Genomic DNA, 50,464 nt, shown 5'->3' on the forward strand with positions numbered 1-50,464 from the left:
TACACTAGCTATTCCTCTCTTTCTCTTTTCTCAATTTTGCAAAATTCTCGACGTTCAAAAATCGGTCAGCATGCAGGCCCGAGACAAATAAATGCAACACGTAAAATGCATCATGGTGGTCGTATCATATCCAGTTACCTGTCCTAGACGGACCCAACCCATGTGTTGAGTCCCCTAAGTCATATGCACGTGATGCAAATAAACGCTCCTACTAGGGATCCGGCATGAAGTCAAGTTATTCTAGGTTCAAAACCTGGGTATGTGTTCTAGACTGTGTACCCGAGCGGACAACTCGAGTCGAGGAGGGGGCTACGTACCGGGAACCAAAAGGCCATCTGGCTTATTAACTTGTTCGGCCTCTTTCTTATTTCAAGGTATTGACACTAACAGAATAGGGAGTCTCAACCAGTAAGCACATCCCCGGAGGTGAGAAGAGAAGGGTTTCGGCACAGTTTATATCCAGTTCAGATAATATCAAAGCGGTAAACATTTGGCACATTAAGCATGAAACATGTAGGAAAATCAGATATAACCAAATACAACAATTATTCTAAGCTCGAATTCTGAACCCTGAACCAGAGATTCTGGGTTCTTGTCCCCAGCAGAGTCGCCAGAGCTATCACACCTCCTTTTTCCCGACACCCGCAAGGGTGTAAAAGAGTTTTTCCACTTAAAGGACAATCGAAACGGGATTCGTTATTTATTAGGATTCAGAGTCGCCACTTGGGAGATTCATGGTGTCGCAAGTCACCGGTTGGATCCCGAATCGAGGAGAATACTCTGTTTAACAGTCTGCGATCCAGAAATCCGAGTAAGGAATTCTGTTAACCCGGGAGAAGGTGTTAGGCACTCCCGGATTCCGTGGTTCTAGCACGGTCGCTCAATTGTTATATTTGGCTTATTTATTTGATTTTAATACATGTTCTAATTTAAGTGCCTATTATTAGCAACCCGCTTTATTTTTTTATATTTTAATAAGAATTGTAACGTCGTAAAAATGTATCTCGAACCACGTCGCACCAGTACGCCCGTGGTCTTTGACACATTTCAACTTCGTTGAGATTTGGATTTGGGTCACATAAATGTGCACCCGTATTTAGGAAGGTATTATTAAGATACGCGCCTAAAGCAGCTACGTGTTTATTATATTTGGGGAAGACCATGAAATTCGCTAAATGGTCCGCCCAAATTCTAAGCATTTTATATAACATCTATTGAGGGCCCCGCATTTTATTTGGCGAGGCTCGGCTCACTATTTTATTTAAAGGCCACTCCTAAAGTGACTACAATTTTCTACTCACTTTGTCTCTAAAATAAAATAACAGAAAACAAAACCTAGTTAATTAATCGCGATGTAAACTTATTACCATTAAATCCTGAATCTTTCATTTAACTCATAATTCTAGCAATTTTGGGCTTTGATATCGGTTGAAGCAACCAGCAAGCCCAGTTGGTTTAATTTTGAATCTGCCCGATTTTGCCTGTTGTTATTACCTTTGGGCCCAAATTGAATTAAAAAGGCCATGGCCTGGATACTTCCAGCTGGCCAGTATGGGCCCAAACCTTCAGTTCTCACTAACATGAATCAATTTTCAAGCACCATTAACAATAAATAAAAAAACTTAAGGCACACTGATGAATTTCAGGCGAACACCAAATGGATCAGGCCCAATACCTACTGAGGTTAATAAAAAACTGAACCAAGTGCCCTCAATAATTATAACAAAGGGAAACAATATGCAGTCAGAAAAATTAACGAGACATTGACCATTTGAGTTCCAGCTTAAAGTCCAGGTTACTTGATTCTACAGACATTCACGAGCAAGTCAGTTTATTCAATCAATCCAATTAGTGATGCACGTAAATCTCAAGTAAACTACTGATATTAACCACCAACATGCGATTATTTATTCCTACGTTAAAATAGGGAGATTAATGAAACAAAAGAGATGACGTCAATAACTAGCGTGTTGAAAAGCACATTTAGCTCTGAGATTAAAATCGAAACAGGCTGCTTTCTAATCAATTATGGATCTAAACCAGTCCTGATTTTCTATTTTTTAACCAAGTGCTATACTGAACAGGTACTGAACTATTCAAAATCTACAGCTGATAGCCACAAATTAATAGTCCAAACAGTCCTATTAGGTACAAATTATGCAATCTGAGTTTCATTTGAATGTGGATCTAAGTAAACTTCATTATACAATACATATCACTAATGGCTACTTAATTATGAATGCATCCTCTAGCAAACAACGGCTGAATACTTTCATTTCATGCTCAAGTATTTTGAGTTCAATTGTGTACTGATTATGGAACGAACTCTGGCCAGCCATTGTTGTTTGAATCCTCCAGGATTCTTAACACGTAACATCCCTAATCGTGTGTTTTCAAAAGAAAACACGTGATTAGGGAAATTACGGTCCAAAATCCCCAAGATTTCTGAGTTAGGGTTCAGCCGGAATTAGAATTTAGAATTTGTAATGTTCCGGGCAGATTCGAGGGTTTCTAGGTATGAATTAATGATGAGGGAGGGCTGAGGAGCATATAGTATGAATTTGGGCCGGTTTGGGTGAGTTTGTGACTTGGCCTGAAAACTCAGATTGAATATTCGAGGAGTTGGGTTGGGATTCGAGGAACATGGATATGGGGGTTGGAAAGAAGAGGTGAAGGAGAGTATGGTGTGAAATTTTGGGGTCCATCGGAGCATCGCCGCCGGCGGCGGCGATTTCCGGCCGGCAGCGCTAGGACGGAGGACGGCGGAGCAGGGTGGAGTTAGGGTGGATCCGGTGGCCGGCGTTACAAAGGGGGGGGGGGGGGTACGAGGAAGAAATATTTGGTCTCTAGGGTTAGCGTTATTTTCAGACATTTTTATCTAAAAACAAAAATCAACTGGAGCCATTGGATTGGAGAAATCGATGGCCAGGATCTATGGACGAAAAACCGACGTCGTTTGGGCGTCTGAGAGAGTGGACCGGGTGGGGGTTAGCTTGGGCCTGGACAGGCGGGGGGAGTTGGGTCATTTTAGCTGGGCTGGGGCGCGTATTTGGGCTGGTTTTATTAAAATCAACCCAGCTTTTTTTTTAAAAAAAAAAAATCTCTTTTTCCAATTTTCTCTTTTAACTTTGTTTTGTTTTCATTTTTGTATTTTATATATTTAATCTGATTTTATTAAAATGCAAAAAAAATTAAAATAAAGTCCTAATATATTTCAAAGTTAAACTAATTAAAATCTAAAATTATTTAAAATCTATTTCGTGGCGAATTCACAATTAAACAATAAAAAAAATGCAAAAATGAACTATTTTGTTATTTTCCTCGTATTTTGTTCTAAAACAAATAAACCCCTAATTAATCCTAAAATATGAAATTAAATCCTAAATGCAAGTGCATTTTTTTGTATTTTCATATAAAAGTGCAACCAATTAACAAAAAATTCAACAAAATTCACAAAAATTGTAAAATAATAAAGAAATAAATTATTGAAACTTTTGGACTAATTTGCTTAGGGCAAAAATCACGTGCTCACAACAACAAGGTGATACAGGCGAAGGAAGCCGCACCTAATGTCCGCAACAACCCCCTCCCTGATCATAGAGGTGATGGTGTACATGTGATAGAGACGAATGAAGAATAGGACCCTGAGGGGTCGATTGGGCTTATCCGAGAAGGCGATGACTTTAAAGTTGCAGTCGCACTTACTCCTATTGTGGTACAGACTCAGTCACCAATCGAGGATGAAGTAGCTACATCAGTTCAATTTGAGGTAGAGGTGACTCCGCCTGCGGCCACCCCCGCTCCATTTGAAGTAGAAGTGGTCACACCTTTCACAGTGACAGTATCAACCACACCTCCCTTCGATTCAAAAGAAATACCCAGGGATTATGTTGCCGAGGCTCGGCAAAAAGGGAAAGCCAAGGTAGAAGAATCTGACGCTGCACAAGGAATAACTAGAATCGGAAGAGTCTATACACCTAAACATTTGGGAGGTTTAAGTAAGGATGCCACTACTAGGCAGCCTATCATTGAGACCGGGCCAGATGACCTGTGGAGGAAAGTACAGGCAAATGAGTATTCCGATGTTGACCATCTGAATAAAATCCCTACTCAGATATCTATCCTGTCACTGTTGCAAAATTCAGAGGCACACAAGAACGCTTTAATGAAAGTGCTGAGCGAGGCTTATGTACCCAATAACATCACTGGCGGAGAAATGGCCAACATGGTTGGGAAGTACTGGAAAGTCATAAGATCATCTTCCACGAAGATGAGCTGCCGCCTGAGGGATTGAATCACAATCGAGCATTGCATATTACGGTGCAATTTGAAGACAAGTTCATTGTCAGGGTCCTGGTCGACGGAGGTTCAAGCCTAAATATTTGTCCGTTGGACACTCTGAAAAGGTTGGACAAAGGTTTCCATGAAATACGGGTAAAGCATGAACGTGAAAGCTTTCGCTGGGTCCCAAAGGGCCACAATCGGGGAAATCAACCTTTGCTTACAAATGGGGCCAACTTGGTTTGACGTTGAGTTTCAGGTGCTCGACATACCGGCCTCATATAATCTTCTGTTGGGCCGACCATGGATCCATGCCGCTGGGGCCGTACCTTCCACACTACATCAAGCCGTGAAATTCGAATGGAACCGTCAGGAAGTGATCATCCACGGAGATGGAAGTAACCCCATCTACACCAGTCAAACCATCCCGGCCATTGGACATAGAAGAAGGCTAGGAGGGGAAACCTATCACCACATTGAACGGGTTAACACCGTCGAGAAGGATAAATGGTGGAGTGGTAAAATAGAAAGCATATTGGCCTGGTCTGTATATGAACCCGCCAAAGGGTTGGGAAAGAACCTCCAAGGTATCACTAAACCGAAACAGCTGAAAAAATCATGGTACCACCTTTGGGCTCGGATACCAGTACACATGGCAAGAGTATAATAATTGGTCGCTGTCACACCTCTTTTTCCACCCCCAGAAGGAGTGTAAGGGAGTTTTTCCAATTGAAGTGACAATCGAAACGAGATTATTTATTTATTATTCAGAGTCGCCTTTTGGGATAATTTATGGTGTCCCAAGTCACCGATTTAAAATCTCGAATCGAGGAAGTATTGACTATGTTTTACAGTCCGCGAAACACAAAAATCCGGGTAAAGAATTCTGTTAACCCGGGAGAAGGTATTAGGCATTCCCGGGTTCCGTGGTTTCAGCACGGTCGCTCAACTGTTATTATTGGCCTATTTATTTGATTTTAAAACATCTTTGAAACCTATGTGCATTTCTATTCTTTTAAACCGCTTTTAATGATCCAATTGTTATGACTAATTATTTAGTTACACATTGTGAATCATGTCACGGGAACCGTACCCACGATATATAACATGTTCATTTTATTAACAAGATTAATGTGGCCGGGTCACATAAATGTACCCCTGAATTTTTAGAAATTAAGTGTCACAACCACATCACGGGAACTGTACCCATAGCTATGACAATTTATTCAGTTAACGCGCCTAAAGCAAACTACGAGATTTCAAGGCATTTTCTACACTAATTAAGATATCGATGTGAGGGCCATAGACTAGGTGATTGTATGGCACACCTCAACTTATTTAAAGAAAAAGATTTGTACTCAACTAAAGCGAACTACGGATGTTCATATTTAAAACTAATTTGAAATTAGGTATCACGACTACGTCACGGGAACCGTACCCGTAGTTGTGATGATTTAATTACGTGCCTAAAGGTTCGCGGCCTAACATGCTCTTATGACTAATTAAAAGAATATAGTGATACAATCCAATTTTCTTTCATTTAACATCAAGCTTGTGGCCCAATAGACTCAAATTCCCACTCATTTAATGACAAAGCTCGTGGCCAAATGTTATTAAAAGTTCTGCTAAACCAATGCATCCCATTAAATTGAGGTAAAACATTCAATTATAGTAGATCAACCAAAGCGATTAAAGAAATTAAAACCTCGATTAATTCACGTTCTTGCTGACTCACTGTATTAATTCAAACGACTTTCCTCAAACACAATATAGCATGTACGCTCGCTAATCACATATCTAATTTTACCAAATTGCACACCAAGATAAGATTTCAATGCACAGAAGATAACCATCTTTATCAATTCATTCACAGGAATATTACAAGAAACATTGAAGAAGAAAGTTAGAAACGGACCTCTACTGCTGCAATTTTCTGCCATGTATAATGAAATAAGATCTCAAAAATCAGCAAACCAAAACAAAAGAAATATTGATCCCAACCTCGATGAATCCAGCCCCTGGTATGATAAATTCGAACGGTAACACCTCAATCGAACTCCATTGTTTGAAAAACCAAAGTCCGAAATTCATACTAAAACATAAACAAAAAAAAAAACTTCTTTTGTTGCTTGGCTTCAGCGATGGTTTCTGGACTTATTTGGAACAAGGATGATGGTCGCCGATAATGGAAGTCCGACCAGATCTGTTGTCGGACTGTTCAACAGCGAAACAGAGTGAGGGAAAGCAAGAAATGAGGTCGTTTTGGTCGTAGCTAGTCGCCGGCGAACGACGGTGACAATGAAAATTGAAGAAGGAGAAAGGTCGTTGCCGGTCACCTCGCCATAGACGACAGCGACGCAGCAGCAGTGACTCCAAGAGACAGAGAAAGATTTTTGGGTGAGCAGTCACTCTCCTCTCTGTATATGGCTGTGTGTGCGTGTGGAGAAGATGGCGGTGGAGTGGTGGCTGTTGGTTCGTTTTCCGGCGAGTGAAGAAGAAGGGTCTACAGCTGGAATGGGGTGTTTGTGTGTGTGGAACGACTGCTTCCTTGTGTGTATATGTCTTGGAGTTTTTCCAATGAAGAAGACGACTAGGGGGGGGGGGGTCTAGGATTTAGGGGTCTGCTGCAGATCCCTTCTGTTTTGAGTTATGCCGCCCATTTATTCTAGGTTAGGGGTCCTTTATTTTTTGGTTTTTTCTTTGATTTTTTAAGAAGAAAAACGGCGGATTGCTTTTTCTAGGGATCTAGGTCTTTGTATAGTTTTATTAGGATTTTAGGGTATTGGGCTTGGGTTGTTATGGGCTAGGTCCAAAAATTAGGTCTAACAATGGGTTGTTTGAGCCCAAATTTTTTTTCTCCGTGAACAAGACTAAAAATACGACCTCATTAACCAATTAATCCTACTTAAGTAAAATAACTATTAAGATAAGACTAATCGTTAAAACAAACCTATTTTTTTGTATTTTCAAATATCATATTAAAATAAAAATAACGTACTATTTTTTTGTATTTTTTGCTTTACGAAAAAGTATATAAACTAAAAGCCACTAAAAAGAAGAAATATTTTTGTAATTTTTTTTTGATAAAATAAAGTAAAAGAGTCAAAACTAATTGATATATCGATATTAGGCCAAAACTAAATATTTACATGCTGAAATATATAAAATCTTGGGGAGGGTCAAAAATCACATGTCTACAGCTGCCCCTCTTTGACTGGAAACATGAAGTATTTTCATACAAAGAACGACTAGACAAGTTTTTTGACCCGACCCTTATTTAAGGAGACCAACAACTAAGAGAAAGGAGAATGTGACCGAGCCCTGGTATCTGAGTTGCATACATATCCTTGGCTATAAAGGAATCAGGCCACGTGTAGTTCAGAAGTGAATGAGGTGATAGAGTATACTGAGGTGGAGAGCCGGTCGAGGTGCCGTTCCGTTGAGGTTCTGGTCCGCGGTCCTATTACTACATCAAAATCAAAACAAGAAAAGAAAAGGAAACTAAGCCTGTCAACTATGAGTTACAAGATTCCTATCTATAAGTCTTCTGAAGCTTGATTTTGAGTCTTGAATGGTCCTTCATGCAGACTTTAGATTTGAACCTTGATGCTTGCTAGCTGCAGGTGCTAGTTCATTCTTCTTCAGCTTTTCGGATCAAAATCGGACACACCATGCTTGTGACTTCAGTCATGTCTTGAGCAATCCACCTCTTGTCTCAGCTTCTGTATTTTGGATTCACTTCCCTTTTCTTTTCTTTTTTTTTGTTTTTTCTTTTTTATTCTGGACTAAGATTACTTTCGTTGATCATCTCGGACTGTTGACTCGCCTTTTTGCCGCGAGCTTTTGCTACTTCTAACTTGAATTGAATTCTGAAACGACTTCCCTTATTTTCCAGGTGGGCGCCTGATTGCCGAACTTGAACTGTCTTCTTTCGAAACTACTTTCCCTTGAAACTTGAACTGTCTTCCCTTGTTCTCCAGGTGGGCGCCTGATTGCTGAACTTGAACTGTCTTCCTTCGAAACTGCTTTCCCTTGAAACTTGAACTATCTTCCCTTGTTCTCCAGGTGGGCGCCTGATTGCTGAACTTGAACTGTCTTCCTTCGAAACTGCTTTCCCTTGAAACTTGAACTGTCTTCCCTTGTTCTCCAGGTGGGCGCCTGATTGCTGAACTTTCTATGTTCCCTTGTTTTTCATGTGGGTGCCTGCAATCAAAACAAATAAAACGAAGAAAATTTTTCTGCCCCAGTTTGCACTAGGAAGATTTGTGAGTTGTTAGCGAAATTTTAAACCACTTATACAATTGATGCAATGATGAGAGTAAACTAAAGACTAGACTAGGAAGTGCGTCTCTTATGAGTAAAACCATGAAACTTTGACTAGCAAATGCGTCTGCTAAAAATAAAACCTAAATGACCCAAACTGGGAAGTGCGTCTCCTAGGGATGAAATCTCAATTTCGGAAGTGCGTCTCCTAAAAGAACATATCATCTTGAAAGACCCGGACTAGGCAGTGTGTCTCCTGTGGGTGAAACTTGAATGAACCAAACTAGGAAGTGAGTTTCTTAGGGCCGAACTTAAATGACACAAACTAGAAAGTGCGTCTCCTAGGGGTGAAATCTCAATTTAGGAAGTGCGTCTCCTGAAAGTGTATCCTGAAAGATCCAGACTAGGAAGTGCGTCTCCTAAGGGTGAAACTTCAGTGACTCCAAACTAGGAAGTGCGTCTCCTAGGAATGAACTATCCATTCAGGAAGTGCGTCTCCTAAAGCAAAAATATAACCTGAAAGACCCAGACTAGGAAGTGCATATCCTAGGGGTGAAACTTCAATGACTCAAGCTAGGAAGTTCGTCTCCTATGAATGAACTTAAATGACCCAAACTAGGAAGTGCGTCTCCTAGAGATAAAATCTAAATTTAGGAAGTGCATCTCCTAAAATGAAATATAACTTGAAAGACCCAGACTAGGAAGTGCATCTCCTAGGGGCGAAACTTCAATGACTCAAACTAGGAAGTGCGTCTCCCATGAATGAACTCTCAATTTAGGAAGTGCGTCTCCTAAAACAAAAATATAACCTGAAAAACCCAGACTAGGAAGTGTGTCTCCTAGGGGTGAAACTTGAATGAACCAAACTAGGAAGTGCGTCTCCTAGAAATGAATTTAAATGACCAAAACTAGGAAGTGTGTCTTCTAACAAGTATAATCTGAAAGACCCCTACTAGGAAGCGCCTCATAACGGGTAAAATTTCAATGACTCCAACTAGGACGTGCGTCTCCTAGGGGTGAATATAAATGACCAAGAATAGGAAGTGCGTCTCCTAAGGGTGAAAACTTCTGTGACTAAAACTCATATGATCCAAAGTAGGAAGTGCGTCTCCTAAGGGCAAAAATTTCAATTTAGGAAGTGCGTATCCTACAACAAAATATAACTTGAAAACCCAGACTAAGAAGTGTTTCTCCTAGGGGTGATGTGTGATCTTCTCAATAGCCTTTGCAAAAGAAGAATTGGGGCATTACACCTAAAAAATTCAAGCTTCCAAGCTTTGATATGAACATAGCTTTCATCCTTATTTCAGACAAAGAAACTTGTGAGTTTAAACATGGTGGTTGATTTGTGGCCTTGACTTTGAGGGCGATTGCTCCTTCAATTCCCACGATAACTTTGATTTCAACTCGAAAGACCTTGCTTGTTTATTGACTAACCACTTTCTCTGTCACCCTTATCACAGAAAATACCTCTGATCCATTCAAACCCAACATCCTCTATCTGTTGCATTTTGCTCATGAATTGACATTTACCGAACCTTTGTACTTCACATGAATCCCAAAACACGTTGATTGTTACCAACTCAGTGAGCTTGTTATTATTTCCTGACGCGTGCCACTTTGATGTGCTAGCCAGATTCCTTTTTGTGCAATTGGAAAGCTGGTAGCAAATTTTGATGTCATTTCTCACTTGTTCCGACCAAACAGACTCATGAAGAGGAAGTAAACAAAACAAAAGGAACAGAGTAAAGGACAATGGAAAGAGATGATACCTAACAAGAAAATTACAAAGTAGAAACTTATCAGATGTGGATACCAACTCTAATGACCATGACATGCACTTTTGGATTAAGTGGCCTAATATGTCAAGCAAATCTAATGTTCAACTCTTGTTGTACCTCTTTGCCATGAAACTGGGCTTCAATGCTCTGATTATCCCATCTTATTCACGGTCCTTATTCGACTTGTAGTGCCCGAAGGGTTTCCACCATCAAGCCTCTCTCATTTTGTTCTTTCTCTCAACTTACCGTCGCCTTATAGTGCCTGTGAAGGTTTTTACCGATAAGACTCTCTCATTTTTATTTTCCTTGTGTAGAATGGAGTGTTTCCCCTGATGTGAATCATACCTCTAACTTGCTTGACTTGGCACTACTCAAATATTGATCGGAAGGTCTTTCTTTGGACCATAATGTAGGCTTTTGGATAGGATTAGAAAGAAAGGGTATCATAAAGGCTCAAAAACAGCTTAAAAGGGCTCAAAATTATAACTTTTGAAATCAGATCTCTTACAACAACCACAACTTCTGCCCCAGTTTCTTTGCTTGGGGACTTTTTATTTTGATCGGACCGAACCGTGAGGCTGCCTACGTATCCTTAAAAGGAATCAGGTCGAGCGTAGTTCATGACATAGGATTTGCTTTGTTTTTTTGTACTTTTCTCTTTTCCTTTTCTTCTTTCTCTCTCTTTTCTTTTCTTTCTCTCTTTTTCTTTTTCTTTTTTTTTCTTCTCTCTTTTTTTTTCATTTTTCTCTTTATTCTCTTTGTCTCTTCTCTCTTTTTCATTTTCTCTCTCTCTCTCTCTTTATCTTCTGTATCTGTGTTTCTGATCTTTGCTACTGATTCCAAAAGAGGGGTATGAAAGAAAGCAATTAAGGCTCTAAGGGGTAACAATGGATAAAGTGTTTAGATAGCAGAATAAAATGTCGTCGTCATTTCAATCTTCAAAACATGCCAAGTACAAATGGACACAATTTAAACAAACCAAAGAAATCATACATAATATCTCTTGACTGCATCAGAAATGATAGCCATATCCACACATTTTCCCTCTACATCTGCTAAATACAAAGCACCATTGGACAACACTCTCGTTACTATGAACGGCCCCTGCCAATTCGGGGCAAACTTGCCTTTTGCTTCAGCTTGATGTGGAAGGACGCGTTTCAGTACTAGCTGACCCACTTCAAATTTCCGGGGATGCACCTTCTTGTTGTATGCCCTTGCCATTCTCTTTTGATACAACTGGCCATGACATACTGCCGCCAGTCTTTTCTCATCAATCAGAATTAATTGCTCCAACCAGGTTTTGACCCACTCATCATCATCAATCTCTGCTTCAGCGACAACTCGAAGGGATGGAATCTCAACCTCCGCCGGTATCACTGCTTCAGTACCATATAACAACAAGTAAGGAGTTGCACCTACTGAAGTGCGAACAGTATTGCGATAACCCAGTAAAGCAAAAGGAAACTTTTCATGCAATTGCTTAGAACCTTGCACCATCTTTCGAAGTATCTTCTTTATGTTCTATCTGCCCCAGTTTCACACAATTCGGGCTTTAAGTGATCTCAAAATGCCTTTACTAATTTCCCTCAAGTGTCCCTATCATCTTCAAAATTGTTTCATTGCTTCATGATTAGACTAACTTTTAAGACCATGCTTAGAATTATGCATGCATGTCATGTCACTAGAGTCAGCAGGAAAAGAACTATAAAAGAAAAAGAGAACTAAACAAAAAATGACTAGAAATAATAGAAAACAGGAAATTGCATTAGATAGCCGGTGAAAGGGTTTGAACAACAAAAGAAGTAAAATAAACTGGGGTTACAACCCTGGAACAAACCTAGACAACACTAAACGAGTTACTACGAAAAAAAAAACTAGGCAAAATAAAAGGATAGAAGGGTTTGAATCACAAGACAATATCCGGATTACAACCCTGAAAATAACCCAGACAACAGAAATGACAACAAAATAAACCACCAAGACTCCTCCCCAGCTAGCCAAGAGAGGAGCGTCTTAGCCACTGAGTTCCACATCAATATTGCCAAGACCAATACCAACTTCAATATCATTAGCTACAGTCAGCAAGTTCCCAAGAGGATTCGCATGCTCCCTGTCACTGTCCTTAATCACAATTACCCCTTCTTGAATCATTCTTTCTATTTCCCTTTTCAAAGCACGACAATCTTCAATGCTATGACCTTGGACGTTAGAGTGGTACATGCATCGTACAGTAGGATCAAAACCTTTTGCATATGGGTCTAGAGTATAGCCGAGGAGTGGCTCAATCAGGCCAGAATGCTTTAACTTTTCAAACAAGCTTGTGTAGGACTCCCCGATTGGCGTGAAACTATTTCTTTGCCTTTGTTCCCCTCCCTGCCCCTATTTTCTAAGGTTGTTGGGTGCTCAAAAATGTTGTGAAGGCAAGAGTGCATTATGCGGTGCTGGCGCTCGCCATAAGGAGCGACTCGGTGGTTGGACAGATGACCGGACATTGTTCGGAGGATAGTACTGAGGTGGATGATGTGGAGCTCGGGGATAGGTTTGGGGTTGGGGTTGAGGCTGAGTATATTGGTGAGGCGGATTCGTTGGACCATGTCGTGATCCTGAGACAACCATGGCAACATCATCATGTTCCTTCTGACCCAGCAAGCTTCCTGTGTCGTTCTGAATTGCTTGTGTTGTGGATTTTAAAGCAGAATAACTCATGATCTTGCTAGACTTCAGCCCATCTTCTACCATTTCTCCCATTTTTACCACATCATTAAAAGGCCTACCCACAACCGTGATCAAATGCCCAAAGTAAGTTGGCTTTTGAGCTTGAAGAATGTACTCGACCATCTCTTTTTCTTCCATCGGGGGATTGACTCTGGCAGCTTGCTCTCTCCATCTGAGCTCGTATTCCCTAAAGCTTTCATTAGGCTTCTTTTCCATCTTGGCGAGGGATATGCGATCCGGGACAATTTCTATATTGTACTGAAAGTGCCTGGCAAAGGCCTGAGCCATATCGTCCCACGTGTACCACCTGTTAGCATCTTGGCGGGTATACCACTCCAGAGCCGCCCCACTCAGACTCTAACTGAAATACGCCATCAATAATTTGTCTTTCCCACCGGGCCTCTCATCTTACTGTAGTAACCTCTCAAATGGGCCACGGGATCTCTGTGATCGTCATACAAATCAAACTTTGGCATCTTAAACCCAGCAGGCAGTTGGACATCAGGAAACAAGCACAACTCTTTGTATGCCACACTCATCTGGCTCCCTATCCCTTGCATGTTTCTTAAAGACCGCTCTAAGATTTTCACCTTCCTGGATATCTCATCTTGCTCCACTGACTTAGCAGGCTTTTCAGTTTCACCGGGAGGCTCAAAATGAGGAGTGTGAGAATATGGATCCGAGACTTTAAAAGTTGGTTCTGGAGCATAATGTTGGGCATCGGGGACTTTGAGCACAGTCTCGTTAGAGGATCGAGGAAAAGTAGCTGGAGGAGGAGCTACAAGAGCATGAGTGGCCAAAGGAGCAGGATATGAGGTGGTTTTGGCGGGTAGAGTGTGAAAAGGTTCTGGGGAGATATCAGCAGCACTAGGAATCTGGATTGGTGATAGTGGTGGGATAGTTGCAGGTTTTTCAGTGTAGTTAGTGGGGCATGAAGGTGGAGGATGCCCCCTGATCCAAGACTGATACTTTTCTGCCATCTGCCGTTTCAACATTTGGACCTCCCCTTTCAATTTAGACTCCGACTCCACAAACTCCCTCGACGGGTCAACAACTCTTGTGTCCATATCTTTGCTAGTCATGGCTACCTTGCTCTTTGACCTTGTGTTGTATGGATGAGTTACCTTAAGAACCACAAACCAACCACCCTTCTGCTCAATGGAGATAACAAAAAGGAACAAAATGAGGTAATCACGTTAGCGTTGGGACATTTAACAATTGCAAATATCACATTGTGTGCAATGCACCTAGCAACAATTAACAATTCAAAAATGACTTCGAGGGTCACAAGGTCACTTGGCATCATCCCAATTTGTTTATTTCAATCTTTTCTTTTCTTTCTTTTCTGGCACTTCTTGGCTTGCTCATTGTCCTTCCTCTTTTTTCTTCTAGTTATCACTCTTTTCTTTCCTCTCATTTCTCACATCCCATAATTTCACCTCTTTTTTTCTTTTTTTCTTTTTTTTTTGTTTCCTTCTTTTTTCCTTTTTCTTTTAATAAAATAAAAATGATTTGATCGAACCCTATGTAGGTTGCCTACGTATCATGACACCGCATGAATCAGATCTTTGCGTACTTCGGGAAGATCGGGAATAAAGTAAACAAACTAACATTCTCATTTTCTTTTTTCTTTTTTCTTTTATTTTTTATTACCTTAATGGCTGCTCTCATGAAAAAGAGAAATAAAAGAAGCAAATTTTTTTATAGACTTAATGTTCTATAACCTATTCTAAACTCAAGCTTACGATTGTCGATGCCCCCTTTTTCTCGCGAGATCGGGTTTATGACATTTGGGCGGATAACTCTTTTCCTTTTGGGAATTGGGTTTGCAATTTAGAAGAGTCGCCACCTAATGATTAAGTTCATTAGGACACTAAAATGAATTTGATTTAGAAACCAGAGGTTGGGTAAGGGCTTGAAATTATCTCGAGGGGAAGGTGTTAGGCACCCCTCAAGATCCACTAGTGTGGTTCCCGGTCATGCTACAATTGTGACTTTAAATATAAACAACTAGTAATCAAGCAAGCATTGTAAAGACTAGGTAACTTTCACATAACGGTTGCAAATAAAAGAAGTACAAGAGGTTTAAAGAGTGCTGAAATTTGGAAGAAGGTTGTTTTATAATTAAAGAAAGATACACAAGTAAAGGAGAAGGGGTCAAATAACTGATGCAAGTAATTCGAAAAAAAGTGAAAGAGGCGGAAGTTTGGGGATAAACAGTACTGAAAATCAGACAACTAAAAGAGAGATTTTGCATAATAAGTGCAAGTGATTGAAGTAAAAGAAAAAGTTAAAGAAACCGAAAACTAAATAGCTTTAAAATTCTGGAAAAAGGAAGTAAACAAGTAAAGAGGGAGGGGGTTCCTAGGTTTATAAATAATACGGATCACCCTACACAACACCCGGTAACCATTTATACACGTGGTGTTATCGCGTGGCCATCATATCCATGTCTACCCTTACCCACCCCGTTAAGGTATTAAACCGCGGAATGGTCTCGTTACTTATTGCATGCTATTACCCGTCCCAATCCTATCAGCCCCGGAGGTATTAGGGACTACTAGTCCTAAAGGGGAGGGAAAATTGGCTTTTAGAGTTTAAAAAGGACAAAAGTCTAAGGCGACATTCAAAACATACATGACAAGTATGGGGAAGCACAAACAAGGCTCAAACAAATCTCCTTAAAACATAAAGAACATATAGTTTTCGCATGTCTTTCAGATACTGATTAGGTCTTTAATTAAACTTAAACGTTAAGGCGTGGCTGATTTATCACATATTTTCAGATAAGAAGTCCAAATTAGGCCTGCCTGCTGGTTGTAATTATTAAAGACTAGTGTAGTTAATTAATTACCTAATGGCTTGCCTAGGTGAGACCTATGGGCATGATATCTAGCAATGCGAAGTATACTAATTTTAAAGAAAGCAAACATAAACTCTGCAGATGATGATATCGAAATTGTTGATTTTAGGCTTGATTCAGATTCAGTTGATTACCCTTATAGACATGCTTTCTAGGCGTGATTGATTTTAAAAGGTTTATAGAAATGCGAGAAGCCTATAGTCATGGTATTTATATGAGTGCAGAACCTCAAAGGCATGGTATCTATATATGCATAAGTTCAAAACTATAAGCAGAATTTCTATATGAAATGCATAAGTGCAGAACTATAGACAGGATTTCTATATGACATGCATAAGTGAAGAATATAAGCAGGATTTCTATATGAAATGCATAAGTGCAGAACTATAGACAGGATTTCTATATGACATGCATAAGTGAAGAACTATAAGCAGGATTTCTATATGAAATGCATAAGTGCAGAACTATAGACAAGATTTCTATATGATATGCATAGATGAAAAGCAGGATGAGATTGCAGGAATAAACACCTAAGAACATGATGTCTACCCACATGCATATATGAGTGACACTCCCCTTTTCACTATATACCCCCATAAGTTATTACAAATTATTACAACCCAGAATGAATAAAGGAAAGTAAAATTACATCAGAAATTAAAGTACAACCAAGGAGAGCCTAATTTAGACTCCAAGTCTGAAACATGAAATAAACCAACTCCGAAGATCTGATTTCCAAAGCCTTTCTCATTTTTGGGTGTGTCAGAGTTCTCAGGAGCTTCATGAACTCCGGGCAGTGCTTACACCCAAATAAATTGTAGAATTGAATTAAAGTGCAGTGTGGAAGGGCCAGCCCTCAGATGTCCAAGTTCAGAGGGAACTCAAGGTCCCAAAGCAAGGCTCATAGGAGGGGGGCAGAACTTAGAAACTAGGAATGAGTGTAAGTACAATAGTGGGGATTCTGGGAAGGCCATGGCAGGCTGATGGTCATACCCAGCAATTAGGAGTGCTGGCACACCCCTGACCAGCCTGTTAGCCACATTTGTTTGGGAGTTAGGATCCATTAAGGATCGGGTCCAAACATGAGCAGCAATTTGGACACTGCCATGCCTGAACCTCAACTCAAACACATAGAGGGAATAGGGGTATAGGGATTCACAGCAGAAAACAGGTGCAAAGAGAATAATATACAGATTAATCAATGAGCATGGACAATAAAGTAAACAGGATTGCAGAAGTTGTAAATAAACACATTGGTGTGATGGCTGAAACTAAATTAGGACATACCGGTTTCAGAAGTAAGCAGAGGAAAAGTAGTAGTAAAGCCCAAATTGCAAGCAAACAGCCAGAAGAAACTCAGATGAGAATGTGAAAGTATTGAAATTGAGAGTGTGAGGTGAGTAGTGTAAGCTGAAGGTGTGTAAAAGTATTGAATTCGAAGTTGTCTTAAAGAGTATTCAATCGTGTGTCCTTGAAAGTGCAGAAGGGTAGTCCCCTTTTATAGTGCAGAAGGCAAGTAAGAAAATAGTTTTACAACCAATCACATAAAGTCTCCCTTTAGTTAAGAGATTCTGATTTCAAACGGGTAGAAGATAGTTAAGGAAAGAATTTGACTGAAATCTTTTCCAAAGAAACACAAAGAGGGTAAATACATAGGATTTTATTTAAGGAAAAAAAGTCCAGTGGTACACGGTTTGTGAAAATAAGGAATGGGAACCAATTAAACAGTCAGTAAAATCAAAATCGCAGGCTTTGTTTGAATGAACCAAGTCAGGAAAAGAGAGGAAAGGGTCTGACTTAAGGAAAATCAATAACAATCAATCAAACCTTACTAAAAGGAATTTGGAATCAATCAAATTGGCAAAACCTTTTTGAAAGAAGAATTTCTCATATATAAGGCACACAAATATCAAATAAGAAGGAGTTGTCATGCTGATTAGAAAAGACTGTCATAGAAACAGTCATGAAAAGGGTTCAGGTCCAATTTATAGACTCAGAATGAGTCTGAGAGTTCAGGGTTTCAAAGTAGAATCCCAGTCCAAACACAAAATCGAACTTGCCAAAGAAACCCCTAAATTCTAGGGTTTTCACTCGAATCAGGCACAGAGATGAGAAGGCAAGCCATTGAAACAGACTTAGAGGTCTCTTTCAGAGACTCATAAGAGACCAACAAACATGATACAGGTTTGAAAGCATAAAGAACATGTTTGAGAAAAGCTCGAAATTTAAGCAAGTTCAGCAGAGAGAAGAAGTGATGTAAACTTAAGAAACAATAAAGGAAGCGTGCTTAGAACTCAAACAAAGTCAGGTAAAGCAAACAAAATTTAAGAACTTAGTAGGAAACACGTACAGTAGAAAAATACTGAAAATATAGCAAAGAACAGATAGAAGAATATAACAAAGATTAACATATGAGCCTAGTCTAAAGGCACAGTAGAATACAAAGATATAGAAGAATCGTGTATAGTAGGAAGAAAACAGAAGAACAACACATGCGTGGTAGAGAAGGAAAACACACGAGCATAATATAGACAAACACACATAAAGAAAAGAATCAGAAAGATGTTTTGAAAACCTTTCAGAAACCCTACATCGAAGAGAAATAATTTTGAAAGAAAAGATTGGGGAAAACACTTAAAAAATCCAGTAGAACACAAATATATCACAGATCAAAGAAAACAAATAAAGAAAAACCTCGAATAGCTTAGGATTTCGGAGAAACCCTAGAAATGAGAAAGGCTTGGAAGAAACTCTGATCTGGAGTCGGATGAGGTGGGAAATAGGCTCCTAATGCAATACGCCTGAGCATGGCCGGAGAAGCCATAGAACCATAGATCTAAGAAGGTCTGAAAGAGAATCATCGAGTTCAGACCTCAAAGCTTCGAACACCCATGGTCTAATGGTGGAGGGGGGTGAGTGCAGACCATCCATGGCCTGAGAAGCCATGGATTCCGGTGAAAGTACGGTGGAAAAGGGTCGGAGACGGTTAGGGTTCCTTCGAGAGAATTTTTGGAGTGGAGAGTATTCAAGGGCGGCGAACTAAACGAAATGGGGGGATTAGGGTGGGGTTGGTGAATTAAAATGGAAAGGGGTGATCCTGGCCGTTGATCAAAATGATCAACGGCCTTTTTTGATCAACGGCCTGGATTGAAAGAAAATTCGGGCGGGTTAAACAAATGGGTTAAGGGGTTGGGTAAAATTGGAATTGGGCCGGTCCACTTGGGGTTAGGATTGGGTCAATTTGAGGGCTAAAACTAAAATGTAAATAGGCTGTAATTGCAAAGAAATGAGGCTAAATGTTAAATAGCCAGTTTTTCCTTCTTTTTTTTAATAAAAATAGTAAAAATAATTTTAAAAAGCAAATTAAAAGTACTGAGTCAGTTATAACACATAAATATTATTTTAAAAATGCTGGAGCCAATTTTTATAATTAAAAAGCTATTGAACTTAAAATAGGCTAGAATTGCAATTATATGCAATTTAGCTTTTTTAAAATACCAAATAAATTTGTAAAAATCTGCAGAAATCACCTTAACTATATTTTGGTGTAAAGGTGGGAATAAAATAAATTATTCACCAAAGTTGATATTTTTTGGGAAGAATCACAGATTTTGTACTGCTAAAATGGACAATAACTTGATTCTAAAAATCTTAAAAAATTGGGAAAAATACCAAAATCTTTAGGCATGCTTATATATGCATATATACGTTATTTTGAAAGTGTTTCGTATAAAAAAAATACATAGGGAAAAATTGGGTATCAACAACGATGCATATATCTTTTTTTTTGAAACAAATACTCTATAAGAAATTATTAAGGAAAAAACCCTAGAAGAAAAAAAAATATTTTTTGATTCTTTTTTTTAGGAAGGAAATATAAAGAATAAACCAAAGAAAAATATGTTGAATTTTCATTTGATATCCCAGAAAAAAGATTTCGAAACGAGAAATGAACAAGATAAAAAAAATGTTTTTGGATTTCAGTTTTTGATTACCTAAGGAAGAAACTCTAAAGATAAACAACATATAAAGTATTTTCTTCTTCTATGTACAATACCCTAAATTTCTAGTGAAAATAATAAGAATATATTTTTTTCTATTCATTTTTCATTAATTTCCCAAAGAAGAACCTCAAAAGAAAATCTTTTTGGATTTTAGGAATTAATATCTTAAAAGAAACTTTTATTTCTTTTAAAGAGGTACTAAAAGAAAATTCTTTTTTTTTTTTTTAATTTTTAGTATTAATGTACTAAAAGGAAATATAAAAGAAATTTTTATTTCGAGTTATAGATATTAATTTCCTAAGGAAAACCACCTCAAAATTTCTTTTTTTTTTATAGGAGTAGTATTTCTAAAGAAAACTCTAACGGAAATATAAAAACGCAAACTATCTTTTTTTTTTAGATTTTTGATTTATTTCCATTTTTTAAATACAAAATAGGAAATAATAACAAAAGACTCGACAAACTTAACTAGACTATGACAGACTCTAGCATCAACTAAATGACTGAATACTACTATACAGGACTAGAAAGTAAAACATGAACAATAAACTCAAAAACATAAAAAGGCTCCTCAGGTAGCTCCTGAATGCAGTGGTCCTGGGGTATCTGTCATGCTCAAACTCCGGTAAGTAGATCCACCTGTATGAGAAAACTGAAACCAACACTATGTGAGACAATAACATTCCCTACTAGACACATGCAAGACATGGTTGAGGCTATTTTTGCAAAATGGCTTATGTGGCAGAAAAGGTGGCTAGAAGTGCAAAATTCGGCTAAGACCCCGCAAATCCAAGAACCTAAGATTCACTAGGAAGACCGGACCCTATGTGGGCTGCCTACGTATCATGCCCCGAAAGACGAGAATCAGGTATGCGTAGTTCGGACAGATTGGATACCGACGAGAATTTAAAAAAAAATAACTAATTTAGAGAAAACATATTTTTGTCTTTTGTTTTGAAAAATGATAAAGCATGTAAACTCTTTTTTGGATTTCTTTTTCCTTTTTTTTTTTTCTGATTTTGATTTTTTTTTGAAAAAAAAAATAATGGGAAAGTGCAAAATCTTTTTTTGGTTTTTTTTATTTTCATTTTTTTTCTTTTCTTTTCTTTAAAAAAAATATGAAAGAAAACATAACTGGGCCCTACTTGCTTTATTTTTATACTTCACCCTCTTTTTTTCTCTTTTATCCTCAAACCTCATTGGTCTGCCGAATGACCTCTTTTATCCTTGAAAATGGCAACATGTAGCACATAAGATGCAACAGGATCGTCTTTTATTTTTGGGTACACCTGTCCTAGATGGACCCAACCCCTGTGTTGAGTCCCCAAAGTCAAATGCACATGAAGCAAACAAGCGTTCCTACTAGGCACCCGGCATGAGGCTGAGTTATTCTAGGTTCAAAACCTGGGTATGTTGTTCTAGACTTGTGTACCCGAGTGGACAATTCGAGCCGGGGGGGGGGGGGGCGGTACGTACCAGGAACCGAAAGGCCATCCGGCTTTATAACTTGTCCGAGCCTCTTTCTAATTTAAGGTATGACACTAACAGAAAAGAAGTCACGCCAGCATGCACTTCCCCGTAGATGAGAAAAGAAGGGTTCCGCAGTAATTTATATACAGTTCACCGAATATCAAAGCGGTAAAAAGCGACAATTAGCACATTAGGCCCAAGCATGTGATAAAAATCAGATAATAAATAAAAGCCAAACATAAACAAAAAAAATTCTTCTGTTGCTTGGCTTCAGCAATGGTTTCTGGACTTATTTGGAACAAGGATGATGGTCGCCGATAATGGAAGTCCGGCCAGATCTGTCGCCGGACTGTTCAGCAGCAAAACAGAGTGAGGAAAAGCAAGGAATGAGGTCGTTTTGGTCGTAGCTGGTCGCCGGCGAACGACGGTGACAGTGAAAACTGAAGAAGGAGAAAGGTCGTCGCCGGTCACCTTGCCATAGACGACGGCGATGCAGCAGCAGTGACTCCAAGAGACAGAGAAAGATTTTTGGGTGAGCAGTCACTCTCCTCTCTGTATATGGTTGTGTGTGCGTGTGGAGAAGATGGCGGTGGAGTGGTGGCTGTTCGTTTGTTTTCCGCCGAGTGAAGAAGAAGGGTCTACGGCTGGAATGGGGTGTATGTGTGTGTGTAACGGCTGCTTCCTTGTGTGTATATGTCTTGGAGTTTTTCCAATGAAGAAGACGATTAGGGGGGGGGGGGTCTAGGATTTAGGGGTCTGCGGTGGATCCCTTCTGTTTTGAGTTATGCCGCTCATTTATTCTAGGTTAGGGGTCCTTTATTTTTTGGTTTTTTCTTTGATTTTTTAAGAAGAAAAACGGTGGATTTCTTTTTCTAGGGATCTAGGTCTTTGCATAGTTTTATTAGGGTTTTAGGGTATTGGGCTTGGGTTGTTATGGGCTAGGTCCAAAAATTAGGTCTAACAATGGGTTGTTTGAGCCCAAATTTTTCTTTCTCCGTGAACAAGACTAAAAATACGACCTCATTAACCAATTAATCCTACTTAAGTAAAATAACTATTAAGATAAGACTAATCGTTAAAACAAACCTATTTTTTTTTGTATTTTCAAATATCATATTAAAATAAAAATGACGTACTATTTTTTTGTATTTTTTGTTTTACGAAAAAGTATATAAACTAAAAGCAACTAAAAAGAAGAAATATTTTTGTAATTTTTTTTTTGATAAAATAAAGTAAAAGAGTCAAAACTAATTGAAATATCGATATTAGGCCTAAACTAAATATTTACATGCTGAAATATATAAAATCTTGGGGAGGGTCAAAAATCACATGTCTATAGTCGCCTCCATAGCGTGGACCGTATTACCCTCTTGAGCAGCCAGTGCCACGTTTGGAACAAGCTTTTCACCAAGATGATACGATATGGGGGACTACAGAAGAGGAAGCACTAGCTGGGTTGAAGAATTTGTTCTTGGAGGATGACGACATGGACTGCAATGCCATAATTGAGGAGGAGGAAGAAGGCCTCACTATTCAGACCTTAAAGAAGGGAGCTGTTCTCAGGAACTAGACTGCCACACCATCCCGAGCCCGCCGAGTCCCTGGGTAGCTTGGCAGATTTTACTTCTATAGCCGTTCTAGGCATTTAAGATTTCTAGTAATTTTGTTTTAAGATTTACCTGTTTCAAAATAAATGCTCGATTCATCGAGCTGTACTTTGTCTGGACGGTTCTTCAGTTTTAATCAAATGCATTTGCTCTTTATTATTCATTACTATTTTTACACTTTTCCTTTCTACAGCGTTATTATTACTTTTCCTGATGAACCAATGACTATGACATGTAACGAGGCAACGCAACATGAGAATAGTGATTCAGATGAAGAAGATGAGATACCCTAGGAAATTGTCAGGGAGGTTGAAAATTTTGAGAATAAGCCTAAGTCCAATCTGGACGAAACCGAAGCAGTAAATTTGGGAGACGCCGAGACCGTCAAGGAAACTCGTATCAGCATTCACTTATCACCAACAGAGAAGAAAGAGTACATTTGTTTCCTAAAAGAGTATGAGGACATTTTAGCATGGTCGTATGATGACATGACTGGTTTGAGCACGTCCATAGTGGCTCACAAGTTGCCTACTAATCCCATGTGTCCGCCAGTAAAGCAGAAACTCAGAAAGTTCAAAATAGACATGAGTTTGAAAATCAAGGAGGAAGTTACCAAGCAGATCAAAGCTAAAGTTCTGAGGGTGGTTGAATACCCAACTTGGTTAGCCAACATTGTGCCAGTTCCAAAGAAAGATGGGAAGGTCAGAGTATGTGTTGACTATCGGGATTTAAATAGAGCAAGTCTCAAGGACGACTTCCCGCTGCCAAATATACACATCCTGATCGATAATTGATCCAAGCATGAACTCCAATCTTTTGTGGATTGCTTCGCGGGTTATCACCAGATCTGGATGGATGAAGAAGATGTAGAGAAGACAGCTTTTATCACACCGTGGGGTGTATATTGCTACAAGATGATGCCGTTCGGTCTAAAGAATTCTGGGGCTACTTACACGAGAGCCATGACAACCATCTTCCATGACATGATACACAAAGAAATAGAGGTATATGTGGACGACGTCATTATCAAATCCAAGAAGGCCGCAGATCACATAGTGGACTTGAGAAAGTTCTTCGACAAGCTAAGTGTTGATACCCAATTTTTCCCTATATTTTTTATATATGCATAAATACCTTCAAAATAGCATATATATGCATATATAAGCATACACAAGGTTTTTATAATTTTTCCCATAATTTTAAGGATTTAAATTGATTTATCTCCTTCCCTTTTATTCATAATGTCCTCAATAATTATCCCTCAAATTATTGTTGTGATGATTTAGTCATTTAATTTCTATATTTATGCCAAAATATGGTTAACATATTTTTTGCTCATTTTTAAAATTGCATTTTATATTTTTAAAGCTAAATTGCATATAATTGCAATATTAACCCCATTAATGTATAATTATATTTATATGCATAAAATTGGTCTCCTATATTTTTAAAATGATAAATATCTATTTTAAATCATTTTAGTACACAAAATTATTTTCCAGAAATTATTTATTATTTATTATAAATTATATGTGGAAAATTGGCTATTTAAAATATAGCCAGATCTGCATTTCAATCTTAGCCCAATTTAAACCCAACCTCAGCCCAATTTCTAACCAAACTATTTGACCCAGACCCTAAACCCGCCTACCCAACCCAAGACCCGTCAAATCCTGGCCGTTGATCTAAAAGATCAACGGCCCTCGTCCGTTCAAATTCCTTTTTTTATCCCAAACGACCTCTAACCCTACCTCATTCTTTAGTGACCGCCGCCTCTGTATTCTCTCATCTCCTCTCCTCTCTCAACCACTCAACCTAACCCTAGCTCCTTCAACCGCTGACCTTCTTCTCCGGTCTTCTCCGGTGATCTCCCGTCAACTCCTAAGCCTCCAATGGCCCCTCTAATGCTATGCTTGCCTTCTCTAAGTTCTTCCAGGGCCCTTGGCCACGCCGACTTGCATCTAGGGTTTGCTATTTGGTTGTTCTTGGCTACTCCGGTGTGATTTCGAGCTAAATCACATTGTATTTGTCACGATTTTGGGATTCTAGACAGGTTCTTTCACCTCTCCTTGGGTTTCTTCTGAAACCTTAATTTCTGCCTACATCTCTTAGATCTGTATGTTTTTAAAACGATTCGAGTCTGTTTCTTTGATGTTTTACACTATTCTTGAATCCCTTTTACAAGAATCATCGATTTCAAAGTGTTTTCCCCTTCTTCTAAAATTAGGGTTTTCAGAACTTCTTCTAAAACTTTGTTTAAACTGATTCTTTATGTTTAAACTTCTATCTCTTGCATATTTTGACTGACTCTATGATCTTACTGCTTTTTCAACTCGCCTATGTTAAAAGCCCTAATTTTTTTAGATTTTCTTTGTTTGGTTTTGTGTGTTAGCATGACTACTCGATTCTTGTTTAAGTTTCTGTGATTACCTTGCCTCGAATGTGTTCTTACTAAGCTTTTAGCCTAACTTATACTGCCTCTGTGTGATTATGTTCATCTTGATTTTTCAGACTTGCCTCTTTCTATCAATACTGTTTAACCTGCATGTTTGTTGTGTCTGATTGCTCTTACTCTATTTATATGCTGAATACTGAATCGTGACTCCCTCTTGATTGATTCTGGATTTCCTATTTTTGGGTTTGATTGAAAGACCTTCCTTTAAACCCTCAATTTCGACCCCTTCTATTCAAATTAACTAATTCACCTACCTTGTCTGCTGTGGTACTTTATTCTTGCTGACTATATCCTTAATTAGAGTGTTCTGAACTTAGCCCTAATTATTTACCCTATACTTACTGAATTTGAATCTTTCCTTATTAGTCATACACTGATTTCTTTCCTTAATTATTACTTGTTCTTACCGTTTGAATTAATTCCCTTAACTTAAGGGAGTACTTGTCCTTATTTTGCTCTAATTGATTCTGAGTTCCTTAATTACTATGCTACTATGATTTTTACCTTATTTTTATCTAATTTCGAACTACTATTACAAACTCTCTCATTAACACAGACACACGAACTGTTTGGTTCAAAAGCTCTCTCTCTCTCTCACACTTAAACTTTCTGCTCTTTCTTTGTGCTACTTGCTCTTATTCTGAGTTAGCCGGCTGGAAGCCAAAGCTAACTATTGTGCTCTCCTGCTCCTTCACTTTTGCTTACTGTCCTCTTTACTAGTATGTTCTAATTTCAGTTTAAGTTCCAAAAACAATATGGTTCTTTTATTGCTTCAGTTCATCCTGTTTCTAGTTTGCTTCTACTTATGGTTTTGCTGTGAAACTTGCAGTTAATATGATTACATGATTAGCATATTATGAACCCCCTTCCTTAGGATCAGTATGAGCATGTTACCCCCTTCATGTAGTCTGTTTGCACTATCTGGTTTCTGGTATGAATCCCCTCTATGTAGTCTGCACTCCTAACTTGTATGGTTTTGGGATTGGTCCTAAATCATATGGATCCTATACTAAACTCCCTTAAGCATTGCTGGTTCTGTGACTATGTCTGATCAGTTGTGTCTGACCATGTCTGTACCAATTCCTAAGACCTTTTCCTGTTATGTGTTTACAATCATGTGTTCTATGTGTGCCCAATCCCCATCACCCTTGTGTGTAGGATCTTTCCTCCTGTTTTGGTCCTGTGAATATTGTTGATATGGTTTTAGACTCCATGTTTGATTTACTGTTGCTTGATCATGTAACTCTCTCTTTTCAGAGTTGTTTTACTGCATGACTCTCTTTTACTCTACAAAACTGTTTCAAACAAACCTCCTTTTAATATTGTTTTCCTACTAAAACCTTTCAAACTGTGTCAAGCACTCCCACTTTACTCCTAAGTCAATAGGTTCTGCCCCCTCCAGTATGTGTACTGCCTTGGGATCCTCTTGATAACCCTCTAAACTCTAGCATACTGAGGCTGGCCCTTCCACACTGCACTTATTCAATTTGGTTACCAAGTCTAGGTGTAAGCACTGCCCGGGATCCTTGAGATCCTTAGGGAACTTTGATGCACCTGGACTATGACATTGTCTATGGAATTTGGGCATTTGAGGCTATTGGAGGCTTTGGAAACTCGGGCCTAACTGAAGGCTCAGAATAACTTCTTATTTTCTTATTTACTTATGTAATTCATTCATATGGTCTGTAATAATTTGTAAACGAATATTGGGGTAATTAGTGAAGAGGGGTGGGTAGCTGCATGTTTGTGGGGTAATGAGGGTAGAAACCATGCCTATGGGATTTTACTATGCCTGCAATACCATATTTGAAATCATGCCTATAGGTTTCAAGTGATTCCATAATAGAAATCATGTTTATAAGTCTTAAAATCAGTTTCACAAGTAGATGCCATGCCTATAGGATATAATTTAACCCGGCTTCTGTTACGATAAGGGTTGCATGTTTTTATTATTTCACATCAGGCCTGCAAAGTTTCTGAAATTGGTGTTTAACAACTAGATATCATGCGTATAAGGAATGTCACCAGAAATTCTGCCTAAACTATTCTAAATAAATCAATCCAGCCCGCGTTCAGTCACTTCGAAACTGGTTTAATTAACGGTTTATTTTCCCAGAAACGAATTCTTTCAAAAACTGCTTTAATCTATCATTAGACAGCATGCCTATAGGGATTAAAAGGTCCGTTTTAAAAACCTGCCTTGTTTCACTATATAAAATGTAGTCATCTGTATGCCGCATATAGGCAAGCCTATAGGACGTTTTCGAATATTGCAACCCTGAAATCATTTCTGTGACTTAATGTTCTTCGGGTTTAACAGGCTTTTAAAAATCAGTAGGCAATTGACAGGGCTTTACTTATGAGTTTATAAAAATAAATTGCTTGTCTTCTGTATATTCATTTAGACATCCTGCCTTAGGATACTGTTTAACAAAAAGGCCTTTATTTGTGTTTGAGTTGTGCTGTTTATATGCTTTACTTGTGGAGGTAAACTGAGCCTCTTATTTGCTCCTTCCTGTTCTTTTTTTTTTAAGAGTCCTATGTGTTATAGCTTGTCACCTTAGTGTTTTCACCTTTTAAACCTTAGGGGTCTTTCTAGAACCACATACAGGTAGAGGTCCTAAATCCCTCCAGGACCATTAAGAAGGGACCGGTAGCAGCATGCAATAGAGATCGCTGACCAACACTCGCTTTACATGACCACTAAGGGGATGGGAAGGGTAGATATGGATATGATGACCGGTGCGCTAATGCCACGTGTAGCCCCTTTCTAAGGAGTGATTACCGGGCATTGTACTGATGTGATCCTATAGGTTAACCAACCTAGGACCCCTCTCTCCCAAATCATCTTTACTTGAAAACTTTACTTTCCCTTTTTTTACGCACACAACTTGTTTAAATCCTTGTCTTATACAATGCCCAACATTCTCTACTTGCAATTATTTGCTTTAACTGTTTATTTTGTTAATGGACTAATTCATAAGTATATGTTTGGCCGGGACCCACAGTTGTGGACCAAGAGGGGTGCCTAACACCTTCCCCTCGAGGTTATTTCGAGCCCTTACCCTAATCTCTGGTAATGCAAACCAATCTAAGAGTTAATCGCTCTAGGTGCCCTAACGCACCATAATCCGTTAGGTGGCGACTCTTCAAATACCTAATTCCCAAAAGGAAATGAGTTATTACCCCCATGAATGTCGAAACCCGGACTTCTCCCCGCGAGGAGGGAAAAAAGGGGGCGCGACACTGAGGAGGTACAACTTGAAACTGAACCCCGCAAAGTGTGCATTCGGGGTTCCCGCAGGAAAGTTATTGGGATTCATCGTTAGTCGTCGAGGGATCGAGTTGGATCCATCTAAAGTCAAGGCTATTCAGGAGTTACCACCACCTAAGAGCAAAAAGGATGTGATGAGCTTCCTAGGACGTCTCAACTATACCAGTCGCTTACTAGCACAGTCTACAGTCATATGCGAACCCATTTTTAATATGCTGAGGAAAGACGCCGAAACAAGCTGGACAGAGGATTGTCAAAAAGCTTTTGACAAGATCAAGGAGTACCTGTCCACCCCACCAGTTCTGGTCCCGCTAGAACCAGGACGACCTTTGCTACTCTATCTATCTGTATTGGATGGAGCCTTCGGATGTGTCTTGGGACAACATGACGAGACAGGAAGGAAGGAGCAGGCCATATACTACCTGAGTAAGAAGTTCACACCTTACGAAGCACGGTACTCTCTACTGGAACGCACTTGTTGTGATTTGACCTGGACAGCTCAGAAATTGAGGCATTACTTCTGTGCCTACACTACATACCTCATATCCAGGATGGACCCTCTGAAGTACATATTCTAGAAACCCATGCCGACTGGAAATTTGGCCAGATGGAAGATACTATTAAGTGAACTCGATATCGTCTACGTAACTCAAAAGGAGGTCAAAGGACAAGCATTGGCGGACCACTTGGCTGAAAATCCGGTGGGAGGAGCATACGAACCTTTGAAGACATATTTTCCTGATGAAGAAGTATTATTCGTAGGAGAAGACATTACCGAAGCATTCGACGGTTGGAGGATATTCTTTGATGGAGCTACGAATTTCAAAGGAGTAGGCATTGGAGCAGTTTTGGTATCAGAAACGGGTCAACATTATCCGGTATCTACTAAACTCAGATTTCCCTGCACCAACAACATGGCAGAGTATGAAGCCTGCATACTAGGACTCAATATGGCAGTCGACATGAACATTCACGAGCTGCTGGTGATCGATGATTCAGATTTGCTTGTGCACCAGGTACAAGGGGAATGAGCCACCAAGAATTCCAAGATATTGCCATATCTGCACCATGTGCAGGAATTGAGAAAGAGGTTCACCAAGATAGAATTCCGACATGTGCCCAGAATTCAGAATGAGTTTGCCGATGCATTGGCCACCTTGTCATCTATGATACAAAATCCAGATAAGAATTATATTGATCCCATTCCGGTGAAAATACATAATCAGCCAGCATATTATGCTCATGTTGAAGAAGAAACGGATGGAAAGCCTTGGTTCCATGACATCAAGGAGTACTTATCGAAGGGAGAATATCCAGAGCATGCAAATCACACTCAGAAGCGCACCCCCCAGAGATTGTCAAATCACTTCTTCCATAGCGGAGGAAACTTGTACAGAAGAACTCCTGATTTGGGTTTACTAAGATGTGTCGATGCTAGGGAAGCTTCTAAGCTACTTGAAGATGTACATGCCGGGACCTGCGGCCCGCACATGAATGGTTTTGTCTTGGCTAAGAAGATACTCAGGGCCGGTTACTTTTGGATTACCATGGAGACAGATTGCATCCAGTATGTCCGCAAGTGCTTTCAATGCCAGGTGCATGCTGATATGATAAAAGTGCCGCCAAACGAGCTCAATGCAACAAGCTCACCTTGGCCATTCACCGCCTGGGGAATGAATGTTATTGGTCCGATTGAACCCACCGCTTCAAACGGACACAGGTTTATTCTGGTAGCCATTGATTACTTCACGAAATGGGTAGAAGCTGCATCTTACAAAGCTGTAACCAAGAAAGTTGTCGCAGATTTTGTCAAGGATCGTATTGTTTGCCGATTCAGAGTTCCCGAGTCCATTATTACTGATAATGCCACCAATCTCAACAGTGATCTGATGAAAGCTATGTATGAAACTTTCAAAATCAAGCACAAGAATTCCACAGCCTACAGACCTCAGATGAATGGAGCCGTAGAAGCCGTGAACAAAAACATCAAGAAGATACTAAGGAAAATGGTAGAGAACCACAAACAATGGCACGAGAAGCTACCTTTTTCTCTATTGGGATACGCACTACGGTTTGCACATAAACCGGGGCAACTCCTTACATGCTGGTTTATGGTACCGAGGTTGTCATCCCAACCGATGCAGAGATTCCTTCTTTAAAAGTCATACCGGAAGCCGAACTCAGCGATGCAGAGTGGATAAAGAGCCGCAATGAACAATTGGCCCTTATAGATGGAAACAAGGTGAACGCAGTGTGTCACGGCCAACTTTATTAGAACAGAATGTCCAGATCTTTCAACAAAAGGGTCAAACCAAGGCAATTTGCACAAGGTCAGTTGGTGCTGAAGAAGATTTTCCCACATCAAGATGAAGCCAAAGGGAAATTCTCTCCCAACTGGCAAGGTCCGTACATGGTTCACAGGGTGCTGACAGGAGGAGCACTCATACTTGCGGAAACGGATGGAGAAATCTGGCCAAAACCAATCAATTCAGACGCAGTCAAGAGATACTATGCTTAGATATTTTGCATTTCCTCATTTGATGTAATTGAACTACGCTTGACCTGATTCCCGTTTAAGAGGGGATATGTAGGCAGCCTTATGGGTTCGGTCATATCATAATAAAATTTTCATTCCCCCCCCCCCCCAAGATCAGAAACTGGGGCAGAATTTTGAGGAGGACCCTCAAAATTCCGGAGCAAGTCCAGCCGACGCCAACATGTGTCAGACGGTCAGAAATCAGTTAAGAAACTGGGGCAGAATTTTGAGAAGGATTCTCAAAATTCCGAGGAAGGTTCAGCTTGGCCTATCATCCATAAAAGGTCAAAAGATCATCTACCAAACTGGGGCAGAATTTTGACGAGGACCCTCAAAATTCCCATATAAGAGAGCTGTAATGCCTTTGAGATGTGTTACAGTCACTAGTTCATCTAAACGTATCAATATATTTCTAAAATAACTCTATTTTTATCAACAATTGCATATTTTTTGAAAACTCTATTTCCATAACAGTCAGGTGTTACCTAGGGGAACTCGAAAGGGCCTTCAGAACGGAGCAGAGCAAGGCCAGTAGTCGAAGCACGAACCAACCCCCCCCCCCCCCCCCCAAAACTTACAATTTTTCTTTGAACGCAGGCACATCTGACGTAACGATAACATCCACAAATATATGCACGTAGCAAGATTACTATTAATCAGGCCATCAGACACCGAATATACATCTCCAGCTAAGACATATGCTACTCTTACTTACTACTTGCTCTCTGCATAAGGCTAATCCTTGCCTCCATATCTGCATGAGGCTAACCCTTGACTCCCTATTTGCATGAGGCTAATCCTTGCCTCCATACCTGCATGAGGCTAATCCCTGCCTCCCTATTTGCATGAGGCTAATCCCTGCCTCCCTATTTGCATGAGGCTAATCCTTGCCTCCATACCTGCATGAGGCTAATCCCTGCCTCCCTATTTGCATGAGGCTAATCCTTGTCTCCATATCTGTATGAGGCTAATCCTTGCCTCCCTATTTGCATAATGCTAATCCTTGTCTCCATATCTGCATGAGGCTAATCCTTGCCTCCCCATTTGCATGAGGGTAATCCTTGTCTCCATACCTACATGAGGCTAATCCCTACCTCCCCATTTGCATGAGGCTAATCCTTGCCTCCATATTTTCATGAGGCTAATCCTTGCCTCCATATCTGCATGAGGCTAATCCCTGCCTCCCTATTTGCATGAGGTTAATCCTTGGCTCCATACTTGCATGAGGCTAATCCTTATCTCCATATCTGCATGAGGCTATTCCTTGCCTCCCTATCTGTATGAGGCAAATCCTTGCCTCCATATTTGCATGAGGCTAATCCTTGCCTCCATATCTGCATGAGGCTAATCCTTGCCTCCATATTTGCATGAGGCTAATCCTTGCCTCCATATCTGCATGAGGCTAATCCCTGCCTCCACATTCTTATGGGACTAAGCACTGTCCTTTTTTCGCACAAATATTGCTCTATTTCTAGTACTATTTATTTGCTTTTTGATCGGGCTAAGCTCTACCCTCCATTTCACAAGACTAAGCCCTGTCTTGTTAACATCATGTTATTGCATATCATGGGCTGAAATATCGCCAATCTATCCAAAGGTGTCATAGTCTAAAAGGCATCATCCTCATAGCCGGAAGACACCATGCCATGGCCTGAGGATCCCTCAGATTTGCATATCATTATTCAAAGGCGTCATGGTTCGGAGGCACCATTTTTCATGGCCCGAGAACATCATTTCATGGCCTGCGAATCCCTCACTAAACAATTCATGGCCTAGGGCGTCATGGTCCAAGGACGTCATCTTTAACCGTCCAAAGACAACCTTCATGGTGCAAAAGGGAATCTGCATCATGTTTAAATTTTCACACAAATACATGTTTGTAGCCTTATTTTATCCGCAGGTAACCAGTAAGCAACCGCTATCCTAGCAGCGGCGACCTCGCTCTAGTTCCTTCAAACTTTCTCAAGCTTAACCGTTCACCATAACCGCTCTTGCATCTCGTGTCCGTCCTTGCAATGATTTCATCGGCATATTCCGCCAATGAATCTGATCTACATATGGCCTGATTCATGTAAAACCAGGGATATGTAGGCAACTCGAAGACCGGAGCCCGACCTCTATCTTTCAAAATATCCCGTCCGGTCAAAATTGGCCATCATTTCTTTACCCGAAATTTTTTTTATCCTTTCGGGGTAAAGAGGGGCAGCTGTTCATACCCAATTTTTCTCTATTTATTTTAATACACATATATACTTTCAAAATAGCATATATGCATATATAAGCATGCATAAGTTTTTTTTATAATTTTTCTATAATTTTAAATGCTTTAAATTGATTTATTTCTTCCCTTTTTTAATTATAAAATTTCCAATAATTATCCTTCAAATTATTTTTTGGTGATTTAGTCATCTAAATTCTATATTTATGCCAAAATATTATTTAAATATTTTTAGTGCATTTTTAAGTTAATTTGCATATATTTGCAATACTAGCCTTATTAATGCATAATTACGTTATTTATGCATAAAAGGGTCTTTTACATTTTTAAAATGTTAAACAACTGTTTTTAATCATTTTTAGTACACGAAATATTTTTTGGAAATCAGTTTATCATTTTTCATAAATTATATAGTACTGAAAGTGGCTATTTAAAACTTAGCCTATTTTATTTCAATTTCAGCCTAAATCCTAACCCAATACCCAGCCCAATTTCTGATTAGAAATACCCGGCCCACGCCCCAAATACCCGATCCGGTCCCCTCACCCTTTAATCCTGGTCGTTGATCACAAAGATCAACGGCCACCATTTCTCCTTCCCTTAATTAAACTAACCTATATCCCCCACACCTAATTCATTTCACGACCTCCCACGCCGCCCTAAAATCCTCTCTGCTCTCGAACACTCTCAACCTAAGCCCTAACTCCAAACGCTGACCCCCCCCCCCCCATCTATGTCCATCTCCGGTGACCTCTCACCATCTCTCAAGCCTCCAATGGTTTCTCTCATGTCACTCTTGCCATCTCTAAGGCCCTCAAGGGACCAGGGCTATGTCGACTTGCATCTAGGGTTCATCTCTTGCCTGTTCTTGGCCATTCAAGTGTGATTTCGAGTGAAATCGTTCTATATTAGCTACGATCTAAGGATTTTTCAGTATGTTTCTTCATCTCTGTATGGTTCTCTTCAAAGCCCTAATTTCATTTCTAAACCTCCTAGGTCTGTACAGATCTAAAACAATTTGAGTTTGTTTCTTGTGTGTTTTACAATAGCCTTGAGATTCTTTACAAGAATCGTTTGATTTCAAGTGATTTCTTCACCTTTTCTAAAACTAGGGTTTCTGGAATTCCTTTTTAAAACTTTGTTTAATGATTCTTTGTGTTTAAACTTCTGATTCTCACACATTTTTTACTAATTTTATGAACCTGCTGCAACCTTACCCCGTTTGTACTGAAAACCCTAATGTTTTGGGATTTTTCGTTTGGTTTCTGATATGGGTACCTCTGACTTTGTTCTTGCCTTGGATTCTTGTGACTTCTCATGATTTACTTGTCCAGTTGTCCTAACATGCTTCTACTAAATTTTCTTAGTTCAAACTTTCACTGATATTATGAACTTGTGTTTTTACTAGCCATTCATGCAAAACTTGTATGCTTCTCTTTGAATCAGTGTCGTTTAACCATGGGTTTTGTTAAGGCTGTGTGAAATCCTGACTATTCATGCTCTACCTCATTTTATATAAGCATGCTGCTTCTTTCATGACTTTCTGAACCCTTGACTACTCTAAATCCCTTATTTTCTTGTTTAATTTGAACCTTTTCCATTTAACGTTTTGATTCTTAAATCTTTACTCAATTTGATTGAATTTACCTGCCTTAATTGTTTTTCTTGCCTTATTTGTATTCCACTGATTATTATTGATTTGTTTCCTTAATTAAACTGCTGTGCATTTACCCTTAATTACCTATTCTATACCCAAGCTTTACCTTATTCTTTTCCTTAAATACCTAGCATGTTTACCGTTGATTGAATTGTCCCTTGATTAAGGGAAGATCATTGTCCCTTGATTAAGGGAAGATCTTGCTGATTTATGGGTGACTTCCCTGATTTACTACTCAATTGATCTCTTACCTTATTTGGTTAAGTTTACGATTCCTATATAAACCTTCTCTTCTTTTAAGTGAACAACAACAAGAACAAGAGGAAACACTAGTTCAAAAACTCTCTTTTATACTTAAAGCTTTCTGCTCTTTCTGTCACTTGCTGCTGAACTAGCCGGATGTAAGCCAAGGCTAGTTATCGCACTACACTGCTCTATACTTTGTGTGTCTTCTCTCCTTAGCTGGTATGTTCTGATTTAATTACAAGTTCAAAATATGTTCTCTTACTGCCTTAGTTTACTGATTCCTGTCTATCACTTGGCTTTTTTTATATGTAACTAGCATGCTTATATCCTGGTTTCACTTAGCATATATGAGTACTACCTATTCAACTTATGATTAACATGTCTGATGACTTGCCTATTGCTTTCTCTAGCATGTCTCAATTTGGCTCTACTCTATGTATGATTGTCTGTGTGTTTGTTTACCCAATTCCTGATAGTAATCTACTTTGCTAGGTTACTTACTACTCCCTAAGTACTTCTGACCCTATGTTCAATTTTGCCTAGTATAACTATGTTTTCACTGTTTGTTCTATGGCTGTGTGATTGGCTCCTAAATCCTTTAAAGAATTCTGAAAAGGATACTTCTGTACTCTTGCTGTAACATTAACATATTCTATGTGTCCCCATTTCCCATACCCCCTGAGTGAAATCTGTGTCTGAATGGTGCTGTTTAAGCTATTTGCTGATTTCTCACAAGTTCACTGTTTTCAAAGCTGTTTTATTACTAATCAATTCCTATTTTTTCATAAAACTTGTTTACTTAATTGAGCCCTTTTCAACACTGTTTTCATATCAAAACCATTTCAAAACTATGTCAAGCACTCTCCACTACTCCTAGAATATTTAGGTTCTGCCCCCCTGGCTTGTGTACTGCCTTGAGATCTATGAGATTTCTCTGAACTCTGGCATGTCAGAGCTGGCCTTTCCACACTTCACTTGAATCAGTTCTTGTTTGAGAAAAAGTCTAGGTGTGAGCACTGCCCGGGATCCTTGAGATCCTTAGGGAACTCTGACGCACCTAGACAGTGATACTGTCTATGGAACTTTGGCATTTGAGGCTATTGGAGGCTTGGGGAAGTCATCTGGCCTGCTTCAGGCTCCCTATAGTTAACTTCTTCTTTTGTTTATTGTTTATGTAATTTATTCGGCTGGTCTGTAATAATTATTTGTAAACAACTTTGGGGTGATTAGTGAAAAGGGTGGGTAGCTATATCTGTTGGGTAATTTGGGTAGAAACCATGCCTATAGGATTGTGTTAATACACTTGCTATGTTTGCTTTACTTTCACAATATCAGAAATCATGTCTATAGGATTTAAATGGATTCAATAATAGAAACCATGTCTATAGAGTTAAAATCAACTTCATAATTAGATAACATGCCTATAGAGTGTAAAGTGATTGAGTTCAATTTCTGCTACTGCATGTTTTTACATTCACCTCACTAGAAATCATGCCTATAAGTTCTAATATCAGCTCTTAACAATTAGATACCATGCCTATAGGAATAAAAAAAATCTGAAATCCTTTCTATAGAACTTAAAATCAATTTAGTTTAAACAAGTCAGTCTAATTCATGTTAGTTTACTTTGAAATTATCGATTAACGGAGCCAGCTCCACGTCCGAGCCTTAGAATAGAACACGACATTTTAATTCTAGCGCACTAGACTTAGCTAGACTCCTGCTTCAAGTGCTGATTTGAATTTCTTAGTTGAAGAAGTGAATTGGCTTAATCAACTGTCCGCTTCTTTAATTGAGTTTTTTTTTAAATACTGCCTTAATTCACTACTGCTAGAAAGCATAACTTTAGGATCTCAAATGTCCGTTTAAAACTGTTCACTGATTTACTACATCAACGCAGTTATCATGCTCATAGGACATCACTGTTCTGCGTTTAGGCAAGCCTGTAGGGCGATTAAAATTTCTGGAACTCTGAAATTGTGCTTTTGCTACTTAAAACTGTCCAGATTTAATAGATTAAAATCAATAGGAAAGTTAAATAGAATCTCTTACACTTTGTCCTAATTCAATACTGCATGCTCACCTAGATATCACGTTCTAGGATTTTCTCTTAAGTATTTTAATGTTGTTTGAGGACGTGCGTTTACTGGTTATGATTGAGGAGGTAACTGTGGGCCTATAACTTGTGTCTTTAAATACAGTCCTAATTGTTTTTGATTGACGCCTCGATTTTTATCCTTTAAAACCTTAGGAAAGTCTAGAACTATCCAAAGAATAGAGGTCCTAAACTACCTCCAGGGCCACGAGGAAGGGACGGGTAGTGCATGCATAGGACATTGTCAGGGTTACTAGAACGCTTTAGGCTATGACCAAGGGGAGGGGTTGTCACACCTCCTTTTTACACACCTACCCCGAAGGATAATGTTTAAGGGAGTTTTTCCATTTAAAGTGACATTATTCGAAATGGGATTATTTATTTGTTTTTAGAGTCGCCACTTGGGATAGGATTGGCTTTTGGTGTCCCAAGTCACCGATTTAACTGGAATCCCAAATCGAGGAAAATTTTGACTTCCTAATTGGAGTCTGCGAACCAGAAATTCTGAATAAGGAATTCTGTTGACCCGAGGGAAGGTGTTAGGCACCCCCGGATCCCGTGGTTCTAGCACGGTCGCTTAAATTATTATAATTGGCTAAAAATCTGATTTTAATACATGTTTTCACTTATGTGCCTTTTAATCTTTAAACCGCTTTTATTGTTCTTTTTAAAGAGAATTGCAACGTCGTGAAAACGCGTCTCGAACCACGTCACATAAATGCACCCGCGGTTTTTGACACATTTCGACTTCATTGAGATTTGGATTTGGGTCACATAAATGTGCACCCGTATTTAAGAAGGTAATATTATTAAAAAGCGCGCCTAAAGCGACTAACGGGTTGTTATCTTTGCGGAGGGCCGTGAAATTTGCTAGACGGCACGCCCCAAATTCTATGTATTTTTAATGAAGCATTTAATGAGGGCCCCGCAAATTATGCATTTTGTTTGGCGAGGCTCATCTCATTTTTATTATTTCAAGGCCAACCTAAAGCAAACTAAGATTTCCTATTTATTTTGTCTCTAAAAGGGCCTAATTAATTTGCATTTATAAATTCGGGCCTCAAGTTCAAGTCCGGATTCAAACAAAAGGGCAAGCCCTTTTAGTTTGGACCCGCTACCTAACCTGAAGGCCCTAATTTGTATTATGTTAAACTATGAATGAAACCTTTCAGTCAAGTCCAAAATAATGAATCATTACATGGACCTGTAATAGGACCCTACAATTATTTGGATAACCCCCAATAAACACAAAGAAGCATAGACCCCAACTCAGGATCCCAACTACTGATTTTGAATGAAACCATTAGATGGCCAAATTAGAATGAATTATGATAGTTGGTTCAGTTATAATGCTTCAGTTGGTATGACATATGCTGTTTTAGATCTAACTTCAGCACGTTATTAAACACATGATATCAACTACAACACTAGCTATAGGATCGATTTTGAAAGCTGCTTAAAGCTCACGTAACTAACAGATTTATATGACAACAGTAGATAAGCTAATCAGTAATCAGTAACGAAGCATTCGAATCAACATAACAATGACCTCTGAATTATGTCCTATGACTGATGCTCCTATTGATTTCTTATAACACATCGACTACTCAGTGATTGGTCACTGATACCTATTTATGATCCCTACGTCAGTTTAATACTCAAACAATCCTCAAATTGAATTAAAACTAATGCTAGATGACAATCATCAACCTAAATCTCAAACAGTCCAAAGTCTGTCCAATTTATATAATGTAAGCACAAATAAAAGCAAACCTAAACAAATACAAATCATTTATTGTCTATTCTACTATGACAGCTTGATCAAACATATTTCAGGAGGTAAATGGTTGAACGTTTCATTTCAGCATTTCACTTCAAGAGCTACATCAAATCATGGTTTGAATATGTACCCGGAAAGTAAAATGTAAAATGAGTGAGGAATCAACAGCAGTAATCAGATGATCAGCAGCAGCTCAAATCGAGTTCACAGCCCAAACAAATACTATCAGATCAACCCAGAAGTGAATTGTACAAACACAGCACCAACAAATGACCAAAAATGACTTGATTGAATCCAAAACCACTTGAAATCACACCCAGTAAATCTCTGAAACTTCAGCAACCAAATATTGAGCTAGAAGATGTAAATCAACAACTAAAAATCAAAATTAACCTAAGGTTTTCAATGGAACAGTATTTTTTGGGATTTTTGAAAGTTTTTTGTTGTTTCTGGTTTTTTTTGAAGAGTTTTAAGATCTAAGAGAGGTTTCGAATTCCAGATCTAGTTTTGGATCTGAAATTCAAATTTCAGCCTGTGGAATACTTTTGGGGGGAAGTTCTTAGATGTTGAAACTTTGAAAATTTTTCAGAGAGTTCCAAACTTGTTAATCAAGGCACTAGGGCTGCCTTTTATAGGCAAAGAAAGGGGGCAGAATGTTCTGGAAGTTTTTTACTAATTTTCCCCCCTTTTTGTTTTCAAAAATTGTATTTTAATCCCTAATTTTATGGCTTGTTTCTCAAGTTACTGCTTTTAAAAAGCTGAAACTTACACTAAGACCCCTTCTAGAAGGATCTAGGGTGTTCTAGCTTTGTTTTCCTACCTATGGAATGCCTATACTACCCTTACTTGAGTTCTAAAATTTATCATGTCTTAACAAACCAGCCCATTTTAGATGCCTAAACTACCCTTGATTGCCCCTGAAATTACTAACCTAGTACAGCTATAACCAAACAGTTTCCTAACTATGATTAACCAACTAAAGCTAGAATCAATAGTTCACAATCAAAACAGACCCTAAAATCAAACCTAACTGGACAAATTGCCCGATTATGAAATTACATCAAATACTGGACTACAAAAAATCTAATTAAACCTAATTTATGACTTGAATTAATCCTAATAAAAAAAACATGTCCTAAAATTGTTATTATTAAACTAAAAGAGCACTAAACTAACAATCAAGGCAGATAATTCAAGATGATATAACAACTATAATGAATATGAAATCAAAAAATCAGAGTAGGAACAAAATTTAAAAACCTAATTATAACCAGAATCTTAGACCAAACAAAAATAAGAACTAGAATGCCAAAAATAAACAAAAATAGAACAACAAAAAATAAAAATCTAAAACAAAGAGAAAACAGAAGAAAAAATAAAAGAAAGATGAAATACCTCTGGACTTGGATTCAGACTCGACTCTGGTAGATTTCTTGGCCTTATTTGGGTTAAAACCGTCCTTAATCATGTGTTTTCATAAGAAAACACATGATTAAGGGCTATTATAGCACAAAATCAAAAAAGCCTCCAACATATAGCAATTAGGGTTCGGGATCATTCTTCGATCTGAAATTCGAGGGGATCGGGTGATATTTGAGGGTTATAAACTATGTATTCATGAAGAAGGAGATGAGGAGGATATGTGGTGCAAGTTTGGGTTGGTTTGGGTGACGGCGCGCGTGCACGGTGGTGGCGTGCAACGGTGGATGGCAAACGTTCACTGTTTTTTGATATTCGAAAGGCTAGGCTATTGGAAAGAGGAGGGGAAGAAGGTTTAGGGGCGTAAATTTGGGCGCCATTGGAGACCGGCCGCCGCCGTGAGGCGATTTCCGGCGGCGGTTTGCAGCGGGAGATGGGTGGAGGTTAGGGTTTGGGTATGCGGTAATGAGAGACGGAAAAGGGGGTAGGGGGGTGCCCTTCAGACATTAATATATTAAAATGTCTTTAGTTCCTGACCATTGGATCAAAGATCCTCGACGGCCAGGATCTAACATGACAAGAAAACGACGTCATTTTGGGAGACACGGGGACTGGGTCGGGTTGGACGACGGGTTGGGCTAGTTTGAAAAGGGTTTGAGGGGTTTGGGCTCGATTTTTGGTGCAAAACTGGGTGGCCTGATTTGTTCTTCTTTTTGTTTTCTTTTTTTTAATCTTGTATTTATTCTCTTTTTCTCTTTCTTTTATTTAAAATCAACTCATTTTCATTTCTTTTGATTTTTGTTTTTGTTAAAAGCAAGAAACAATAAAAATTAAAATTAAAAATAACAAAGACTTGAATTAAACTGAAATCAAACTAATTAATTTTCCTAAAACTAACTAAATCCCAATTTAAAAGGAAAGCTAAACAAAAATGTAAAAATGACTATTTTGTTATTTCTCTTATTTTGTAATGTTAATTAACTAACGAAAAATATTAAAATGAGGTTCTAAAATGCAAGTATGCTATTTTTTTGTATTTTTTATGAGTTGTATCAATTAAAAATGCACAGAAATGCACATAATCACAAAATCATACAATTAATTCCCTAAAATTCAAATAATAAAAGAAAAATCCTAATTTTAATGAATTTTATAGGAATATTTGAGCGAGGCAAAAATCACGTACTCACAGGGGTTGTGTAGAAAGGGATATGATGACTACGCGTTAATGTCACGTGTAGCCCCTCATTGAGGAGTGTTTACCGGGCATTGCGTGGGTGATCCTGTAGGCTAACCAACCTAGGACCCCTCCTTCCCAAATTCCCTGCTTAAACTTTACTTCTATATGTACACAATTTGTTCAAGTCTTTCCTTTATTTGAGTCATATAATGTCCTAACCTGCCCTCATTTTCAAATATGCGTCTAAATTGTCTTTTGTTAAAAGGACTGATTCGTAAGTATAAGTTCGGCCGGGACCCACCGTTGTGGACCAAGAGGGGTGCCTAACACCTTCCCCTCAAGGTTATTTCGAGCCCTTACCCTAAATCTCTGGTAATGAAAACCAATCTAAGAGTTAATCACTCTAGGTGCCCTATCGCACCATAATTCGTTAGGTGGCGACTCTTCAAAATCCAAATTCCCAAAAGAAAACAAGTTATTACCCCCCATGAATGTCGAAACCCGGACTTCCCCGTCAAAAGGGAGGAAAAAGGGGGCGCAACATATAGAATATAATTTTTTAAAATAGTATTTATTTAAAATAAATAAGGTGTTAACCTTTGCTATAGGAGGTAAAAATTCCAATATAAATCTTCAAGTTCGTTTGATATCTAGCTCGCACTAGGGCTCAATGCATAGACTGTTCACACTTCTCATTCTTAATTCTATTGGTGGTCCAATGAACGAGATATAATAAAAATAAATAAGTATAAGGCATAGCAGCTAAAAGCAACAAAACAGATATATGTGCATAACACGATCCTCAACAGAAGAATAAATATGAAGTCCTCAATAACCGAATACTACCTCAAATGGAATACATAAAGATCAACACCAGATAAAACGTCTGTTCAGATTATTTAACAGATAGCCACTTTGTAGTTACTTTACATTTACATAGGCTATTCTTTGTATAGGCCATTTTTGTAATTAGTTAGGCTATCATTGTAATAAGTAGTGAGTATAGTTAGTGGAGTTAGTTGTGTATATACATAAGACATTGTACATATATTTTGATGTAAGACGAAAATTATTTTTCTCTCCTCCATCTGTTTCTCGAAGCTTCTTTCTTCTTCACCCATTAGAGATCAATCTGAGCTTGCCGCCATTGCTGAGCTTCTGCATTTTGTTGTGGTATCAGAGCATAGGCTCCGATTTGTTTCGTAATCACTCGATTCAGTCGATTTCTGTCAAAGCTTCACTCAGTTTCCTCTCGTTTTCTCCTCTTTGAGAATTTTTGATTCGCTACAATTAGGGCAAAATTACAGAAGGTAAATTTCTGTTAATCCCTGATTGCTATCTGATAGTGAGACGATTTCTACATCTCTGAATCATGTCAACGGATGAGGAAGCGCTAGATTCATCTAGCCCGATGTACATGCATCCGTCAGAGAACGCCGGAATGATGCTGGTACCGGCGGCTTTCGACGACATTGGTTATAGATCCTGGAGAAGAGGAGTACTTAAGGCATTATCTATGAAGAACAAGGTCGGTTTTATCACTGGAAAGGTTAAGAAGCCAGATCCAACTCATGCCACATTCGATCAATGGGAACGATGTGACGACATGGTCACCTCCTAGATTCTCAACTCACTTTCAAAATATTTAGCTGACAGTTTGTAGTATGTCAAAGATGCGAAGGACTTATGGCAGGAATTAGAAGATAGATATGACCAAACTAACGGTGCCAAATTATATCAGCTTCAGAAGGAAATTAGTGATCTAAGTCAAGGAACTCTTGACATCACCGGGTACTATACCAAAATGAAAAATCTTTGGGAAGAACTTAACACCTTGAATGCACATGTCCAGTGCAATTGCACTTGCACTTGTGGAGCTAAGGCTAACATGCACAAAGCGGAACATGATAGAAGGTTAATTCAGTTTTTAATGGGATTAAATAAGGTGTACACTGTGGTGAGAGGTAGTATTTTGATGATGAATCCACTACCTAGTATTGCACAAGCATTTTCCATACTAATTCAAGAGGAGAAACAGAGGAAAGTTAAACCACACAGTCAGTTTGTGATGGAATCTGCATCTCTTAATGCAAGTACAGGAAATAACAATTTTAGGACCAATTACAACACAAGTGGATACAATACTAGAAATGCTGGAAACAATGCGAATAGAGGAGGATACAATTCGAACAAACCTCGCCTGTTTTGCGACTACTGCAAGAAGCCAGGGCATAGTAAGGATAAGTGTTTCAAACTCCGTGGGTATCCTCAGAATTCAAGGTACCCAAGCTATGGTAACAACAATAAAGGGAAGAGAATTGCATCAAATGTATTTCGAGCACCAAATGATGGATCTAATGCTTCAGAAGTCGAAGGAGATCATCATGAAGAGGGAAGAATTATGCATCACTTGACTCAAGAGCAATATGGAAAACTTTTCAACAATCTGGAAAAGCTTCAAGTAGCAAACACAAGGGAGAAATCTGGAGACATGAAGCTGACTGGAGGAGCTGTGAACTTTGCAGGTACAGTTGCTTGTTCTTCTTCTATTGAGCATGGTAATCAATTGCGTGAATGTTTTGATTAAAATGTTGATCAGTGGATCCTCGATTCCAGGGCCACAAATCATATGACATTCAATAAGAAATTACTAAGCAATATCAAGACCTTAGTCTACCCCTACTTAGTTTCCCTACCCAATGGATACAAAGTGAAGGTGCCACTTATTGGTGATGTGATCCTTAGTCCAAAATTCATTCTGAAAAAAGTACTTTATGTGCCCAGCTTCAAATTTAACTTGATCTCTGTTCATTCCCTAACTGTGCAATTAGATTGCATTGTTGTATTTACAAAATTCTCCTGTCTTCTTCTACAGGGCCCTTCACTGAAGAGGCCACTGGAGATTGGTGAAGTGAGGGACAACCTTTACTTTCATTGTACAAACTCGTGCAAAAGTAAGTCAATTTTACATGCTGCACTTGACACTACTGCTTTGATACACACCTCACACACAGCACCTTGTGCATCCACTTCCGCACACAATAGAAATAAAGTGCAGTCTACTAAAGACTAGATCAAACAATAATAATGAATGTCCTGTTTCAAATGTTTCTTCTTGTCCTTCCTTTGATGCTCATGAATCTTGTAATTCTGATCCTGTTCCTAATACATCTACTTATGAGAAATGCAATATAGACATCTTGTGGTATAATAGACTAGGCCATGTGCCTTTTGTCAAAATGAGAGACATCTCAGCTATCCCAACTACCTTTACACAAAAACAACCATTCTTCTGCCCTGTCCGTCCAATGGCCAGGCAGAGTAGATCCCTTTTCCCACAAAGTACCAAAAAAACACTTAAAATCTTTGAACTGTTACATGTGGATCTCTGGGGTCCCTATCACATTCAAACCTATGATGGATACAAATATTTCATCACTCTTGTAGATGATTACAGTAGGTCCACATGGACACATCTTCTCACTTGCAAGATCAATGCTCTACACATTATCAAAGCATTTGTTGCTATGGTAGAAAATCAATTCCAAACTACCATCAAAACAGTTAGGACAAACAATGGTCTGGAGTTTGTCCATGCTGCCAGCACCATGTTTTCCAAAGTAAAGGAATCATACATCAAAAGACTTGCCCTCATACTCCCCAACAAAATGGGATAGTAGAGAGAAAATACAAATATCTCCTTGAAACAGCCAGAGCTTTGCTATACCAGTCCAAGGTATCCTTGCAATACTGGGGAGAATGCATACTTACCTCTACCTACCTAATAAATAGATTGCCATCATCCTCTATCAAAAAGAAGTGTCCATGTGAACTACTCTACCAGAAAACTTTATTCACATCTTAGGAGTTTTGGTTGCCTTTGCTTCCCAACCACTCTCAAAACACACAAGGACAAATTTGAACCTAGAGCCACTCCACATGCTTCCTAGGATACCCCTTTGGGACAAAAGGCTACAAGGTGTTAAATCTTGCCACAAAAAGGATACACATTTCAAAAGATGTATTATTTCATGAAAATATCTTTCCATTTAGTCTAAAATCAAGTTCTAATGATCTGTTTCCTAATCTTGGTAGTCCTTCTTTTCCATTACGTCAAATGCATTTGAATGTAGAAAATTCATGTACCAATTGATTCCAGCACAAATGATATTGTTGCATCTCGCACTACATCATCCCACAATCACAATTTGGTGTCACCAACACTTGTATCAGGAAACCAAGAGTCTGAAAATGCCCAAGATACAAATGAGTATAATATCCCATTTCCACAGTTTCAAGACCAAAACAGCCCGCTTAGTACTGCTAGTTCATCTGATTATGCCAAAATACCCCAATTTTACCTCCAGAAAATACTAGACCGTCCAGAACTCACAAACCACCCACATACTTGAAAGATTATGTGTGTACACTGCCCAAACAACCTATGAATGACTGTCTTGTGAATAGCTCACCTCAAGAGGAACAAAGCACTTATTCGTTGTCCTTCAATACCTTTATTCCTTAACTGCAACCCATTGACATTAGAGCCCTAGCCACTGATAGTCAACATCTGATAAAGAATGTTTCACAAGATTGTGAACCTGCCTCACATGAAGAAGCAGTCGATGTGCCTGCATGGCAAACAGCAATGACTCAAGAATTTGAGGCATTATACACCGATAACACCTGGGATTTAGTGCCACTTCCAGCTGAAAAGAGGACCATAGGGTGTAAATGGGTATATAAGATAAAGCACAAGGCAGATGGAAGTGTAGAGAGGATCAAAGCTAGACTAGTAGTGAAGGGTTATACTCAACAGGCTAGAGTGGATTATACTGAAACTTTTTCACCTGTTGTAAAAATGACAACAGTAAGGACTCTGATTGGGGTAGCAATTAAGAAGGGATGGGAAATGTTTCAATTAGATGTGAACAATGTATTTCTTCATGGTGATCTACATGAAGAAGTATACATGGAGATACCACCAGGTCTATTTGTAGAACAGTCTGGAATGGTATGCAAATTGAATAAATCCTTGTATGGATTGAAACAAGCTAGTAAGCAATGGTATGCCAAGCTGATAGAAGCCCTTTATTCTAGAGGGTATACACATTCTATGTTTGATTACTCTTTGTTTTATAAAGGCAAAGGGAATTCAATAACCTTTGTAGTTGTCTATGTGGATGATGTTATTATCACAGGAGCTCACATAGAAGAAATTACCAGCCTAAAGAAATTCCTCCATTAAACTTTCAGAATAAAGGATCTAGGGAGACTGCACTACTTTCTAGAATTGGAGATACTCTACAAGAATGATGGAGTTCTGATCACACAGAGAAAGTTCAATCAAGACCTCTTTAAGGAATTTGACTGTATTGGATGTACAATTGTGACTTCACCTCTTGATCCAACAATAAAGTTGAAGGCAGATGAAGGAACACCCATTTCAGACCCTAGCCATTATAGGAAACTAGTTGGGAAATTGAATTTCCTTACAGGAACTAGACCTGATATAGCCTATAGTATTCAACACATAAGCCAATATATGCAAAATCCTAGAGACACTCACCTAAGGGCAACCGTACATGTATTGAGATACTTGAAAGGAAGCTTATCTCTGGGAATTTTTCTATCTAACAGTAGAGACTACAGGGTAAGGGCCTTTTGTGACTCTGATTGGGCAGCTTGCCCTGAAACCAGGAAGTCAGTCAGTGGTTACATAGTATTGCTTGGTGACAGTCCCATTAGTTGGAAATCCAAGAAGCAATCTACTATTGCATTGTCCTCAGCAGAAGCTGAGTAAGAGCAGTAAGAAAAGTAGTTGGGGAATTAGTCTGGCTTGCAAGACTGCTTGAGGAACTCACAGTACCTTTATCTCCACCTATACCTGTTTTCTGTGATAGCCAAGCTGCACTTCACATTGCAGAGAACCTTGTCTTACACGAGCGGACCAAACACATAGAAGTGGATTGCCATTATGTATGAGACAAGCTTCAATATGGACTGGTTTCACTACATTACATTCCTACTCATGAACAGCCTGCAGACATCTTTACTAAGTCCTTGCAAGACAACAAGCATACTCTTCTACTTGGCAAGTTGGTTGTGGGTTCACCACCTCCAACTTGAGGGTGGGTGTTGAGATTATTTAATAGATAGCCACTTTGTAGTTACTTTACATTTACATAGGCTATTCTTTGTATAGGGCATTTTTGTAATTAGTTAGGCTGGCATTGTAATAAGTAATTAGTGGAGTTAGTTGTGTATATACATAAGACATTGTACAGATATTTTGATGTAAGAAGAAATCATTTTTCTCTCCTCCATCCGTTTCTCGAAGCTTCTTTTTTCTTCACCCATTAGAGCTCAATCTGAGCTTGCCGCCATTGCTGAGCTTCTGTATTTTGTCAACATCACCTCTTAAGTCAGGAAAACTCATCGATACACTGACTCCTTATTAAATATCACGCATGATTCTATCGAGGCGGACAACCCGATCCCGTAAGAGAAATAGCACGATTTACTGCCGTGGAGTACAGTCCGATCCCCTAATAGTTCTGCTGAGGCGCCTAGCCCGATCCCATAATTGTGTACACTGTCAAGGGTCGACCGAGACGAACCATAGATGCATCTCATAATATTGCCGAGGTCGTACGATCCAATCCATAGTAGTACTGCTGAGGCGTTCAGCCCGATCCCATAGGAATAGTGAAACTTGACGGGTCGTTGGCCCCACTCGCGAATATATGTGTGAGTTATGAAATTTAAGAAACTTTTTGAACAATTCGTACAACGCGAGAGAAATCCGTAAAAAGGAAGTACAATTTCTACTGCTAATCGAATAGCTCGCCAAATATCTAGAATAGCAAGTGCGATACTTTATGAAATCCTAGTCTCAGGCAAAATGTAATTTAAAGCAGTAAATAGGCATGAATAACTCAAATATTACAATTAAAGCATGGCGTGAGTCTAAGTTTACCCGGATGTTTCATGAATTCTAGAATACGCACGTACACTCGTCACCTCATACGTGCGTAGCTCCCATAACATGTAGCACATAACAAATATAATACATACGGAGTAAATTTTCCTTCACAAAGTTAGACAGGAGACTTATCTCGCTCCGAATTAATCGGCTTCAACGCCTCTCTTACTCCTCAAATCAATTCCAAACAATCTGAAACCACTTGTTGAGATGAGAATAATTCTGTAAAGATCACCTCAAACGGAGATCTAGAGTTCAAGATATGCTCAAAATACTAAAATACTCGGTCTGCCAATTTAAAATAATGCCCAGGTAATTTTTGTTCTTTGCCTTTGCGGGATACCTTCGCATTCGCGAAGAGAATTCACATTGATCGGTCAAACCAGAATTTCTTCTTCGCCTTCACGGGAAATCTCTCGCGTTCGCGAAGAACAAAGTTCGCACTAGAAACCAACAATCTTTTCTCACACAGAAATTGGCATAACTCTTTCATAAGATCTCGGAATTCGATGATTCTTTCTGCTATGGTTCCATAATTACGATACAGATCTAATGGTTCAATCTAATCACAAATAAAAGGTCATTTACTCAATATGTATCCTTTATCCCCAAAGAAACGACGCTGAAACATCAAATAAGAGCGCGACTCAATCCAAACCCATCCGAAACTCATGAGAATCAAACCAAAACTCGTGGACAAGTCCAAAATCATCATACAAGCCCGTTGAAACTTTTAAATCACGAATCCGAGCTTGTTAAGTCCACTAATTTACCTTGGTCAACTCATTTTCTTAAACTTAATTAGTATGCAACTCAAGTGTCCAAATTACTCTTAAGCACCTTGGAATGGAACTAAATTTCACACACAAGTCCAATATGACAACACGAACCTGCCCCAAGGCTCGGATACCAAACGAAATCCGATAACAATAAAGTCCACTCCAAGTCAAACTTAGCAATTTCAAAGACCTTCAAAATGCAAACTTCTGACAATAAGCGCCGAATTGCTCCCGGACTACCCGATACTCAACAACCCGAACATACGCACAAGTCTGAAATCACCTTACGAATATATTGGAACCTTCAAACCCCGATTCCGAGTTTGTTTACTCAAAAGTCAAATTTTGGTCAACTCTTCCAACTAAAAGCTTCTGAATTGAGAATTATTCTTCCAAATCAACTCTGAACGTCTCAAAAATCGAAACCAACCACATATGCACGTCATAATACATATTGTGAAGCTACACTAGGTCTCAAACTACTAAACGACGTGCTAGAGCTCAAAACGACCGGTCGGATTGTTACATTACATCTATAATATTAAAAAAAAAATAACTCCTTCGAATTTGTCTTAATTTACTAAAACCTTACTTCATTTATTTCAGTAATTTTTCTTGCACTAGCCAAATATTTAGTAATTTTCATTATATGGAGTCTCGATTCATATTTAAAAAAAGTCTTTCAATATTTCAAACATATTTTTTAAATATACTATTTTTACAAAATATATTTTTATTGATATGGGATACGCGCGCGTACTCTAAAACTAGTATATATATATATATATATATATATATATATATATATATATATATATATATATATATATATATATATATATATATATATATA

General features: G+C 38.8%; 1 protein-coding gene across 1 annotated transcript; it reads right to left on the minus strand.

Annotated features, from left to right (window-relative positions):
- On the minus strand, window positions 12,732-14,125 carry LOC109236043 (early nodulin-75-like). Its single transcript, XM_019402274.1, has 3 exons — window positions 13,687-14,125; window positions 13,103-13,291; window positions 12,732-12,931 (listed from the first exon to the last, which is right to left on the minus strand). Exons 1-3 carry the CDS (start codon window positions 14,123-14,125, stop codon window positions 12,732-12,734), a joined length of 828 nt encoding a protein of 275 aa, XP_019257819.1.

The sequence above is a fragment of the Nicotiana attenuata genome, chromosome 12, assembly GCF_001879085.1.
Source record: "Nicotiana attenuata strain UT chromosome 12, NIATTr2, whole genome shotgun sequence".
NCBI lineage: Eukaryota > Viridiplantae > Streptophyta > Magnoliopsida > Solanales > Solanaceae > Nicotiana > Nicotiana attenuata.

What these genes read in the sequence shown, in the direction of transcription:
- LOC109236043 (XM_019402274.1), bottom strand. Translation starts at nt 14,125, where the DNA reads ATGACTAGCAAAGATATGGACACAAGAGTTGTTGACCCGTCGAGGGAG. An exon ending in TCCTCATTTTGAGCCTCCCG is followed by an intron (nt 13,292 to 13,686) that starts GTGAAACTGAAA and finishes AGTACAATATAG; the next exon opens with AAATTGTCCCGGATCGCATA. An exon ending in GCATTTGATCACGGTTGTGG is followed by an intron (nt 12,932 to 13,102) that starts GTAGGCCTTTTA and finishes TGGTTGTCTCAG; the next exon opens with GATCACGACATGGTCCAACG.